This window comes from Quercus lobata, chromosome 12, assembly GCF_001633185.2.
Source record: "Quercus lobata isolate SW786 chromosome 12, ValleyOak3.0 Primary Assembly, whole genome shotgun sequence".
NCBI lineage: Eukaryota > Viridiplantae > Streptophyta > Magnoliopsida > Fagales > Fagaceae > Quercus > Quercus lobata.
Window position 1 is genome coordinate 24008656 of NC_044915.1, and position 72089 is coordinate 24080744.

The following is a 72089-nucleotide window of genomic DNA, read 5'->3' on the forward strand; positions in this document are numbered from 1 at the left end:
ATCCCACAGTGCATGAATAGTATCTTCTGTTTCACCATTGCATATTTTGCACCTGTCATTGTGAGCTATTTTCCTCTTGAACAAGTTCTTCTTCGTAGGAAGTGATTCACAACTAGCACGCCATAAAAAGTGCTTTACTTTGTTAGGAATGTCAAGACTCCACAACTTCTTCCATAGTCCATTATTAGCTGTTGGATTGGATTGTCCAGGCTGCTTCAAGGCCTCACTGTCAGCTAGTAAACGATAAGCACTCTTCGTTGTGTTCACTCCATTTTTTGACGTTTGCCATATCAGAGTGTCTTCTGGCCTCCTATCACTAAGGGGTATATTGAGGATAGCATTGGCTTCATGCGGCATTAGTTCTTCACGGATTCTTTCTTCCAACCAGCAAGTGGTTTCTTCATCTATGAATGCACAAACATGAGTGTTATTTGGGAAGTTTTTTTTTGAGGAGATATGACTTGCTTGGAAAACTGGTTAGGGAGCCAGTTGTCACCTCTTATTAGGACTTTTTCCCCATTGCCAATTCTCCAAGTTGATCCTGTGCGCACCAGACTTCTAGAGGCTGTTTGGCCACCATTTTTTTATCACTCAATTTCTATCCCTCATCACTCTAAATACCAAGACTGTTTGGCACCATCACTTACTTTTCATCACTCAATATTTTTCATACTATTTGTGGGTCCCATATCTGTCATTAGTGCAACTTTTTTTTTTTTTCCACAAGTAGCTTCTTTTTTTTTTTTTTCCCCCTCCTAGGTTGGCTGTTCAGTCTGGGTTTTTTTTTTTTTTTTCTTTTTTCACCAAGTTTGGTGAGTCTAGGTACTAAAGAAAAAAAAAGAATAGAACAGAACAGACCGAACTAATATAAAAAAAGAAAAGAAAAAGAAACCCAGACTGAACAGCCAACCTAGGAGGGGGAAAAAAAAAAAGAAGAAGAAACCAGATCGAATAGCCAACCCAGAGAAGAAAGAAAGAAAAAAGGTCAAAGGTCAAAAGTTGTGACTGAGTATTGTTTGTGGGTCTTCTATGTGTGTTTAATTATAATATTGCCATTGAGTTATGAGTTATGGAAACTGAAAACAGTCAAAATGTGTTTTCAGTTTCCATAACTCATAACTCAAAAATCAGAGAATTGAGTGATGGAAACAGAGTTATGGAAACAGAGTTATTGTTTGCCAAACAACCTTTTTACTATGGGTCCCACCATTTTTGAGTTATGAGTTATGAAAACTGAGAATTGAGTTATGAAAATTGTGAATCCAAACGGCCCCCTAGCTTTCAATATGCTTTGCCAGGCATAACATCCTTTCCTCTTAACCTCATCATCCAAGATTGTACAATGTGGGAAATATTTGGCTTTGTAGAGTAGTGAGTCAGTGTTGTGTATTAACCTCCAAACTTGTTTGCCAAGAAGAGCAAGGTTGAATTGTTCCAAGTCTTTAAATCCCAAGCCACCTTGATTTTTTGGTAGGCATAATTTTTTCTAGCTCACCCAGTGTGATTTCCTCTCATCCCCCTTATAACCCCACCAAAATTTCCATACTAAGGACTCTATGTCCTTGCATAAACTCCTATGGAGTTTGAAACAATTCATAGTGAAAGTTGGCATAGCTTGTACCACCGCCTTGATGAGGACTTCTTTACATGCTTGGGATAAGAGTTTTTCCTTTCACCCTTGCATTTGGTGCCAGATTCTCTCCCTAATATAGCTAAAGCTTTGTTTTTTTGTCCTTCCCACAAATGAAGGAAGACCCAAAATTTTTTCATATTGGGAAATGGCCACAACTCCAAGCAAAGTTTTAATGGATTCTTGTATTAATCTCTGCGTGTTGGTGTTGAAAAAAATCTGCGTTTTGTCATGGTTAATTTGCTGGCCCGATGCCTGCTCATATTTGTCAAGCACTTCCAAGATAGCTCCGCAATCATGGTTATTTGCCTGACAAAAAAGAAGGCTATCATTAGCAAAGAACAAATGAGAGACCCTAGGTCCATTCTTGCATAGAGAAACACCTTTGATTGCATTATGTTCAGCTTGCTTAATGAGGGAATGAAGTCCGGAATGAAGTCCTTCAGCATATAGGAGAAATAATTAAGGTGATAGAGGGTTTCCTTGACGAAGACCTCTATTAGGGTGAAACAAACCATGGGATTCTCCATTAATAATCACCGAAAAAGAAACCGATATAATGCATGTGCTAATGAGGGCAATCCATTTATCATCAAAAGCCAATTTTTTCATTATTTTTTCCAGAAAGACCCATTCAACTCTGTCATAGGCTTTCCTCATGTCAAGTTTTACGGCCATGAAACCAGTTTTTCCTTGTCTTTTATTTTTTAGGTGATGAAGGGTTTCAAAAGCTACAAGGATATTGTCTGTGATAAGACGGTCTGACATAAACACACTTTGGGATTTGGATATAAGTTTTGGGAGGATTTTTTTGAAGGCGATTGGCTGCGGACTTGGAAATTAATTTGTACATGACATTACAAAGGCTAATGGGGTGAAATTCTTTCGCTCTTTCTGGACTTTTTATTTTTGGGATTAGGGAAATAAATGTATGATTTAGTAGTGGAGGCATTGTACTTGAATTTAAGACTGAAAGAGTGGCATTAATAACATCAGGCCCTACTGTACTCCAATAAGCTTTGTAGAAGATGGGTGGCATCCCGTCTGGTCCTGGAGCTGTCATAGGCTTCATTTGTTTCAAAGCTTGTTCAACTTCCTCTGCTGTAAAACACTTGGTCAATTCTGCATTCATGGCCGTTGTGACCTTAGTATTAATGCCGTCCAGGATGGAATCAATGTTTGTGGGATTTGACGAAGTGAACATGGTTTTGAAATAATTAACCATCGTCTTCCTTATATCTTGTTTATCCTCCACTCTTGTCCCATCATCCAACACCATCTTGGAAATAAAATTCCATCGGTTTCGTTAACTTGCCCTGCTATGAAAATAGCTAGTATTCAGGTCTCCAGATTTAAGCCAGTCCACCCTTGATCTTTGCTGCCATAAACAATTCTCCTTCACCATGAGATCGTGCACTTTAGCCCTTAGGATTTGGACATGCTCGTGATTGCTGCCTGACATCAAAAAAGACTCTGCTTGGGCAAGTAATTTTCTCTTTTGTCCTAGTAACCTTCGAATATTACCAAAAGAATGTCTACTCCATGATTGTAGTTGTATTTGGCATGCATCAAATTTATTAATAAGATTCTCCATTGGAGCCCCCCCTTACGCTACTCTCCCAAGCGTTTTTAATTACATCGCCACAACATTCATCTTTCATTCACATGGCCTCAAATCTGAAAGGACGTCTTCTTTTGTAGAATCAGACTTGTTCATCATCCGACATACCCATAAAGGTGTATGGTCTGATAGCGATCCTTCTATGTGATGCATGTGGGCAGAAGGAAACATCTCTATCCATGATGTAGTTGCCATTCCCCTATCCAATCTGATCCAAGTTACTGCCACATTAAACTGATTATTGCACCATGTAAAAGGAGACCCTACATACCCAAGATCTCTAAATCCACAAAAGTCCAGTGCTTCTCTAAAAGCCACCATCTGTCTTTTCGATCGACTTGCACCACCTGTGTTTTCCTCTGCTTTCACAATTTCGTTAAAGTCCCCTATGCATAACCATGGAAGGTCCATTTGTAAGCAGAGATGCTTAAGTAGTGCCCAAGAATGTTCCCGGTTGGCTATTACAAGGTTGCCATAGAATCCTGTAAATCACCAAGCGTCATCCAAAACTAGGTTGACTACTGCGTCGATGTACGTGGGTGAAGAGTTTAACACATGAAGATCCACCTCATTCTTATAATAGAAAACTAACCCTCCACTTGTATTAATTCTTGGAACAATGAAGAAATTGTCAAACTGAAGTTTTGAGCAAAGCCTCTTCAGAACATCATTTTTTGCTTTCGTTTCCATGAGAAAAATAATTGTGGGGCCGTACTTTTTCATCAATTCGGTGAGTTCAGGAATTGCACGTATTTGCCTCAACCCATGGCAGTTCCAACTGCGGTAGTTCATTGGCATTGACGGGGCTGTTCCACAGCCACCACCGTTGTAGAAAGATGAGACACATCAATGGCATCCAAGGCTTGGCACTTCGTTGGTCTGAGGTTTATGTGTTGTGTATTTCTCTTCGAGAGGCAAGGTCACGGGACATAACTTCATGGTTGGTTAGGTCTGGGCTTCAAATAATTCTTTTCCATGTAGCTTGGGTACTTTTTGTATTCATAGCAGGGCCTTCATTGATTTCTAAGTCTAGTGGGGAGTTATTGGGCTTACTCTCATTTTTAGGCCCACAAGTTGGATGAGGGTGTGTTGCATGGTGGGCCTTTGGATTGGGCTAAACTTGGTCGGTCTTGTTGAGTATTGGAGGTACTTGTAAAGGCGTTATTGTTTTCTGCATTAACTACTTTGTTACAACTCTTCAATTTATTAGCAGATTTTATGGGAGATTCATAACCGATTTCGTCATCAATGGTTTATAATGTAGCCTGAAAATACGGGATCTGCCCGTTACGTTCCTCCCTTTCTGTTTTAGTACTTGACACAGTGGCAGATGGGGTTGTCGTCGCTGCTTTTCCTCGGAATCTAGGTCTCGAGCTTCCCGATGCCTCTGCTTGCTGGGCTTACCTGAGAAACCAGGCTCTGTGCTTCGCTTAAGTGGCCCAGTATTGTTGGAATTCGAGCCATTAACGATGAGGGATGTTTTGCGGCTTGAAGAATCCACTTCCACTTCCACCCTCAGCCACATCCTCAACGTCCTCTTGCTCCGAAGTCACAGCTCACAATCCCTTTCATCGTGACTTACACGACCACACCAATAGCAGAAATTTGGTAAACGTTCATATTTCAAGGCAGCCTACCCTATTACTTTCCCATCTGACCATATTTTTCAGACCCAGCTAAAGTGGTTTAGTTATGTCTATTCACACTCGTACCCTTAGATTGCTCCCTTTCCCGCCCTCCTCTTCAGTTTCTGTCATTTGGAGAACCTTGCCCAGAGAGTTTCCGATGGAATCTTGTGTTGCTGGAGTCATGCAATATACTGGTAAATCGTGAATCTAGACCTGAAAGGTGTTGAACTTGAAGGGTGTGGCATTGATGGAAACATTTTCCAAAACTCTCTCGAAGATCACAAGGTGTTTATCATAAGTCCAAGGTTCATGCTCCAACACACGCTCCAAGTCGCACTCATCCTCAAAGTCAAAAAGCATTGTATTGTCTCCCATATCCTTGATCTGAAAATCCTTCTGAGTTCGCCAAAGGGGTTTGAAAGTGCGAGCAACCGATTCAATGTTTATCACTCACTTTGTTAGGAACTTGGCAGCGAGCAACAAACGGGGTTCTAGAGAGTCCTTGGTACATTGCACACCATTTTCCTCCGAATCTAGGAGCTCCACATCTTCTCTAGAGAATCCATGGTATTCATGTGTGGGATTAAAGGTTTGAAACTATAGTATTTCCTTCATATTGATTTGTCTTCTTTACTTTTAAGTTTATATGATATTATATGTTTATATGCATACCTGACTAAAAATATACTTTTATAGACTTGAGATTATATTGTGTAAATTTTCAAATAAGTTTTTATGATATCAAATCATTATCTGCACTTTATTGATAATATAAGCAAACTATTTGTAGTAAATTTTTTATATAATTTGTAACAATACTAGGTTGGTGAATCTACCTTTTATAAATTCATAAACAAAAATAATTTTATCTAATTAGCTCAAATAAAGTAATTTCAACTTTAATTACTTTCTAATTATTAGCATAGATTTGTGAAAGGGTAAAAAATTTTGCCATGATTTTACTATATACAGGAAAAATAAATAACAAATTGATTAAGTAGCTCATGAACAAGCTCGAGCTTGTTTGACAAGAAAATGAACCAAGTTGAAGCATGTTCGATGATGAGCTCCAACTTGACTCGTGTTTGAAGTAAAATTAAATAAACAATCTAAACTTCTAATTCTTAGTTCAGTTTAGCTCATTTATAACCCAACTATTAGGCCAAGATACCAGTATATTTCTTTTTAGTATAGACAAGACTTGATCTCAAATCTATTATTCAATCTGAAGTGTTAAATAGATAGAATGTAACCATTAAGGGTTTTCAATTATGGACCCAAGCTAATAATTGATTGGAAAAGATAAAGACTTTCTCCTTTGGAACGATCACATGACTAATGAAAAAGTTAGCTTATTAATTACATTGAAAAAAAAAAAAAAAAAAAGACTAAAACAGGAAACATACTTAGTGTACAGACACAAAACAATAACAAATAAAGGAGCCAAGATCGATCACATAAGCTAGCTTATGAATGTTTACACTTCTCTCCACTGTTTCTCTTTCTTTATTCGTAAGTGCCTGCAAAAGTCCTTGTCACTTTCTTTGCATCACAATAGCCAATGACTAGATATCATTGCCATGTTTTGGGCATCATTGCTAGCGCCATAAATCCCTCTTCTAGATAGTCCAACACAGTATAAGCCATTTTTTCCCTTCTAATGGTTAGGATAATTTGGCTTTGAAAGCCCACTCTCATTCAAAAGATACTCACCCCACTACTCAAAAAAAAAAAAAAAAAAAAAAAAAAAAAAAAAAAAAAAAAAAAAAAAGGGAAGTTAATTGAGAACTAAAAAATCTTTCTTTTTCATATGGTTTTAGTATGTGTTTTTTACTACTTAAATTTTGTAGCTTTATTTTTTAAAAGTGAATTGTTCTTCTGGAATCTGTTTAAAGAAGTGAGGTTTAAATAAATAATCTAAATCTATATATTTAAAAGCTAAAGCGTAGCATTTATTATTGCTACGCTCCTGTTGAGCCACCTTGATCATCGCCACATCATTGGCCACATAATTAGTCTTTTTAATATTTAGTTTTTACCTTTAATTTTTTTACAATATTAAATATATAAATATATTGGCTTTACAAATTCATCTTAGACAGTTTTAACTTTACATATTCACATACTTTAATTTTGATGTTATAATCTATATAATAAATCAATGGAAAATCAAACAAAAGTATTTGTTTTTATATATTCATCTTGGGCAATTTTAACTTTACATATTATTTTACCCCTTCATCTTCCTTTATTTTAGCTCTTCTTACTCTCATCATCTTACTATAAATTTGCCATTCTCTCCCATTCTATGCATATTTTTCCCATACAAAAAATGTTATTTCTCTCTCTCTCTCTCTCTCTCAATTTTTTTTTCCATTTTTTGTTGGTTTTTTTAAATTATTTTCCCTATATCTCTACCTTAGATTGATGAATATTAGTTTTTTAGAATTCTACTTTTTAAAAATTTTCTATAATAGGAGGATATCCTACTAGAGGTTTGTTCCCTTATTGTCCTATTATTAATTAATCAATATGTGTTCCTTGATGCAAGTATGTTTTTTTAATCATTTTATTTATAACACTAAATACTTTTAATGAATGGTGTTTGATGTTGATCTAAATTGGGGAAAAATCATATTATAATATGTCATATTTTGTGTTGTTGTTATATTTTATTTTATTTGGAAAACAACAAAATAATCTGGACAAGCTAATGAAGAATAATTAGTGTAGTTGAAGACAATGGCCTTTGTGCAGTTTCTTTTCACTATTTGTAAATATTATGTTTAATATAATAATGGATAATTTTTATGTCTTTATTATATGATGTTCTTAGATGCTTAACTACTTTTTTTAAGTGTTTACAAATATTTTATTTTGTTTTTCATCTTCTTTATTTCATTAGTGTGTTCTTTGAGATTTTTAAGAAAACAAATTCTATTTTGTGTTTAGATTTATTTATTTATTCATTTTTCATATGTTGGATTAGATGTTAGATTAGATTACGACAACATTAACAAAATATTTCTTTTTTCAAAAAAACTTCTTTACTTTTTTTCCCTTTGGAATTGTACTCTTGGGTTTTTTTTTTCTTTTTTTTTTTTTAAGGAAAAAGAGTTGCAATATATTATTTTTATTTTTATTTTTTCAATTGTAGTTTGTAGAGTTTTATTAATTTTTTAGATAAGCTTTTTAGTGTTTTTTATTGTACAGTAGAAAATTTCTTATTTGAGAAAGTTTGTTTAAAACTAAAAGAAATTTTTTTATATTTTATATAACTTTTAATGATACACAAAATATTATAAATAAATTTTATTAAAAATTAATATTTTTGCTAACTTACCTTTTGAATTCTTGAGAAAAATTGTATTGTTTTGATTTGGTATGGCAAAAATAATATATAAATATATATATATATATATATTTTACATTTGTGATTGTCCCTATAATAAATTAAAATATGATTATAAATTACACTACTATTTAAAAAATTAGTCTAAAATGAAATAATAAATAAATTTAATGAAACCACCCTAAAAAGGTTATCACACGCAGTTAGGGTTGTCCACAGGTAGGGCCGGGTCGGTTTTGGGCCCAACCCGGACTTGACCCGCCGGCGTCGGGTGAAAGGGTAGAGGAACCCAGAATCGACCATCGGAAAAATCGGTCGAGTCAGTTTCGGGTGAGGGTGTGCATCGGTCGGTTGTCAGAGTAAAAAAAATCATTGAAATCTAAAAAATAAAATAAAATAAAATAAAAAAATAAAAACGTTGCCGGAATTTGAAAAATATATCCGAAATCTGGAAAATCTGGGCGGAATCTAGAAAATCTCACTGGGATCTAGAAAATCATGCTAGAATCTGGAAACATCGTCAATATCTGCATTTTTTTCGCTAAAATCTAAAAATTTTCACTAAAAATTGCTAGAATTGGTTGGATCTGGCTAAATCCCACTAGATCTAGTCGGATCTGGCTTGATTTTGCAGGTTTGGCTGGATTTTTTATACTACTCCGGTCGGGTTCTTGTTGCTCGGGTTTTGGAAAAGCAAACCCGCCACTCGTCCAGTCGGTGTTGGTTCATGAGAATGAAAACTCGCCGCCGACCAACTGGACCTTCGATTCGGGCCAGAATCAAGTTGCCGTCAGGCAGTTTGGCCGGGTTGTCGGGGTCTGGTTGGGTCTGGACAACCCTACACGCAATGCATGGATTTGTGACTAGTATATCTAAAAACTGGAGTGTAGCATTTATTATTGCTACACTCCTGTTGAGCCACATCAATGGCCACATCATTCACCCATTTTCAACATTCTCTATCTTATTTTTAATTTTTTTCCATTATTGATTTCCAAATTTATTGTTATACTTTTTCTAATTTTTCCCCTTTCTTTTACCTTTTTATCTCTCCACTACTATCTACCTTAATATCATTTTTCCTCTACCCCTTTATCTTCCTCTATTTTTTTCTTTTCTTATTCCTCTCCTCTTACTATAAATTTACAATTCTCTTTTCCATTCTATTCATAGTTTTTTCACACACAAAATGTTATTTCTCTCTCTTTCTCTCTCTCATTTTCCACACACAAAAGGTTATTTTTCTCTCTTTCTCTTTCTCATTTTTTTTCGTGATTTTTGGTGAATTTTTCAATATATTTTTCTTGCATCTCTACTTTAGGTTGATTAATTTTTGTATTATTTGGAACTCTACTTTGGGTTGATGTGATTAAGTTTTGTGTTTTTAAGTTGTTATAGTTTTTATTCCTTTTAATGTCATAGATGTTATCGTATTGCATTATAAAAATAGTATATAAGAATATAATGTTATATTTGATTAATATATATATATATATAATGTTATTTTATTTCATAACATGACATGGATAATTTGGTGTTTATTACAATATTTTTTATTTTTACTTTTTTTTTCTTTTCATTTTATTTTATATAAATTTCTTATTATTCTCTTTCACATTCTCTCTTGAAAAAGTGGTTATTCTCTTTCTCTTGATTTTTTTATTTTTTCTTACAACTCTACTTTATATTGATGAATCATTGTGATTTTTAAAACTCTATTTTGGATTCATATGTTTTGGTATTGTATTTTTAAGTGTCCTATCATAAGTAGTCTCTCTCTTTCTCTACAATAAAATTTAGAGAATAAATTATATATATTCAGTATAAGTTTGATATGAGTTTTCATTGTTATGATAGTCTCTTTTAAAAGAATGAATAATTATTTAAATAAAAATTATACACACATACATATGTATATATTTATTTATTTTGCTTAAATGTATAATCAACCTCACACTATTCATTTAAAAAGTAATAACATTAAAACTAATGAATAACTACCATAAATATTACATTTGTATATTCATAGCCTTTATGTTTAGAAAAACTTTCAATTTAATTTAGCCATATCGAAATGGACTAAAATGCTACATTAATGTGCTTTAACAAAAGCGTAGTAACAATAAATGCTCAAGATTTTAGATATTATGAGTTTGAGATTTTTTTTTATTATTAATAAATTTGGATTTAGATTATGGTGATTTCAACCCAAATATGTCTTAAAATAGATTGAAGTAGACCAAAATGAAATGAAGTGATCTGAATGGACCGAATTGGACTAAATGGAGAGAATAGGACCGGATGGACCAAATAGGAACAAGGTTGATAGGATAGGACCGAAGTAGACAGAAAGGACCGAATGGAACTAAACTGGATGGAATAGGACTGAAGTAGATCGACTGGACAGAATAGGGCTAAAGTGGACTGAATAGAACCAACGTGAACCGAATGGCCTGAATAGGACTGAAATAAAGTAGACTGAATGGACTGAATAGGACTAAATAGAACTAAAGTAGACATAATGGACCGGATAGAACCAAAGTGGACCGAATGGACTGAATAGGACCAAATTAGACCGAAGAGGACAGAATGGACTGAATAGAACCAATGTGGATCGAATAAGACTTATGAATATTTATCATTTTTATTGCATTTTTAGGGCTCATATTTCTAATTTCTAATGTCTATTTTAGTATTGATCTTTGTATTTTTTAACTCAAAACTAAAGACTTTAGCCCAAATATAATAAAATTTCATACTTTTTAACCCAAAAATGAAGAAAAAAAAAAGAATTTTTGAGCTAAACTTGAAAATAAAACCTACAAAAAGAATTAATTTAAAGCCCAGTTAGTCTAAAATGGACTGAAGGAGGGATTGAAATTGACCGAGTGAACCAAATTAGACCGAATAGAAATTGTTTAATTTTTAAAGAGAACAAATTATCTTTAAAAAAATTTAGAGAAAAAATTTTTACCTTGTATTACAATACAAAATAATTATTTATTCTAATGCATTGTGTGGGTCTGCTACTAGTTTCTATTAAAAAGTGAGTCTTTACAAAAACTTTTTTTTTTTTTTTGGCTAAAATATGTAGAGATATATATTGAAACAAAAAGAACTAAACAAAAAATAAAAAATTAAACAGCAGAGTCGAGCTCAATGACCCTGAGCACAGAATTAGGGAGTCTTAATGGCAAAAAAAGAAAAACCAACAAAAATTGAGTGAGAAACAAAAACCCCAACTAGCGAAATTATGGGCTGCCTGATTCCCAATTATTTGGACCCAGTTGAATTTGCACATGGATGAAGGATTATGCCTTAACATGAATTGGATGTCCTCAACAATCTTCTTATTCACATGATTTCCTAGCAACTGGGTTGGTGGTTCTACCATTAGTTTGATGAGGTCCCTACTAGATGTAGCCATGAAAATATCTTAATTTAGTCCACAACAAGTACCATCCTAACAAGTCTTTTTAGCAACTATACAATTCTTGAAAAAACGACCTTCAGTTTCTAGTTCTAGTCTACTAGACCACAAAGGGAACACATGTCTTCTTCTTCAATCTTTAATCTCGAGGCCAAATCTATGTTTTAGAGGAAGTGCTCCTACTGCAATTCTTCATAGTTGGACCTTTAGTCTTTTAAGAATTCTACTCTTCCAGTGCTTTTTCTAGTATATGGACCTCGTCAAGAATTCTACTGCTATGCACCAAAATTAAATCTTTGAGAGTTGAAATCTAATAAGTAGATATAAAGAAAAGGTACAAGTTTTGTCACCAATCCATGCTCTCCTGTCTAAACTCTTGAGTTCTTGTGATAGGGATACTCTTAATGTCTGTAACAGATTCTACATCAAATAACTGGACCAATTTATGCACATCCCAACTCCAAAAACACCTTCAAAGGTTAAAGCTCAATGCCTTCAAACTTGGGCTTAGGTTTAAAACCATCCACAAATGGAATCTATCAATGGGTCATTTCAAACCAAAATGTCTACTGATCTACTCCATTCTCCACTAGGAAACATACCAAAAAAAAAAAAATTATGGGTTTTTTGGAACTTTCATTTCCCCCCACACCTAGGAAATATACTGAGCTCTTTCGTTTCCAAAACATGATTAGACAACTTCATTGTTACAAGATACTTCTTCCTTCTTTTCTATATTGTTAATTCTATCTAGATTCATCTTATGTTTTTCCTTTAATTTTGTTTAAATTTTTTTCAAAGGTATCATTTAATACATTGTCTTTTACATAAAATGGTATAGGTTTTTTAAACTGTTGTCCTTAATTTAAATAGAGATAAAACTAGTAAAAACTTAGTATTAATAATTTAAATTTCAAACACTCCAATAAAAGACCAAAAAATCTAGGGACACAAACTATGCGATATACTTTGTTACAACTTGCATATGTGTCAAGTGGTAATTGAATTTACCTTACACTAAGTACCAATGACAGTGTTGTGCATAAAAGTGATGTAATCCAATCACAGATTGACAAATATACAAGTTGTAATAAAGTGTGTGGTGAAGTTTGTGTCCATAGAAGAACTCATAAAAGATTAACAATATGAGACCAAAAGTACAGAATCATTACCTTAAGCCGCAAGTTTGTTGACCTCTTGAATCCTATCTATACAAAAAACAATTGTATCAAATGGATGTAACTTGCCATTCTTGAATAATACGTCATTGCCTCTTACGTTTAGTATTACTGTCGCCAAGACCTACATAACATGTGGATCAATCAAAGACAGGCATTCCAAGAAAAACAAACAGGAGCTTAAAAGATACATTAAATTATATTATACTACATGATTTACACATGAATGTGACTCATATACTTGGTTTCTGAGGCTCTAATCTTTGTTTTCTAAACTTTTACCATTTAAGACAATAAAGGCAGCTCATTGGTCTTCATGGACCAAGTTAACAAAGTAGTTAAACGACTGGGATGTTTTACCAATAGACAAGCACCAAACTTATATAAAGATTACACTTCTAATAACTTTTTATTTTACTTAAAATGAGGGTTAAGAGGATTTGACCTCTGGGTTTTAATTTAATAGATAATGACAGAATGAAAATAACTGGATCTATTGAAAACCTTCTAATAACTTGAACTTTGTTAAAAGCTTAAACTCATTGCAGATCCAAGTACTTGTAAAACAAGTAAAATAAACGAAATCCTATTTATAAACTTAGTGTAGATCAAATTTGACTCGGATACCAACCACAATTTTAAGTTCTAACAGTTAATTAATATGAGTTTTTAATTATTTGAACCATTCTCTCACTCAAAACACTTTACCTGAATTTCTCCTGACTTGATCTGTTTATAGGCACCTACATCAATGAACCGGATACTTGCCATACTGAATCTTCGTATAGAAAGGACCCTCTGTAGGTCTTCTTATCCCATACTTGGTTAGGTCCCCATAAACCAGCTTGCTAAGCATGACCGTCAAGGAGTCCACCAAGCTAAGCTTAAAATACTTCAACATAATTTTGGCCAAGTCCACCATCTATAGTGAAATCAAATGAACCTGCATATATAATCCAATAATTGGTATTTGTCAATGATGAATGGATATATAATAATAAGGGTAACCTTTAGGCACAATTCATGTATCTTGGTTTCCTAATTAAATTTAACCCTATAACTAAGTTTTTGTCTTAATAACAATGACCCGTGAAAGAAAAATTCAGTCTAAGTGATGTGATTAATTTCATTCCGGGCTTTGAACGATAATAGAAGTTTTGACACCATGATTTGCAAGGTCTAAAGCAACTTCCATGCCAGAATTCCCAGACCCAACAACCAAAACATTCTTGTTATGTAACTCCTTCCCTGATTTAATCTTCAGGGAAAGTGTTTAATCCTTCAACCTCTGGAGTATAAGGATTGGTTGCTTCCCCAGTGGCCACTACTAAAAACTTTGCACAATATATCTCAACCTCACCTGAACTTGCATTCCTAGCCTTCACAAGCCATTTCTTGGAAGCCTCACTATACTCAGCAGACTCCACAGTTCTTTGGTACATAGGACCAATGTTGAAATGGGAGACATAAAGTCTGTTTGGGATCTACTTATTTTACTGAAACTAAAAACTTTTTATTCAAAGTACGATAGATGAAGGTAAAAGTTAGTTAAAATAGTATAGTGAGACCCATGAATAGTATCAAAATGTGTAGTGAAACCCATGAATAGTAACAAAAATAAACTAACAAAAATAATATCTGCCAAACAGACACATAATCAACTAGGTATTGTATGAACAACTTTTTGGGCATGTATGTGGGATAAGAGGAAGGGAAAGACACGTGAGGGAGTTCACAAAATTGCTTTCCAAGGTGAAAGTGAAGACGGTCATAGGAATATTTCTTCCATAGAGAAACAATACAGTCTTCCCTCTCAAGGATTATGTATGGGATTGATTGCTGGCTTAGGCAAACAGCTATGGCAAGCCCAGAGGTGCTTGATCCAACTATTATTGCTACTTGTTCCTGCATGCGCGCACTCACACACATGTATATATATATTTTTTGAACCACTGGTGGCCTAGTTTGCTTTTTTTTTGTTATTACAAAGAAGTAAGTGAAGAGAGCTAAGCAAAGGCTTTAGATAAGTCATTTGGAAAAAAAAAAAAAAAAGAAGAAGAAGAAGAAGCAAAGGCTTAGATATTATGGAATGGGGTTGCCCTTTTATATCCACATATGGTTTTGGCTCATTCATTTCATTGGTTTAAAAGGAACTTAACTGGATTTGGTGGACCAAGTGCTTGGTATGGTTCATTAATCAGTTTATTTTACCCAATATTTTCAAATATTTTTTTTTTTTTTGGTTCGTTTTGTGTGTTATAGATATCATAGGTCTTGAATCTAACAAGTTCCCACCACATTAGTTGTTCTTTACTATTAGGTAGATTGTAAATGAATTCATCGATCTATTTATAAACCGCCGAAGTTCAAATCAAGAAAATGCTTCTTTATATTTGTTTATTTAGCAAATAAGTCAAGCTCAAGCTTGAGTTTAGACTCGAATATTAAACAAGTCAAGCTCAAACATATTAATGTATTCATAAACTCTTGATGCGATGGCCACTCTATAAGTATAAGTGTTTGTGGATTGTGGGGGGTAAGAGCCGAGGTTCAAGTTTTCAGAAGGAAACTTTACACACATATACACTTAGATTATGTTAGAGTATAATTTCTATCTTGTATATATATAGAAAAAAAAAATGTATTCATAAACAAGACCGTGAAGATAAAACTCAATTGAAGTAAATATAATATTATATGTTTATATATATACTTGTTTAAAACTTTGCTTATATAGACTTAAGATTGGATTGAGTAAGTTTGTAATTAAAAGCTTATACAATATCAAATAATTATTTTATAATTTATTGATAATTTACACAGTTCATTCGTAATAAAAACAATATATAATTTGTTACAATATTGATTTGGTGAATCTAATTTTATGAATTCATAAACAAAACCATTCTATCTAATAAAGTCAATTAAAATAATTTCAATTATAATTAAGCTATTAATTATTAATTATTACCATAGATTTGTGAAAGGGTAAAAACTTTTGATCATAGTTTCACTATATATGGGAAAAGTATAAGTAGCTCATGAACAAACTTGACAAGAAAATAAACCAAGCTTGAACATATAACAGTATAACCTTCTTATCAAAAAAAAAAAAAATTATAACCTTATTTGGTGATGAGCACAAACTTAGTTTATGTTCAAAATAAAATTAAATAAAACAATTTGAAACTTTCAATATTCAGCTCAACTCGACTTGCTTATAGCACCACTATCATACCAAGATACAAAGTAATTCTTTTTTGTATAAGTAGGATTTTTTATCTCAAATTTCTTATTCAACAAAAAGAAATTTTATTGGTAACTCCAACTCACTATTTAAATATCGTTATTTTTATTTATTTTTTATGAACAAAAAAGGGCCTCACATGTGTGGTCATTGACCCGACCCACTTAAACCCACTATTGATGGCGTGGGGCACCCCTGAGCACGTTAGGGTTATCTGCATTATGGCACAGCACTTTTGCGAAGCACACAACTCAAACCTGACAACTCCTGAACTTGCAGGTTTGACCAAGTCTGGTACTCCTACCAACGCACCACCCAGGGAGCTATTTAAATATAGTTCTTTAAAACTCTTTTTTCCTCCTAATATTGCTTATCAAAACCCCATTTATTGAAAGGGACCTTCCATTTAAAAGTTAAGCTGTCCAAAAATAAACTGCAACTAGCCCTAGCCCCTAGGTCAAGAATTGAGGATTTGCACGAAATTATAAAATGACCAAGGTTTTTTTTCTTTTTCTTTTTTTTTGCTTAGTGGGGGATGAAAATGTTTCAGCACATTTTAGTGACCCCATTCATACAGAGCATTTAACCTTTGACTCTTTGAGCAAAATGAAGTTAAGGTTAGGACCGTTGAGGTTTGGGTGGAACACACAGAACTGGACCTGGGTCTTGTTGTTTTAATCTTTCATTTAGATCCTATCATGATTCACGAAACCATGTGCCTCGCCTGAGATGCTAAAGTTGGGTCAGCATAAATGCATGTGGGTCTCGCCCAATGTCATATGTAAATCCAATCTACATGTTCTTATCTTTCATTTTGGGCCAAAAACTATGAGCCCAATTCTGGAAACCTAAACCTTAAGTTAAGGTGTTCCACTCATTCTATTCTCTTGACCAAGGTTGTCAATTCCGTACAATACCGACTAGTACGGGCGGAATATACCTTACTGGTCAGCAATTCGGTATGCTCGACCTTCCTGTTTCGTACCGGCCAATTTCTGGCAATACCAACCGAAACAGAAAAAAGTTTTTTTTTTTTTTTTTTTAAGTTTTGTAATTTTTGAATTTTTGTTAAGACAAAATGGTAACTTATTTGCATTAACTTATTAGTATTATTTGTTTTCTTAGTATGCAATGGTAACTTTTAAGCTTTCTATTTTATTTTTTTATTTTTTTTCCTTTTAATTGATACTAAAGTCTAAAACCATTAATAATTAATTCTGAATTTAGGAAATGTTTTATAGTAAACTTTTATATTTATTATAATATATACATACACATACACATATATATTTATTTATTTATAAATATAAAAAATAACGATAAATCCGAAATGGTATATCGGTATTGACCGGTATCCAAAATATATCGTACCGATAACCAAACTGATACAACCTCTGGTACGGTATTGACATCCTTACTCATGACTTCTTTCTTTTTCAATCACTAACAAGTCTACAACTTTAACAACATAGCCAAGATTGACGTGGTGTTTTTAGCCTCACAGTGCCATTTTGTGATTCTATTATTTTGGAACCAAACCACCGAAGCAGTACTAAAAAATGACAAGCTTATGCTTATCAATAATTGTTTTTTGTTTTGTTTTTTTGTTAATGCATGACAGGCCCAGTAGCAGTGCTGATGTCAATGTTATTGTTCTTGAAGTTTGTTGCACTACTTGACAAATAGTATATGAGCCAAACATGTACGGTTTTTTTAAAATTTCCTTTTTGACCTTTTCTTCTGAATGAATATGTTTATCAATTCAGAAGGAAAGAGAGCCTAAAGAGGGACCTCAACATTTGCACCAGCAAATAAAAACACCCAAGGAGGGAGAGAGATGTACATCTACAGTTCTTTAGTCAGTACAAGAGCCAGCCCAAGATTCAATTTTGTGGGCAACAATGTAGCATCTCTTTATCTCTTAGGTTACAGACAAAAAAACCTAAAGGGATGAGAACGAATATAGAGAAAATATCCAGAGTGCCGGCAAAACGTATGATAATTTCACAACATTTTCAAATTAATCTACCATCTAACGGGCCATTCAAATAAACTTAAACTGCATATGATGGTGCATTTCTGATGAGATAGACTAAAATTCAAGAACGTTACGAAATGTTAGTGAATTTTTATTGTGTTCCTAGCTTTACTGAATATAAACACTTGATATCTAATTTCTCCTGATTCTTTTGAGGATTGGTTGTTTATGCCTTTATGGCATCAATCACCAAGGATCCATCACCTTGAAAGATTACAAATTAGGACTCGAGGTACACAGAAGTTAACTACAAGATGGGTATATTATGTGATGACTTGCAATATTTTTGTTTTTGCAGTTTGAAAAGGAATTATTGATTTTTTGTAATTAATTATCCATCCAAATTAGTTTGGTATTTCTCAGCTTTGCCAAATCCGAAAGTTGTTTTCTACACATTCTGTACATAATCAACTGTAACTAACATTTTTAAATTTTATATAAATGTAATATAATACACGCTCTGGAACAGTCTTTTTTTTTTTTTTTAAAGCTGTTTAAGTTTCATAAAATCTTGATGATTGATGCCAGAGATTGAAGTTCCATTTAAAGATATTGTTTATAATTTAAGCAACTGACGTATGATCCTTTAAGAGAGACTTTTTTTAAAGAAGGCTGTAGATTTTACTAAGATAACTCAGCCCTCTAGCATGTCTAGCTATCACAATCATTAATGTAAATATGATTTAACAATTCTAAATACATTATAGAATGATCATATTGTTTAGAGTAGACTTCTTCTCTATTGTTCCTCTTTTTTTATTCTAGAGTTCTTGTAAAAGTCCTTTTCAGTTTTCACTTGCTTTGCATCACTTCCTAATTCTCACAATACTCATGCTTAACCAAAGCAACAAACAAAACTAGATTATATCACAACAATAACCTATTTTATTATTTTCTCTCTCTCTCTGTCTCTCTTCCCTTTTTGAGACATTATGTAATAGACTTGATATCTTTGGCTATGTTTTGGGCATCGGCACTAGCTCCATATAACCCTCTTCTAGATAGTCCAACACAGTATAAGCAATTCTTTCCCTTCCAATGATTAGGATAAGCAGGTTTTGCAAGTCCATCCTCATTCAAAAGATATTCATCCCCCTGCTTATAACAATAAAATAGTTAATTGAGAACCATTTTTTAAAATAAAATAAAAAATAGTTCTAGTATTCTATTTGGTACAAGTTAAATTTTTTTTAGTGTTATTTTTAAAAGTGGAATCCTTGTGAAACTCATGTTAATAAGTGAAATTTGAATAAGATATTAGATATATCTAAGGGGGAAAAAGAAACTTTATAAATTGTATCTAACAAGGAAAATAAACCAAATTAAATCACAATTTTCACCCTACCAAACGAGAAATTATTAACACATCTAGAAGGACCATGTCACACTTGCCTAATGGTCCTCCTTACCAGTAAAATAGATCCACCAAATATTAAATAATTGAGTCAACTCCTAATTTCCTAAACCAAATAAACCCCAATTTATGTTACTGTCAATTTACGTTTATATTTATATTTATGTTTATGTTTATATTTGTGTTAGGTATAAAAACATTTGATTGGTGGTTTCTCTTGAGTCCTCAGTACTCAGTCTTCCTACCAAAAACACAATATAGAGTATTTTAGATTAGAGTAGATTTTTTACCTTTAAGTTTTGGATTTGTTTTTACTTTGACCCTTTATGTTTCAAAATTTTCATTTTAACCTTATATGTTTGATTTTCTTTTCATATCCATTTACATTTCAAAATTTTCATTTTGAATATTCATATTAAATTCAATTTTCAATTTAGCCCTTCATGTTAGATTCAATTTTCTATTTGACTCTTCATAGAAATGAAAATTTTGAAAGGTAAAGGGCCAAACAAAAAACTTAATCAAACATGCATGGCCAAAATGAAAATTTGAAACCTAAAAGGTCAAAATGAAAACAAACTTAAACTTTAAGGGCCAAAAATGTACTTCAGTCAATATTTTAAAAAGATTGGAGAATTTATTTCCTTCACTAAAATATTCTTTATTATATATATTTTTTTCCTAGACAAAATTGGACAACTTCATCACCTACTATTACGGTAGGATATTTCCTAGTTCTATGTTATTGTTGATGTTTACAAAATTCAAATTTTAAAAAATATCATTAATGTATTTTCTTTCAAATCAATAGGTCTAAGCTTTCAAAACTAAACTTTAATTTAAACTGAAATAAAACAAGTAAAAATTAGGATATTACCTTTCAAATAAAAGTAAATGATAAATTAGAAATATTATTATATTTTAAAAAATCTCAAAATAAAATAAAGCGCTAACACAAAGAGTACTCTATCAAATACCTTAAGCCACAAGTTTGTCCACCTCTTAAATCCGGTACAAAAAATAATGTTGTCAAATGGATGTAACTTATCATTCTTGAATAGTATGTCATTGCCTTGAACTTTAATTATTTCTGCCGGCAAAACCTGCGTAACATGTGGATCAATAAAACAAACAAGCATGTTTTTCTCATCAAAAAAAAAGAAAAAAAGAAAAAAAAGCATATGAAAAAGGACAAACAGGAGCTTAAAAGATAGAGTAAAGTGTATTGTATAAGATTTCCATTGGTCTTCTAAACTTTACCATTTCAGAAAAGAGAAAATCTATACTCTATTGACACAAGAAATTTGACACATAACAAATTGTTGGTAGTAGATAAAAAAAAGTGATGTCAATACTAGACCACTATAAACTTCCTAACTCAACTATTGAAAAAAATATTATCATATTTTTTTTGTGTATATAGTATTACTCTTAAGAAAATCATTGTAGTCAATTCTTTGCTCGCCATGAACAGGTTAGAAAAGTAATTGTGGAATGGTATCCATTAGAGTAGAACACAATTGGCCCCCCAAAAAATTGTAGTATCCTTTTCATTCAACCACCTAACATACAAAGTTATTATTTCTTTTCTTACAATGAGAGTTTTGAGGAATTGACCTGAGATTTAATTTCATGGACAATGACAAGATGCCATTAGATTGGATCTACTGAAAATCCTCTAACAACTTGAACTCATTGCATATCCGTGTACTTACAGAACAAGTAAAAACTAATCCAACTTATAGTTTTAATTAGTGTAGATCTAATTTACCTCTGATACCACAAACAATTCTAAAGAATTAATTTTACGTTTTTAAGTACACGAACCATTCCCTCACTCCAAAATTCTTACCTGAATTTCTCCTGACTTGATCTTTTTATATGTACCAACATCAAAAAGTGGATACTTGCCGTACTTAACCTTCATATAAAAAGGACCCTCTGTAGGCCTTCCTATCCCATACTTGGTCAGGTCCCCATAAACCAGTTTGCTAAGCATGACCATTAAGAAATCCACCAAGCTAACAGGAAAATACTTCAACATGGTTAAGCCCAAGTACACCATCTCCCTTGAGAGAAAATGAGCCTGTATATATAATCCAATAATTGGTAATTGTAACCATGATGCATAGATATATCAAATTTTGTACTAATAACGATGACCCATGTAAGAAAAATTAAATCTAAGTTAGATGTGGTTAATTTCATACCGGGCTTCGAAAAATAATGGAAGTTTTGGCACCATGATTTGCAAGGTCCAGAGCAATTTCCACACCAGAATTCCCAGACCCAACAACCAAAACATTCTTGTTTTTGAACTCCTTCCCTGACTTATACTGAGTAGAATGAAGAACCTCACCAGGGAAAGTGTTTAACCCTGCAACCTCTGGGGTATAAGGGTTGGTTGTTTCCCCAGTGGCCACCACTAAAAACTTTGCACTATATATCTCAACCTCTCCTGAACTTGCATTCCTAGCCTTAACAATCCATCTCTTGGAAACTTCATTGTACTCAGCAGACTCCACAGTTCTTTGGAACATAGGACTAATTTTGAAATGGGAGACATAGTCATCTAAGTACTGTATGAACATCTTTTTGGGCACAAAGGTGGGATAAGAGGCAGGGAATGACATGTGAGGGAGTTCACAAAATTGCTTTGCAAGGTGGAGGTGAAGACGATCATAGGAATATTTCTTCCATATAGAAGCAATACATTCTTCTCTCTCAAGAATTATGTATGGGATTGATTGCTGGCTTAGGCAAGCAGCTGTGGCAAGCCCAGAGGGGCCTGATCCAACTATTATTGCTACTTGTTCCTGCATATTTGTTTTTGAGTCACTGTTTGCTTAGGTTGCTGTATTTTCTTTTTACAAAGAAGGAAGTAAAGAGAGCTAAGCAAAGGCTTACATAATATATGGAATGGGGTTGCCTTTATATATCCACACATATTCTTTTGGTGAATTTCATTTCTTTGGTTAAAAAGAACTTACCCTGACTAAGTTTACCCAATTTATTCTTTTTATATGAATCTAGAGATGGTTTGGGTCAGGACAACCATACCTGGTAACTATCCGAAATTCTTTTCCGTGGATTCTTATACAAAGATTTTACAAAGCTAATGTATAAGTAAATAACCATCATTCATTCTCAAAAAAAAAAAAAAGAAAAGAAAAAAAGAAGAAGAAGAAGTAAATAACCAAAATCCAAGCCTACTGCATGTTTGTACTTCGCACACAAAAGAGAGGGATGGTTAAAGATATATTATTTAAAGTTAGATTACCCTTAAGCTTTGCCATTGATGCTTGATGATTAATAAATTTGCAGAAGACAGAGTCAGAGAGATGTTAAACTGTAGAGGACAACGAAGGTTGCTGATGTAGGGTAGGTAGTTAATATATTGTGTTTATGTGGGTTTATTAATAATAAATTATTAAGGAGGTGGGAGTGCCACGTTTTAATTTTCTCCTGATTAGGGATGTCAATTTTTCTCCGCCCCTCCCCGCTTCATCCCGTGCAGGTTTTCCCTACCCCGCAAAGGTGGTGGGACGGTGATGGGACAAGATTTTAGTCCCGCACCACGAGGCAGGACGGGAATGGATTTAGACTTTTTAGATCCACCTCGCCCCACCCCTCCCCATCCCCGCCCTGCGTTTCTAAGGGTTATAATTATAAATTTTTTATACCCTAAAACCCTACTATTTAAACAAACATATCAATATTAACTTATTTTATTCTACCTAATGTGGTTTTCTTCCTTTATTTTGTTATGTGTTATATTATGAGAATTTTTTTTTTTTTTTTTAATGATTGTCTTGTTAAATACTTGGATATATTATTCAATTTTTTCTAAAAATTGATTTGATTTGATGGGATAAATTTAGTTGTAATTTCAAGTATATTTTTATCAATGAAATATTTTTCATTAAAAAAATTGTATTAGCTGTAGGGCAAATTAACAAAAAGTAGAGTTTAACGGGATAGGGCGGGGCTTCGTGGGGCCCCAAGGGGCGGGGATGGGGTGAGAGTTTTCCCCGTCATGCGGGATGAGGCAGGGATGGGCAAGACAAAACCATGCGGGGCGGGAACAAAGACCCCATCCTTCGGCCTCGCCCCGCCCAACTGCCATCCCTACTCCTGATGCTGCCACTTTTCTTTTCTTTTTTCTTTTTCTTTTAATGGATCGGATTTGGGTAACAGCCAAACATTCGGGTTTTCATCTAAACTCAATCTAATTTTGTTTTGCCCAAAATTGGTTGGGTAATACTCAAAAAAATTTTGGGTCGTGTCGGGTTAAGTACCTACGTGATCATAGGTTTTAGCCATTTTTAATCATAATTGTTTTTTATCATCAAATCAAACAAAGATTTTTTTTTTCCTTTTCTTTTTCTTTCAAGATAAGAATCGATTCTAAATCCTTTATTCAAATAAGAAAAATGCTACGTCTACAATATTTTCTCAACAAATCATAAATAGAAGATTATTACAGGTAAAAAAGATTTTTCTAGTCATTAAAACCTAATATTTACATACAATTTATTAAATTTTTTTTCTAAATATTTTCCATTAAAACCCTATTTATTGAAAAGATTTTTTATTTTATAGTTTTTTAAAACTTTAAAAGGTACACTACTTTTAAAAGTAAGCTGCCCAAGAAAAGAAAGAAAGAAAAAAGAAAAAAAAGGTTTCCAAGGCAGAAATCCAATACACACGGTAACATATATAATTCCACTAGCTCTTGGTTACGAATTTGAGGGTTTGTGTGAATTGATAAAAATGATTAAAAATATGTCAAGAAAAGTGTGCAAATCGTATCTGTGTGATTATTTTATTATAAGTGAGATTCAATTAAGGCAGGCATAAAGTTTTTGTCTGTGGGCCATAATATAATATAGATATAATATTAACAGTAAATTAACATCAATAAATCATGTTATGATAGTTTTTTCTAGAAAGTAATTTAGGTATGGTCAGAGTTTTGCAATTCATACATCACTTTTTAACATTTTCAATGGATATATTTAAGTTTCAATTTCCTTTCTTGGGTTCCATTTAGTTTAATTAGTAATTTTTTTTTGTTAATTAGTATCTTGATTTGATGATAAATAACAATCATTAATAGCATATTATAAGTTGAAACTATCTTTCAAAAAAAAAAAAAAAAAAAAAACACCCCTCCCATTCTTCGACTATCAAATTCAAAAATAAATAAATTAAAAACAAACAAACAAATAAATCTTATTATAGAAGATAAAATTCAATAAGTTCGGATTTATTAAGTTAATTGAATTTAATGGTAGAAAATGGAGTAATTTGAGTTGTCCTGTAATATGAACTCAAGCATTAAAATATCAATTGGATAAGTCAAGTCAAGGAAAACCAGTCAAGTTAGAGGGTTGCTCTTTAGTTTTTTTTTTTTTTTTTCTTAAGTCAAGTTAAGTCATTATTGATGTTAATAAGTTGTAATTGAAATAACATCATTTTCACATGAACCTACTGTTAACATTACTTTTATTAAGACTTATGTTACCTTAGCACTTGTGTGTTTATATCTACACTTATTGGATATAGATATAAATAAAACTAAGAATTTTTGTTTGAAATGCCAAACCATGATATTTGCATATTAAGACAAATTCAAAGCACATACATACATAAACATGCATATAAAAATACAAGTTGAAATTTAAAAATAGACACGATCATAACTCATAATTAAAATTTTATATAAAAAAAATCTCATAAATATTTTGTATATAAATGTCAATTTATATATATATATATATACAGGGGCGGAGCCAGAGGGGGGCGAGGGGGGGCACCTGCCCCCTCTGACTCCTAAAATATCCTTGCATAGGTAGTCCTCTAGTTACTCCCTGACATTGAGAAAAAAAGAAAAAGAAAAAAAAGGACACCCACTTGAAAGTGACCCAGGAAAAAGAAAGGAAGGAGAAGTTATTCTCAAAGAACAAACCATGTAACCTTTTCACCAGTTCACTATTCTCATAAGCAGTTTTTGTCTGTCTTGCACCTATTTCACTACTTTTTCTTTTTTATTTAATATCATTATTTTCACCGTGATACATTTTACAGCGTTTTATTATTAAGTGATGCTATAGATATTACAAATTTTACTACTTATGTCTTACAAATTAGCATCTCACCAATCATAAAAAATAATTTCAAACATATAGTCATTATATTGTTTAAGTAACACTACTCACATTTTTATTTTACCACATCAATTTGTAAAATTTGTAGTAGCTATGACTATGAATTGGTTATTTTTGTTTATTTATTTTAATACTATGAAATATATTCATATTTTCTTACAATTGTTTTGTTATTATTATTGATTAATATTTTTTAGATTAATTTTACTTTTAATATTGTTTTTTTAATTTTGCCCACTCTAGACTAAAATTCTAGCTCCGCCACTGTATATATATATATATATCTACAAGATCATTTTTGAGCAATGCCAGCACAACAAACTTTAAGGTCTAAAACGATATATAAGGAAATATTTTGTACCTCACAATTAACCTTAATCAAGGGAGTCCCATAAGGAAAAGATCCCGTAAGATACGCAAATTAAAGAAGATCTCTCCCACAAGGAAAGATCTTCTAAGCCAAGGAGCATATGTCAAACTCATGCTACTATAAAAACCCCAAGACCCTTACAAACCAAGATACACATAATTTTCCTAGCTCTAGCACTTTAGAGTTGTGAAAGTTCTTTAACTTAACCTTCGGAAGGTCTTTGGCCAGTACCACACTGGTACTCTCCTAAGATCTTCTTTATTTTTGTTTCGCAAGTATTGTCTCGAGCATGTAAAAACTGTGTAACTTACTGACGATTTTTGGCATCATTACTGAGAATAAGTATCTCTTTGAGATTTTACTCACAACTCTTTCTAAAGGCAGAAAATTAAAAAATCTCTTATCAGTATACATATGCCATCTTTTCTATCTCCTTGGTTATGCTATCTTTTCTATCTCCTTGGTTACTGTGCCCTGCCGACTCTTGCAACACTCCATATTAGAATTTATGGCATGTTGGGTCTTGCGTTTTTTAATTTTGATAAATAGTTTCAATTTGTAATGTTTGCTATTTTTTTTTTTTTCCGTATCAATACACAAATTAGGTTTTTTTTTTTTTTTTTTGGTACGCGTAAATCAAACTTCATATCTCTTATTTAAATTAATAAATTTTGTTTCGCAGATATTATCTCGAACACGTGAAGACTGTGTAACTTACTGACGATTTTTAGCATCATTACTGAGTATAAGTATCTCTTTGAGATTTTACTCACAACTCTTTCTAAAGGCAGAAAATTAAAAAATCTCTTATCAATATACATATGCTATCTTTTCTATCTCCTTGGTTATGCTATCTTTTCTATCCTTGGTTACTGTGCCCTGCTGACTCTTGCAACACTCCATATTAGAATTTATGGCATGTTGGGTCTTGCGTTTTTTAATTTTGATAAATAATTTCAATTTGTAATGTTTGCTATTGTTTTTTATTTTCGTATCAATACACAAATTAGTTTTTTTTTTTTTTTTGGTACGCGTAGATCAAACTTCATATCTCTTATTTAAAATAATAAATTTTATCAGTTGAATTAACTGAAACACACGTTAATTCACTTGCTTGAAGTCCTGTAACAACTTACAATCCATATGCAACGTTCATTAATTATTTGTATCTAAAAACTAAATTTGCCAAACCAGCATAGCCCACATCTCTATTTTCTCAATTTCAGACTACTCTTATACAACTTTTTGAAAAGCTATACAAGTTTGCTTTAGATATATGTATTTTATTTTAACAAAAAAAAAAAATTCTATAGAAGAGAATCATGCTATGTGCATGGCCACACTTCATTTTATATGAAGTTATACACGCATCCATAAGAAATAGAATTGTGGAATTCAATATCCCTAATTATTTGGATTAAAGTGATTCTTCACTTTCTAACATAACAAAATAAGGTGAAACTATGATAGGATAGTATCGTATCAATCTTGATAGAAACTTATCCTACTTTTACCTATAATGATTAAATTAAGCTCTTCAATAGATTAGTGCCTCTTATAGAAGATATAACAAAGTGAAAAATGATCATCTAACTGTCTTTTCTTTTTCTTTTCCTTTTTTTTTAACAAGGGCTATTTATTATTACCTTTATTGATGAAATTTGTGACAATTTAAGAGCTTCCATAGGTTAATGCAGTAAAGGGACAAAATTATGTATAGACGAGGAAGGACCATGACCTCCCTGGCATTTTGAAATATTTTTACTAATATATAAAATTATTAATGATTAAGTTGAAATATATTAAACAACAGTTATGTTGTATCTTTTATTTTGTTTATATTCTGATATTATTTTATAGATGTTAATTTTTATTTTTATTTTTATTTTTTATGTATCAATTTAGTTTTAAATTTTAATATATTTTCTATTATTGAATGATCAAAAAAATTTGGTTCATATTTTGGTCCTTAATAGTGTATATATAGGTATATACATGGATAGGTTGTAATAATGATGTTTGAGTTTGGAGAATATTGTTTCATAAAGTTGTTAAAGTAAAAATTCAAGTTCTGGAATTTTCTAAGTGAAAATTCGAAATTCAGTATTTTTGATTGGTCGAAACTTTAGCTTGATCGATCGAAATGATGAAGAAAATAATCCTGGAGTGTATAGATGATTCGATCGCTATTTGATTCCGATTCGATCGCTATTCGATTCCTGCTCGATCAATCGAAAAGAGCATTCAATCGATCGAAAAGAGCATTTGATCGATCGAAAGTCGTAAAACAGGATTTTCTGCAGAATTTTCTGATGACTGTTCAAAAGGTTGAAGATGTTTCAAGCCTTGTGAACAGTTTTATGAAACATTTTAACCATCCATACGTGCCTGTTGATGAAATATAACCCTATGGATATAAATAAAGGCTTATGTTCACTTGAAACTAACTCCACAAAATATAGTAAGTTAGAGAAAAACACAAGAAATCCTGTGGTTATTCCCCATAATTATTATCTGTAGAACCCAACATTTTGATTGTATCCTAGGGACAAATTTGCGATAACCCTTTAGCAACAATAGCGTGGAGGGGCAAATATTGTCTAAGGAAAACGATATTGTGCCTCCAAGTTTTCTATTTCTTATTTGTCTTTTATGTTAATCTAGTTTTTCCATTATTACTTTGTTTAATATCCCCAACACTGAAGACAAATTCTTGTTTCTGTCACTGGGTTATAAACTTCTTATACAAGACACAATAAAGTGAAAAACAATAATTTAAATGCATCTTTAAAAAATTGTAGTCTTTTTGTTTTTGCTGTCTCCCATATATGTTCAGTTATCTACCATTCAAATTCAAGTAAAAAATTAGGTGTTCTAATCTTACACTACGTCTATATAAATTGTTTATAAATTTACTTGAACTAATAATAAAATTTAAAAAAATTATGAGAAAATTACCAAAAAACTCTAGAAGATGCTACTCCTAATATGCATTATTCACATTATAATAATGATAAATATATTTTACAAGTAAATCCTTAGTAAAATTTTACACAAATAGGGATAAGAATCTCATGTTATATTTAGAGATGTTGAAACCATTAAGGTATCCCTCGAATCTTTCGCTTAAAATTGTCATTATAACCTTATTTTTTAAATAATTCAATAGCTACAATAGGAGAAAAGGGTTTTGAAGTTTGAACTCTAGACATCTAATTAAAAGAACTAGGCAATATCAATTAAAAATTTGGACAATTATCATTGTAACCTAAAAGAACGTAATAATATTAAAATAAGATACTCTTGTTAGTTGCTACATGCATTGTCACCCCTCATTTTATGTTACTAGTTAAGATAGCACGTGTAAGGCACGTGCTTGCCGTGGAAAAAGAGTAGTGATTAAGGTCAATTCTAGGTTTTATTTGTATCACATAACAAATATATAAATCATTTGATTATTACAGTATATAGAGATTTACATTAATCAAAATAGACATTAATTTTAAGAATTTTAATAATTATGTTGTAAAAAGTTAATCTCATTTGTATAAGAATTTTGATCAACCACAAAATTAGAGTAGCTCTTTAACATATAAATATCTTTTTTACTATAATAGTTTTTTTAGTATCTACTTACTAAAGGCAATATATCCACTCACTAAAAGCTTCTAAAAATGATAACAAATATCATCATCTTCCAAAAATAAACAACTGAGTTTTGCTAAAAAAATTAAAAAAAAAAAGAAAAAAAAAGGCATGTGTCATCAAATTTTTCATTAGATAAATTATAAGTTTTGAAAATTTAAACCTAGAAAATTAACATTTTTTAGATAACAAACAAAACACCTTATATTATCATTCCAACTTTCCCAGAATTTCTATCATCTAAAACTCAAGATACATGAGAAAAAAATTTTGGGATGTTAATATTTAGCGGGAGTAATTTAGACATTACATAATAAAATATTTTAAGAATCATAAGTTTTCATTAGGGTTTAACTGAGAGAATAACAATATGACATATTTGCTATTTTCCAAAATTTTAAGGGAAAAATTGCTTTATTTTAAAGTTTAAGGAGGAATAGTAAACTACCCCAAACATAAAGGATGAAAAGTGTTTTTTTTCCTAAATTTTTGTTTTTGTGTGTAAAACTATGTGTTTTTACTTAAAATTGTGGGCAAAGAAAATAAATACAAAAAGTCAACCTAAGAAAATTATATGTGAAATAGTGAATTTTGGCTCAACAAAACTGATTAAACCAACAAAAAGTTTCTAAAAATACAATAGAAGGGCACAACATTTTCATAATACCTTAATAATATTGTTATATTTTATTTTGACTTATAAAGAATTGACAGCTCAACAGTTTTGAAAATATTGTGACGACAACAAGATGTCTTAATATTTTCACACAAAAAATGCTATGTCCATGAAATTTTCACAACAAATCGTAAGTAATAGGTTGCTACAAGTTGTTATTGGTGGGCAAAAAAGTAGTTTCATTGGTAAGTTTAAATTGGAACCTGTGGGGCCCAAACGATTTATGGGCCAGGCCCATCTACCCGGGGAGAATCCAAAGGCCCAAGCCAAGGAGGGCTATGGCCCAAGCTCGACAAGATAGCCTTTGGATACCGCTGAGGGTAGTTCAGTCCTCGGTAGACCCAAAGTCCCCCCTGAAAGAGGGGTAAAAACGGTATAGGACTGAAACTTGGAAGAAAGATCTAAAATATCCAGGGAAAGCTGCCCTTACTGCCATTCAATACTCTGAACCTGACAGAGCCGCATTCTTTGGCTTTTACAACCACCCCCAACGACTTTGAATATGGGCTGATGGGACAAGTATCAATCTTGGAAAGGTTGACCCTATACGTGGACGAAGGACAATGAACGCAGGCAAATATAAAAGGAAAAATAAGTAACCTAAAGAAGAGGCTGGGAAAAATGGCCAAAAACCAGAGCCTCCCAGCCCACCTCCAGGAGAAAGACTCCATGGGTGAAGATAACCTAGACACGCACGAATACCACGAAAAACCCACCGTCTGGTGACTAAGGCCTAGCCTTCTAAACCCACGCTCTACAAATGATATTGTTTTGGGCCTTTTTACGTGCGAACCCCACACCGCTACGGTTCGTTACGAATCGTGTCCTTACAATTGGCGCCGTCTGTGGGGAAGGCTTGTGTGTTGGTATAGGAGGTGGGTCGGTAGAGTTTCTTTGTTATTTCTAACCGTTGGTTATAGAGTTCTAGTATAAAGTTCTGCTAGGGGCTACGTTTCTTGACTAGGGGCTTGGCTGAGGAGCTAACTCCCTTAAAGCCAAGTTCCCCTGTAAAGAGCAAACTAGGCACTTGGTAGCGTTAATCGTATGGATAAACTCTAAGGGCTTGGCTGAGGAGCTAACTCCCCTAAAGCCAAGATCCCACACGAAGAGAAAACTAGGTTTTGGACAGAACCAAGGCATTGCATAGTCCTCGGACTCAAGCCTCTGGGGAAACCAACTACCTGGATGTGGAAAACTAGGTTTTGGACAGAACCAAGGCATTGCATAGTCCTCGGACTCAAGCCTATGGGAAAACCAACTACTTGGATGTGGAAAACTAGGTTTGGACAAAACCAAGGCATTGCATAGTCCTCGGACTCAAGCCTATGGGAAAACCAACTACCTGGATGTGGAAACTAGGTTTTGGACAGAACCAGGCATTTGCATAGTCCTCGGACTCAAGCCTCTGGGGAAAACCAACTACCTGGATGTGGAAAACTAGGTTTTGGACAGAACCAAGGCATTGCATAGTCCTCGGACTCAAGCCTATAGGAAAACCAACTAACCTGGATGTGGAAATTAGGCTTTGACAGAACCAAGGCATTGCATGGTCCACGGACTCAAGCCTCTGGGGAAACCAACTACCTGGATGTGGAAAACTAGGTTTTGGACAGAACCAAGGCTTGCATAGTCCTCGGACTCAACGCCTCTGGGGAAAACTACCTAGGTTTGGTGGAAGCCAAGGATGCTCAGAACCAAGGCATTGCATAGTCCTCGGACTCAGGCCTATGGGAAACCAACTACCTGGATGTGGAAAACTAGGTTTTGGACAGAACCAAGGCATTGCATAGTCCTCGGACTCAAGCCTATAGGAAAACCAACTACCTGGATGTGGAAAACTAGGTTTTGGACAGAACCAAGGCATTGCATAGTCCTCGGACTCAAGCCTATGGGAAAACCAACTACCTGGATGTGGAAAACTAGGTTTTGGACAGAACCAAGGCATTGCATGGTCCACAGACTCAAGCCTCTGGGGAAACCAACTACCTGGATGTGGAAAACTAGGTTTTGGACAGAACCAAGGCATTGCATAGTCCACGGATTCAAGCCTATGGGAAAACCAACTACCTGGATGTGGAAAACTAGGTTTTGGACAGAACCAAGGCATTGCATGGTCCTCGGACCCAAGTCTATGGGGAAACCAACTATCTAAAAAAAAAATTATGGCACATAAACCTCAAAATCCATCCAAAGAGAACTCCTCGTTAATAGTTGGGTTAATCCCTTAATTACACGGATTCCCCGGTCTACCTTCGGATCCCCAGTACCAAAGGGGTTGATGCGATACGGTGCAATATATTACCCAAAAGCACAATCAAGGTCCCTCGCTACTCGGCTACCCTCTCGAACGAATCATTTAGAGTTTATCGCTCTCGGACAGTGGTTTAGCATGCATCGCGCAGCACTCGGCGGTTATCCCAGTTAGTTCCAAGAGTTTAATTTATTGAGGATTACCCTTCTTATACTTGATAATATTTGTGAGTTTAAACCAGTAGGAATCTGTGTTAAGGCAGTTTTCTGCCCGGAATATCATTAAGGGCAAGCTTACATTTAATATTCATGCACCAAATAGTTGTTGCAGAGAAGAAAAGTATGTATAAAGAAATAAACACATCTTTTATTAAGGCAAAGGAACAGTACAATGTACAATGAAAAGCTGAAACAAGCTTACATTAAAGCTAACTACGTAAGTAAAGGAAAATACAAGAAAATGAAGATAAAGCCGAGGAGGTAGCACAGAGAAGAGGTTGGCTACTTCTTCGAGACCTTATTCCTCCTCAATGCTTTTGCACGCCCATAACTCAGGCAGCAAAAGAACCCAACTTGAGCCTCACACCGCTGAAGGAAAGGTGCAGGGAGCCGGAAGTTGAGGAGCCTTCACCAAAAATTTGCCTGCAACAAGGCAGAGGCGCTGATGGCGGAGAATCTTTCTTCTGACACACCAAAATTCTGGCATGAACAGAACCTGCTTCGGATTTTGACTAAAAGGGGGGGAAACACCCTTTCCCCTCTGTCGAAACGGAATGTTCCCTTGAATTTACGCCTCCTTTGCCCATACCTCACTACTTTGAGTCTCAGGAGGACACGGCGCCTCCGTGGCGGACAGAGTTCCTTTTCCCCAACCCTAGCCTCAAACATGATATACTAAGGGAGGAAACTGAAGGATTTGCGCGCAGGTAAGGCAACTTTCTCTCCTATTTATTTAAAAAGATAAGGTGGTGGCATTTAATTCACGCAGCGTCCCAAGGAACGCTACAGACAAAATGTCTCCGGCTCGATTTTCCACGCCATCTGCAACCATGAGATTAAAGGAGTCTCAAGAAGGCGCACCTCGAACACTGGGACGCCAAAAAGTACCGCGTGACCAAAGACTACGGAAATACCTCTTAATTTGTGGGCCCAGTAAACTCGCGGCCCAGGCCCGTTCTGCATAGGGGCCCAGGGACAGAACCAAGGCATTGCATGGTCCTCGGACCCAAGCCTATGGGGAAACCAAGTACAAAAAAGAAAAATTACAAGTTTTGGACAGAACCAAGGCATTGCATGGTCCTCGGACCCAAGCCTATGGGGAAACCAAGTACAAAAAAGAAAAATTACAGGTTTTGGACAGAACCAAGGCATTGCATGGTCCTCGGACCCAAGCCTATGGGGAAACCAAGTACAAAAAAGAAAAGCCTATTACAAGTTTTGGACAGAACCAAGGCATTGCATGGTCCTCGGACCCAAGCCTATGGGGAAACCAAGTACAAAAAAGAAAAATTACAAGTTTTGGACAGAACCAAGGCATTGCATGGTCCTCGGACTCAAGCCTATGGGGAAACCAAGTAAAAAAAAGAGAAAGAAAAATTACAAGTTTTATAACTGCTCGGATGGGAAGAGTCCCCGACTCAGATATTGTAAAATGTTAAGGCCAATAAAAGTGTTAGAATGATGGTGGGGCACTCCACTATTCGGTAGCCTAAGGGGGCTGTTCATTTTTGCGGGTGATATGTTTTCGAATGATTACTTCCTACACCGCATAGAGCATCCAGTTCTAATCTCAGCATTATTTCGGGCAATTGCCGTTATTCATAGGTACGCATTGCTAGTTCAAGCAATTCTGTTAAAGTTGTGGTGACTTCTTTTTATTAGCAAGCATTTTGGCCTTAGTTGTCATCGATTCAAATGCTATATTATCGTGCTGAGCAGCGTTTGCAAATTTGTAAAAACATAGAGACAGAGCATGCGAAGTAAAATAACAACAATTTTTTATTAATATGAAAAAATTATTACAACGTACAAAGAAGGGCTCAAACAAGCCTATACAAAAGGTGAGCTGCCGAAGCAACACTAACATTCGCAGTACAGATAAGTAAACAGCCGGGTGTCTTTTAAACTCGTCTTCAAAGTCTCTCCAATTTCTGCCTCAGTATTGCTTATATCGAAAGAAGAGCCTTCTTTGGAAAAAGATGAAGGAGAAGGAAGAAGAATTTGAAGGAGAAGGAAGAAGAAGATGGAGGAGATGAATGAAGAAGATGGAGGACATGAGTAAAGAAGGAGGAGAAGAAGAGAGAAGAGATAAAAAGAAATAAAAATGAGCAAAAGAGGGAGAAAGAAAAGCACCAGGATGAAACTGGTGCTGGGAAGACTAAGAAAGGGAGGCAAAAGGAGGCGCCAGTGAACGAAGAGAGGAAGAAGCAGGGGCACTTAGTCCCTGCCTCGATCCTGACTCCCAACACACTGGAGCCATATTAGGTATGCTCATGAGAGCGCGGTTGGTACTGATGATGGGTGTTCTTGACTCAATCACGCCGAAAGTTTGACGTGACGAGTCCCTGCTTCGGATTTTGGCTGAAAGGAAGGTAAGACGAATCTTAAGCCTTCGCCATCCTTGCCCTGACCGAGCCATTTCGAGCTTTATTAGAACATGTTGCTTTGAGGAGGGGTGTGGTTTCTTCATCATTTGTTATGGTGAATGTACTGTGATTTAGTGTATAACTACTGGGTTAAGTAAACGCTTAGGGAGGCAAAGGGTTTCAAATCTCAGAAAAATAAAAGGGTCTCTGCACGAAAATGATAGCCTCCTACTTGTCTTCTTATAGGAAGGGAAAAACGGAAAGCATTGAATTCGTTCAGGTTTCCAAAAGAATCTGAAAACGAAGAGGTGTCCGTTCCTTTTCTCCGCCTCGTCAGACGAACCGTCGAATGTAAATGAGTCTCGTAAAGGGAAGTCATTAAAAGCGTGTTTTGAATAATCAAACGACGAGAACGCGTTAGGAGTAAAATCAAAAAACGTCTCGTAGATCAGTATATTTCTTAGACAGACGGAAAACCGCCAGCATTAATGAAGGGCCGAGTTAAAGGAGCCATCATAAAAGCTCGACATTACCAAAACCCCCTTTCCAACCAAGAGGTTGGACAGCTGGGTTTTGAGGGGCTATTGTGGGGCCCAAACGATTTATGGGCCAGACCCATCTACTCGGGGAGAATCCAAAAGCCCAAGCCAAGGAGGGCTATGGCCCAAGCTCGACAAGATAGCCTTTGGATACCGCCGAGGGCAGTTCAATCCTCGGCAGACCCAAAGTCCCCCCTGAAAGAGGGGTAAAAACGGTATAGGACTGAAACTTGGAAGAAAGATCTAAAATATCCAGGGAAAGCTGCCCTTACTGCCATTCAATGCTCTGAACTTGACAGAGCCGCATTCTTTGGCTTTTACAACCACCCCCAACGACTTTGAATATGGGCTGATGGGACAAGTATCAATCTTGGAAAGGTTGACCCTATACGTGGACGAAGGACAATGAACGCAGGCAAATATAAAAGGAAAAATAAGTAACCTAAAGAAGAGGCTGGGAAAAATGGCAAAAAACCAGAGCCTCCCAGCCCACCTCCAGGAGAAAGACTCCATGGGTGAAGATAACTTAGACACGCACGAATACCACGAAAAACCCACCGCCTGGTGACTAAGGCCTAGCCTTCTAAACCCACGCTCTACAAATGATATTGTTTTGGGCCTTTTTACGTGCGAACCCCACACCGCTACAGTTCGTTACGAATCGTGTCCTTACAGAACCAATAACAATTTACCACTTATGATTTGTTATGAAAGTATTGTGAAAAATATTGTGGATGTGACACTTCTTTTTTCATAATACTTTTATTTTTAGTTGTGGTTAGTTCCAATATGATATTTTATTATTTTATTTTGACGTATAATGAATTAACACCTCAACAATTGTGAAAATATTACGTCAATTTATTGTGTTAATATTTTATTATAACATGAAACAGTGTGAATTATACAAACAAAAAATAATATAGCATATCTACTGAAGCTTTATGCATTCACAAAAAAAAAAAAAAAAAAGCGATCAGCGAAACAATGAAAATTAAACAAACCAAAACTATTATAGCGAAGTTACTGTGACTTTTCCTATTCACTCTTTTTATATGTAGAAATATACATTGTACTTACAATGTAAATTTATATTGTAAACACATAAAAATTGGCAAATGTTGTACACATTTGCAAAATTTGTACAATATTTAATTTTTTTTTTGCAAATGTATATAATATTTGCCACTTTTTATGTGTATACTATGTAAGCTTACATTACAAGTACAAAGTAAACATATAAAAATCCATTAAAAAAAAAAGCTCAAACCAAATTGGGAAACTTAAAGAAAAAAGAAAAAGAAAAAAGGCAGCTCACTGAACCAAAAACACTGTTCATGAGCCTATAGACTCTTTTTATATATAGTTAAGATATAATTATTTTTTTTGAAGTAGTATAAAACCATGTATTTAAATTTAGAATAGTCATTTAAAATATTACTATCTATTTAGTGTGATAATTTCTTAAGAGTAGGTATTTTGTATCAAATGATACTATGTCAGCGATATCAAAATCTAATAAATGTGAGACATGTTAACAAAAAATAACTAACCCACTAACAATTGAAAGACTTGTGTTAGTGGGTAGTTATTTTTGCACACACGTCTCTCATTTTTTATACAAATGAAGTGGTATTATTTGATATAAAATACGTTTTCATTTCATAAAACCTATTTACTAAAAACAGTATATATCTACTCACAAAAAAAATCTACTAAGAAGGATAACAAATATCGTCATCTTCGAACAATAAACAACTAAGGTTTGAAAAAACATTGTCACTATATTTAAATTTTCACAATAAATCATAACATATGTTACAATTGAAACTCTTCATCAAATTAAATACCTACAACCATTTGCAATGAATATTTTCTTATTCATACTTCATTTTTTATCATTTTATTTTATGAGCCTAACTACGATGCTTAACTTACTTAATTTATAATGAAAACCTTTTTAAGAAAGAAAACAAATAAAAAAAATACAAAAGTACAAAAAAAAACATATGTCATTGAAGTTTCTATTAGATAAAATTATAAATCTAGAAGATTTAAAATCTAGAAGATTTAAACCACTAATAAATTAGTGTTTTCTAGGTAACAAATAGAATACCATAAATCACCATTTTTACTTTCTAAGTATGACTAACACATAAAACTCAAAATACACGAAGAAAATTTTTGGGACATTAAAATTTTGTGAGGCATTTTAGATATTGTACAATGAAATATTCTAGGAATCATAATATTGTGGTAAGGTTCAACTAAGAGAGTAATAACAGGGACTATATACTTGTCTACAAAATATAAAAGAGGAAATTATTCAACTTTAAAGTTGAGGGATGAAACTACCTCAAACATAAAGAGGGAAAATACTTTTTTTCCATAATTCATTTTTGTTAGTAAAACTATGTATTTTTTACTTTAACCAATGTGTTAAAAAAAAAAAAAAAAAAAAAAACACAGCCCAAGAAAACTATTCGTAAAATTATGAATTTTGGCTTAACAAATTGGCTAAACAAAAAAAGAAAAAGCCAAGAACACAATAAATATCACGATATTTTCTCAAAACCTTTATTTTAGCTATGGTGGGCCCTAGTATGATCTTTTATAATTTGATTTTAAAGTAATCCTACATCCATAACATTTTCATAACAAATCTTAGGTGATAAATTATTATTGGGTTTTAATTGGGATAACCACTTTAAACTATGCATTAAAAAAAAAAAAAAACAACAACAAAAAAAAAAAAAATTATACATGAAACAGTGAATTTTTACTCATCAAATTTGACTAAACCAAAAAAAATGTCTAGAAATACAATAAAATGTCACAATATTTTCACAATACCTTTGTTCTCAGCCATGGTAAGTTTCGGTCTGATATATTATTATTTATTTTATAGAGATGCTATCTCCATAATATTTTCATAACAAATTCTAGATGACAAGTTGTAACTGATTTTAAAATGGACCCACGACTAATATCACTTTTTTATCCATCAATAGTATCTTACCTATAATTTTTTGTGAAAATGTTGTGGACTTAGTATTTTTTTTTTATTTGATCTATAAAAAACTAAGATCTCAACAATTGTGAAAATATTGTGATAACATTTTCACAAAACATTTATTTTCGATTGTGGCTAGTCATAGTTTCATATTTTATTATTTTATTTCGACCTATAAGAAATTGACATCTTACTAATTGTGAAAATATTGTGAAATTTGTCGTGTCAGTATAATAATATATATGCCAACTCATAAATTTTTTTTTTTTAAAGAGCACAAACCAATGATTGAAAAAAAAAAAAAAAAAAAAAAAAAAAAAAACAACCAATGAAGTGATAAACAATACATATTGAGCATAATGTTTTAAAAACCGAACCGAAGGTAAAACCAGATTTGCTACCGTTCCCAGTTTTCATCGATTTTTTTCGGTTTTAGCCATTTTTTCCAGATCGAATTGGCCTCCGATTCCCAGTTCAACCACTTAGACTAGTCGGTTCGGTCCAGTTTTTAAAACCTTGATTGAGTAAACTAAAAAGTACTGTAATTTTTACACATTTACACCACAAGTGTTACAATATTTTCATAAAACATTTATTTTCAGTCGTGGCTAGTTACAGTCTCATATTTTATTATTTTATTTCGACCTATAAGAAATTTATACCTCAATAATTGTGAAATTTGTTGTGTCAGTATAACAAAAAAAAAAAATATATATATATATATATATATTGTGGGGTCCGAAATCTGAGGTCCCAGCCCACTTTGTACTAAAAGCCCAAAACCCAGGCCGAGGAGCCTTACTGCTAAGAACGCACAATGAAAGGTCCTTGAAGGTCCAATGATGTGGCCGAGGACGACTTTACGCCCAACATCTCACAAAAAAGCCTGAAGAAAAGGACAAATTCAGTACAAGAGCAGCACAAGGGAGAAGGCTGCCAACGCCTTAATGCGGAGCCCATCGCTTGACAAACCCATACTCATACTATGCTGTCCAGCTTTTCCCAACCACTCTGATGTGAGGATTGACAAGACGAGTAACCACCCCGAACAAGGAGAAACGGACACGTAGGTGAAGAATGGGAAGGAAATACTATTATAAAAGGGAAGCTCGTTGCATTGACAGGGGGGGCTGCCCAGGAACCAGAGAAAAGGGGGAGGACGAACTCATAAAAAAGGAGGACGACGAAGGCGAGACGCTCCTCGGACTAATTCCGAGGAGATAGATCTTCAAACCACATCCGTGTAAGGCTTAGACGTACAGACCAAATCCACCTTCGAATGGGTTTCCATGAAAATCCTGACTGAACCGTTACCCAACGACCAAAGTCTAGCCTTTCCAAACCCACTCTCTACAAATCATATTGTTCGGGCCTTTTACATACGAGCCCAAAGCCATCTTTGGATCGTTAAAAATCGTGTCCCTACAATTGGCGCCGTCTGTGGGAAGGCTTGCGTGTTGGCGCAGGTTGCGGTAGAGTCAACTCTATGGCAAGCAGAGGTTCGTGGGGTTTCCTCCATCTCCGACGACATACAGTTGTTGCTCCGACATAAACTTCTGCTAGGGGCTACGCCTTGCAGTGCCAAGGGCGCGGGCATCTCTAGGGGCTTCTGGCCTCAAGCCAACTCCCCCCGCCCTGGTATAGGGGCTTACGGTCGAAAAATAAAAAAGTACATAAAAGAAATCTTACAAGTTTTGGACAGAACCAAGGCCTTGCATGGTCCCCGGACTCAAGCCTATGGGGAAACCAAGTACATAAAAGAAATCTTACAAGTTTTGGACAGAATCAAGGCCTTGCATGGTCCTCGGACTCAAGCGTATGGGGAAACCAAGTACATAAAAGAAATCTTACAAGTTTTGGACAGAACCAAGGCCTTGCATGGTCCCCGGACTCAAGCCTATGGGGAAACCAAGTACATAAAAGAAATCTTACAAGTTTTGGACAGAACCAAGGCCTTGCATGGTCCCCGGACTCAAGCCTATGGGGAAACCAAGTACACAAAAGAAATCTTACAAGTTTTGGATAGAACCAAGGCCTTGCATGGTCCTCGGACTCAAGCCTATGGGGAAACCAAGTACATAAAAGAAATCTTGCAAGTTTTGGACAGAACCAAGGCCTTGCATGGTCCTCGGACTCAAGCCTATGGGGAAACCAAGTACATAAAAGAAATCTTGCAAGTTTTGGACAGAACCAAGGCCTTGCATGGTCCTCGGACTCAAGCCTATGGGGAAACCAAGTACATAAAAGAAATCTTACAAGTTTTGGACAGAACCAAGGCCTTGCATGGTCCTTGGACTCAAGCCTATGGGGAAACCAAGTACATAAAAGAAATTTTGCAAGTTTTGGACAGAACCAAGGCCTTGCATGGTCCTCGGACTCAAGCCTATGGGGAAACCAAGTACATAAAAGAAATCTTGCAAGTTTTGGACAGAACCAAGGCCTTGCATGGTCCTCGGACTCAAGCCTATGGGGAAACCAAGTACATAAAAGAAATCTTGCAAGTTTTGGACAGAACCAAGGCCTTTCATGGTTCAACTCAAGCCTATGTCCAAGTTTTGGTTGCATGGTCCTCGGAAAGCCTATGGGGAAACCAAGTACAAGTTTTGGACAGAACCAAGGCCTTGCATGGGACTCAAGCCTATGGGGAAACCAAGTACATAAAAGAAATCTTACAAGTTTTGGACAGAACCAAGGCCTTGCATGGTCCTCGGACTCAAGCCTATGGGGAAACCAAGTACATAAAAGAAATCTTGCAAGTTTTGGACAGAACCAAGGCCTTGCATGGTCCTCGGACTCAAGCCTATGGGGAAACCAAGTACATAAAAGAAATCTTGCAAGTTTTGGACAGAACCAAGGCCTTGCATGGTCCCGGACTCAAGCCTATGGGGAAACCAAGTACATAAAAGAAATCTTACAAGTTTTGGACAGAACCAAGGCCTTGCATGGTCCTCGGACTCAAGCCTATGGGGAAACCAAGTACATAAAAGAAATCTTACAAGTTTTGGACAGAACCAAGGCCTTGCATGGTCCTTGGACTCAAGCCTATGGGGAAACCAAGTACATAAAAGAAAAGTTTTGGACAGAACCAAGGCCTTGGTCCTGGACTCAAGCCTATGGGGAAACCAAGTACATAAAAGGCAAGTTTTGGACAGAACCAAGGCCTTGCATGGTCCTCGGACTCAAGCCTATGGGGAAACCAAGTACATAAAAGAAATCTTGCAAGTTTTGGACAGAACCAAGGCCTTGCATGGTCCTCGGACTCAAGCCTATGGGGAAACCAAGTACATAAAAGAAATCTTACAAGTTTTGGACAGAACCAAGGCCTTGCATGGTCCTCGGACTCAAGCCTATGGGGAAACCAGTACATAAAAGAAATCTTGCAAGTTTTGGACAGAACCAAGGCCTTGCATGGTCCTCGGACTCAAGCCTATTGGGAAACCAAGTACATAAAAGAAATCTTGCAAGTTTTGGACAGAACCAAGGCCTTGCATGGTCCTCGAACTCAAGCCTATGGGGAAACCAAGTACATAAAAGAAATCTTGCAAGTTTTGGACAGAACCAAGGCCTTGCATGGTCCTCGGACTCAAGCCTATGGGTAAACCAAGTACATAAAAGAAATCTTACGTTACACGAACCTTAGAATCTATCCGAGGAGAACTACCCATTAAACAGTTGGGTTGATCCCTATACTAAACGGATTCCCCAGTCTACCCTCGGATCCTCAATACCAAAGGGATTGACGCAACATAGAGCAATATGCTACCAAAAACACGATTGAAGTCCCTCACTGCTCGGCTACCCTCTCGGATGAATTATTTAGAAGTTTATCGTTCTCGGACATTTGTCTAGCATGCATCGCACAGCGCTCGGCCATTATCCCGATTAGTTCCAAGTGTTTAATTTATTGAGGATTGCCATCGTAATACTTAATAATGTCAGTAAGTTTAAACCAGTAGGAATTTGTTTTAAGGCGTTTTTCTGCTCCAAGTATCATTAAAGGCAAACGTATATTTAATATTCATTCACAAAGTAATTGCTGCCGAGAGGAAAAATATTTAGAAAGAAATAAACTCATCTTTTATTAAGACAAAGAAACAGTACAGTGTACAATGAAAAGCTGAAATAAGCTTATACTAAAGCTAACTACGTAAGTAAAAAGAAAAAAAAAATACAAGAGAATGAAGATAAAGCCGAAGAAGAAGCATAGAGGAGAGGCTGGCTGCTGTTCCGAGGAGTTGTGCAAGAAAACCATTCGTCAATACTTTTACATGCCCATAACTCAGGCAGCCAAAGAACCCAACGTGGGGCCTGCACCGTCGAAGAAAAGGTGCAGAGAGCACCTGGCTTCGGGCTAGCGCCACTGAAGAAAAGGTGCAGGGAACCCAACTTGAGGCCTGCACCGTTGAAGAAAAGGTGCAGGGAGCCAGAAGTTGAGGAGCCCCCACGAAAATTTGCCTACGACAAGGCAGACGGCGCTGATGGCAGAAATTCCTTCTTTTGACATACCAAAAATCTGGCATGACCAGAACCTGCTTCGGATTTTGAATAAAAGAGGGAGGAATACCATCTTCCCCCTGTCAAAACGGGGGACTGGCTTGAATCTGTGCCATCCTTGTCCGTACCATATCACCTTGAGGATTCGGTGCCTCTGAAGCGTGCAGAGACCTTTCATCCCCATCCACGCCTCAAACATCTTGTTTTGAGGCAGAGTGGCACTAGAAATGGAGATTGTGAATATGAAAGAAGAAGTATGATTCTGAAAGGAACAGAAGAGGTCATGTGCAGGTGGAGTGACCCCCTACCCTATTTATACATAGAAGCAAACCGGTGGCATTTAATTCATGCAAATTTCCAAGGAATGCTACGGACAAAGCAGACTCGGCTCAATTTCCAACCTCATCCTCAGCCGTAGGATCTGAAGATCCTCGTGAAGGCGCGCCTCGAGTACCGAAATGTTAAAGGATCCCGCGTGAGCGAAAAATAAAGGAGTGGCCCTTATCTTGACACGCCTCCCCTGTAAATGAAAAAATACAAATAATAATGGAGTACTGGATTTGAGCGAGCCATAATGTGGGCCTAACGTCACCAAAACCCTCCTCCCCAACTAAAAAGTCGGGCAGCAGGATTTTGAGGGGTTATTGTGGGGCCCGAAATCTGAGGTCCCAGCCCACTTTGTACTAAAAGCCCAAAACCCAGGCCAAGGAGCCTTACTGCTAAGAACGCACAATGAAAGCTCCTTGAAGGTCCAAGGATGTGGCCGAGGACGACTTTACACCCAACATATCACAAAAAAGCCTGAAGAAAAGGACAAATTCAGTACAAGAGCAGCACAAGGGAGAAGGCTGCCAACGCCTTAATGTGGAGCCCATCACCTGACAAACCCATACTCATACCATGCTGTCCAGCTTTTCCCAACCACTCTGATGTGAGGATTGACAAGACGAGTAACCACCCCGAACAAGGAGAAACGGACACGTAGGTGAAGAATGGGAAGGAAATACTAGTATAAAAGGGAAGCTCGTTGCATTGACAGGGGGGGCTGCCCAGGAACCAGAGAAAAGGGAGAGGACGAACTCATAAAAAAGGAGGACGGCGAAGGCGAGACGCTCCTCGGACTAATTCCGAGGAGATAGATCTTCAAACCACATCCGTGTAAGGCTTAGACGTACATACCAAATCCACCTTCGAATGGGCTTCCATGAAAATCCTGACTGAACCGTTACCCAACGACCAAAGTCTAGCCTTTCCAAACCCACTCTCTACAAATCATATTGTTCGGGCCTTTTACATACGAGCCCAAAGCCATCTTTGGATCGTTAAAAATCGTGTCCCTACATATATATATATATATATATATATATATATGCGCCAGCTCATATAGATATTTAAAAGAAAAAAAAAAAGAAAAAAGAAGCACAAACCGATGACTAAAAAAAAAAGAAAAACTATAGCTATTGTAGCTACAGAGTCAATTGAACAAACCAAAAACATTGTAGCTACTGTAGCTATGTGCATTCGCACTTTTTTAACAATTTTTGTGTCAATATAACAATATAGCTGCTTACTCATATAAATATTTAAAAGAAAAAAAAAAAGCACAATCCGATGACTAAAAAGAAAAAGAAAAAGAAAACTATAGCTACTATAAGAACAAATAAAAAACGCTGTAGTTTCGCGCTTTTTATATATATTAGTTAGGGTAGCACGTGCAAGGCACGTACTTGCTATGGAAAAAAAGTAGTGATTAAGGTCAATTCTAGATTTTATTTGTATCACAAAACAATGATATAAATCATTTGATTTTTAAAGTATATAGAAATTTACATTAATCAAAAGAGACATTAATTTTAAGAATTTTGATAATTATGTTGTAAAAAAGTTAATCTCATTCATATAAGAATTTTAATCAACCACAAAGTTAGGGTAGCTATTTAACATATAAATATTTATCTTACTATAATAGTTCTTTCGTACCTATTTTCTAAAGACAATATATCTACTTTCTAAAAATTTCTAAGAATGATAACGAATATCATCATCTTCCAATAATAAACTACTGAGTTTTGCTACGAAAATTTTAAAAAATAAAATAAAAGATAACAAATGAAATGTGTTATCGAATTTTTCATTAGATAAATTATAAGTTTTGAAAATTTAAACCTAGAAAATCAACATTCTTTAGATAACAAATAAAACACCTTATATCATCACTCCAACTTTCTAAGAATTTCTACCATTTAAAACTCAAAATACGTAAATAAAATTTTTAGGATGTTAAAATTTAGCGGGAGTAATTTAGACATTTCACAATAAAATATTTTAAAAATCATAAGTTTTCATTAGAGTTTAACTGAGAGAATAACAATATGACATATTTGCTCTTTTCCAAAATATTAAAGGAAAAATTGTAAACTACCCCAAACATAAATGATGAAAAGTTTTTTTTTCTTAAGTTTTTGTTTTTGTTTTTGTTTTTGTGTGTAAAAGTATGTGTAAGAAAAAAATATACAAAAAGTCAACCCAAGAAAATTGTATGTGGAATAGTGAATTTAGGCTCAACAAAGTTGATTACACCAACAAAAAATTTCTAAAAACACAACAAAATGACGCAACATTTTCATAATATCTTTATAATTTTGTTATATTTTATTTTAACTTGTAAAGAATTAATAGCTTAGCAGTTTTGAAAATATTGTGACGACATCTAGATGTTTTAACATTTTTCACACAAGAAAATGCTATGTCCATTACATTTTCATAACAAATCATAAGTAGTAGGTTACTACAAGTTGTTATTGGTGGGCAAAAAAGTAGTTTCGTTAGTAAGTTTAAATTAAAACCAATAACAATTTAACACATTTGATTTGTTATGCAAGTGTTGTGAAAATTATTGTGGATGTAGCATTTCTTTTTCACAATACTTTTATTTTTAGTTTTGGTTGGTTCTAGTATGATATTTTATTATTTTATTTTGACTTATAATGAATTAACATCTCAACAATTGTGAAAATATTGTGCCAATTTGTGGTGTTAATATTTTATTATAATCTGAAACAGCACGAATTGGACAAACCAAAAATAATATAGCAAATCTACTACAACTTTATGCATTCACAAGGGGGAAAAAAAAAGCGGCTAGTAAAACAATGAAAATTGAACAAACCAAAACTACTGTAACGAAATTAATATAACTTTTCTCATTCACTCTTTTTATATATAGAAATATATATTGCACTTACAATGCAAATTTATATTGTAAACACATGAAAATTGACAAATTTGCAAAATTTGTACAGTTTTTTTTTTTTTTTGCAAATATATATAATATTTGCCACTTTTTGTGTGTATACAATGTAAACTTACATTACAAGTACAAAGTAAACATATAAAGAATAAAAAAAAAATTAAAAAAAAAGCTCAAACCAAGTTGGTGAACTTGAAGGAAAAAAGAAGTTAACTCACTAAACCAAAAATACCGTTCATAACACTGTTCATGAGCCTATTGGCTCTTTTTATACATACTAGGTAGGGTGGCATGTGCAAGGCACGTGCTATCTCTTAAATGAGAAAATTAAAATAAATTTTTTATTTGAAGAAGTATGAAACTATATACATAAAAAATGTATGTCATACAAAGTTAATTTTATTTGTATGAGAATTTTAATAGTTAATCACACGTAAAGTTATGATAGCTATTTAACATATGAATATATTTTTTTTACTATAATAGTTTCTTAGTACTTATTTACTAAAGGCAATATCCACCCACTAAAAACTTTTAAGAATCATAATGAATATCACCATCTTTCAACAATAAGCAACCGAGTTTTGTTAAGACATTATCACAATATTTAAATTTTTGTAATGAATGATATCATATGCTACAATTGAAGTTTTTCATCAAATATCTTCAATCATACAATGACAAATCTTTCATTCATATTTTCTTCTTTATCATTATATATGAGTCTCGGTGCAATATTTAGCTTAGTTTTTAATGAACACTCATTTTAGGCAAGGAAAAGAAAAGAAAAAAAGAAAAGCATGTGTCATCGAATTTCCCATTAGATAAATTATAAGTTTCGAACTTATATTACAATTCTTTAGGTAATAAATAAAACACTTTATATCACAATTCCAACTTCTAATCATTACTGCCATCTAAAACTCAAAATACGTGAATTTTTTTTTTTTTGAAATGTTAAAATTTAGCAGGAGTATTTTAGACATTACACAATGTAATATTTTAAGAATCATAAGCTTTCATTAGGGTTTAACTGAGAGAATAATAATATGACATATCTGCTTTTTTTTTTTTTTTTCAAAATATTAAGGGGAAAATTGCTTGATTTTAAAGTTTAAGGAAGAATTGTGAACTATTCCAAACATAAAGGATGAAAAGTGTTTTTATCCTAATTTATTATTATTAATTTTTTTTTTTTGTGTATGTGTAAAACTATGTGTTTTTACTTAAAATGGTACGTAAAGATAAAAATATAATAAAAAATACAAAAAGTCAATCCAAGAAAACTGTATGTGAAATAGTGAATTTTGATTCAACAAATTGGACTAAACCAAAAAAAAAAAAAAAAAAAAATTCTAGAAACACAACATAATGGTATAACATTTTCGTATTACCTTTATAATTTTGTTATATATTATTTTGACTTGTAAAAAATTGACACTTTAGTAGTTGTGAAAATATTATGACGACAACAAAATGTCTTAATATTTTCACAAGAGAAATGTTATGTTTACAATATTTTCACAACAAATCTTAAAATAGTAAGTTGTTACGAGTTGTTATTAGTAGGCAAAAAAACAATTTCATTGAAAAGTTTAAATTAGAATCAATAACAATTTACCAACTATAATTTGTTATGAAAGTGTTGTAAAAAATGTTGTGGATGTAGCACATTTTTTTTCACAATACATTTATTTTTAGTTGTGGTTGGTTATGGTATGATATATATATATATATATATTTTTTTATTTTAGTTTATAAAAAATTAACATCTCAAAAATTGTAAAAATATTGTGGCAATTTGTTGTGATAATATTTTAACAGCTAAAAAAAAAAGAAAAAAAAGCGAGTTCAGACGATATTTTCAAAAGAAAAAAAAAGTGTGAAACAGTTTGGTCGAATAAACCAAAATCAGTGTAGCTTTGCTACTGTTGCTTTGCACAGCGATGCTTTTTATATATAGAGGTATATATGATATTGATATAGAAGAATTAGAGATAGAGATGTGACATTATACATTTGGTTGTTAATCTATCATGATCCTGAAAGCAGGCCCAGTCTGAGCTGCCAAAGTTGGGTCAGCATAAATGCATGATGACACAAGCAAATCCCATCCACATATCTTTCTTTTTGGGCCCAAAAAAAATCGTCATGTTTTTTAACTTGATTTTTGAAAAGTAACAAACAAATTTTTAAAGTTTGAAAAAAAAAAAAAAAAAAAAAAGTGAAATCCACAGGACCACAGCTTTCACAAAGTACAAAACAAAATCATCATCCTGTGTATTTTTTCCAAAGTAGCCAATACATTAACATACACAACTATGAAAAAAAAAGCTAGGATCACACACTTTTGTGCCGTACCTATTCACTTTCTTAAACACATGCTTGACCTTCAAACTTGAGACTTCTCTTCTTGCATTTACATTGCTTCTTGGTTTCCAACAAGTTACTTTTCTGGTAATTGCTATGAATCTCAATGGAGGTAAGGTTCTTTGTAGCTAGATTTTGAGGAACCGGGTTTTGAAAGTAAAGGGAAAAGAGGCCAATTTAGGTTAATCAGGGGTGAACAAAAACTAAGAACGATGAAAATCATTTTGTGTAGAAGCCATGTCGCCTAGTAGGTGATGGAAATATTTTTGTGAATAAACACACTTTTGGTCAAAACAAGCAGTAATTAAAATAGAAATAAAGATAAGATTAGGAACAATCTCTCAATATTATAGAATCACACGAAAGTATTGTGCATAAAAGGTTAATTCGTGCAACTTAAAGTAAAATTCAGTGTGGATCAGACAGTAATGATTGCATAAAAATTCAAGAACAACCTTTCTAATAATACATTTCCTCTAGATCATGCAAATACTTTTCAAAAGAAGAAAAGAACAGTACACCAATGTTCCGATCAAGAAAGTAGTAAAGATTGCATTGAGAATGTGTTTTTGATGGCGTCTTAAACAAACCGTTAACTTGGCCAAATAATAATAAAATAACACGTTAGCTTACTAAAAGTTAAGAAAAATGCCTCACAGGCACGAAACAAGATAGGACACACATGTCATATCAATAAGGTTCATGCCCACACTAAGTTCAAAATCTTAAAAAATGAAGGAGGTCCACAATATTTAGTAAACACAAGAACGTGTACTCTCCTAATCAATGTATAGTCTCAGAGAAATACTCCGGACTCTCACAATCTTCATTGTGAGAGCCTAGAGCACTGCACCGGGACTATACAATAATTATCCATGTAATATGAACTCGATCGTTAAAATATCAATTAGATCACTCAAGTCAAGTAAGGGAAATCTAGTCAACAGTTGAAGGAGTTTTTGAGTTCTTTTGTACTAAGGAACTTACCTTAGTGTTCCGCTCATTCTTTTCTCTTTTCTTTTTTTTCAATCACCCAACAACTTTAACAATATCAAGTAGCCAGGATTGTCATGGTGTTTTTAGCTTGACAAACGACAGTGCCATTTTCATTTTGTGATTCTATTTTTTGGAACAGAAGCATTTGCAAAATGACAAGCAAATGTCTCAATTTTTTGTTTTGTTTATCATTTAATGCATGACAGGCCCAGTAGCAGTATGGAGATGTAGCTTGTTACTGTTTATTGTTCAATTGTTCTTGGAAATTTGCATTTGCTTGGCAGATGGCATAAAGCCAAAAATGTCATGTTTGGATGTTTCCTTGATTAACATTTTTTTTTTTTTTTTTTAAGAATCTTTTATTTTGAATGAATATGTTTATTAATTCAAAAGGAAAGAGACAACCTGGAGGGGGACCTCAACATCTGCCCCAGAAAACAAAAACGGAGGGAGGAGATGTCCATGGTTCTTAGCCTTACTGGCAAGAGCAAGCCCAAGATGCAATTTGTGGGCAAGAATATGGCATCCCTTAGGCTAAGGGTACAAACGAAAAACCAAAGTTTACATAGCTTTTGACTTCTCTATTGTTTCTCTTTCTTAATTCTTAAGTGCCTGTAAAAACTCCTTTGCAATTTTCACTTCCTTTGTATCACTTGCTCACAGCACTAATGCTCCACGAAAGAAATAAACAAAACAAGATTATATCACAACAGTAGTCTCTCTCTCTCTCTCTCTCTCCTTTTTTGAGACATTACATAATGGACTTGATATCATTAGTTGCATTTTGAGAATAGCGCTAATTCCATATAACCCTCTTCTAGATAGTCCAACACAGTATAGGCCATTCTTTCCCTTCCAGTGATTAGGATAAATAGGTTTTGGAAGTCCATCCTCGCTCAAAGATACTCATCCCCCTGCTCATAACAATAAAATAGTTACTAGTTTTAAAAAAATAAATAAATTATAGTTCTAATATGGTATCTATTTGGTATGACTAAAAATTTGTAGTTTTATTTTTAAAAGTGGAGTTATTTTTTGTAGGGGTCATATTAATAAGTGGAATTTGAATAAGATGTATTTAAGAAGAAAATAAAAAAGAAACTTTAAAAAATTGTACTTAATATGGCAAATAAACTAATAAGCTAAATTAAAGTTTAAACCATATTTTACACCCTACCAAAGCACATTAAAGAATAATTTAAAAAGGATGGAGAACTTATTTCCTTCACTAAAAAATAAAAAATCTTTATTACATTTTTTTTCAAGACAAAATTGGACAACTTCATCACCTACTATATTACAGTAGGATACTCTCCTAGCTCCATATTATAAATGATGTTTAGGAAATTCAACTTTCTAAGGAACAACAATTATTTATTTATGTTTAGCAAAACAAAAGATCTATTATTTATTATCTTTCAAATTAATGGATATAGGTTTCCAAAACTATCCCTTAATTTAAACTAAAATAAAAATATCAAAAATAGGGTTATAACCTTTCAAATAAAAATAAATGATAAATAGAAAAGTTATTAATATCATATTAATTAATGTGGGTTCAGTTACCATAGGTTGAAACATTCTCAAAAAAAAAAAAAATCATATTAATTAGTTTTTTAACTCAAAGTAAAAAATAAAAAAAAACAATAACAGTATAGGATAGAGAGTACCCTACCAATTCCTTAAGCCACAAGTTTGTTGACCTCTTCAAACCTGTACAAAAAATAATGTTATTGTTGTCAAATGGATGTAACTTGCCATTCTTGAAAAGTATGTCATTCCCTTTTATTTGAAGTATTTCTGCCGGCAAAACCTGTCAACGTGTGGACCAATCAATAAACAAGCATATGAAAAAGAAAAACAAACAAAAGCTTAAAAGTGATTAAAGTATATTATATAAGATTTACACATGAAGATGAAATACATGTGACTCATTTACCATTTCAGAAAATAATTAAAGTCAGCTCATTGCTCTTCATGGACCAAGTTAGAAAAGCAGTTAAAGACATGTATGTTTTACCATTAGACAAGATCGCCAACCGGCCAAAAATAAATTGAAGTATCCTTTTCATTCAAACACCTAACATATACAACAATAATTTCTTTACTTTAAAATGACAGTTTAGAGGAATTGACCTAGGATTTAATATCACAGACAACGATAGAATGCCATTAAATTAGATCTATTAATTGAAAACTATATTACACTTGCCCTCATTAAAACTAAAACTCATTACAGATTCATGTACTTATCAAACAAGTAAACCTAATCCAACTTATAAATTTAGTGTAGATCAAATTTGGCTTTGATACCAACAATTCTTACAGATAATCTGACTTTTTAAGTACATGAACCATTTTCTCACACAAAATTCTTACCTGAATTTCCCCTGACTTGATCTATTTATACATACCGACATCAACAACCAGATACTTGCCATACTTAACCTTCATATAAAAAGGACCCTCTGTAGGCCTCGTTATCCCATACTTGGTCAGGTCCCTATAAACCAGCTTGCTAAGCATGACCATCAAAAAATCCACCAAGCTAGCCAAAAAATACTTCACCATGGTTGAGCCCAAGTACACCATCTCCCTAGAGAGAAAATGAACCTGTATATGTAATCCAATAATTGGTAATTGTAACCATGATGCATAGATATAGAATGTAAGGTTGAATTTTATCAACCATCTTGTTGGCTTTATTCCGTGCCAAATTTGCTTGTATTTTAGCAATTAGTAACCTTGTATTTAGGTGGGAATCATGTAAGGGTAGTGAGTGAGAGAGTGTGAAGAAATGCTCAAGATTGTGCAAAGATGCAGCGACTCACGGCTGGGACTCGCGGCTGACTCGCGACTGGCAAACCGTCAAAGCTGGCATATGTATGAAGCATACAGGGAAGCTGAAGAGTCATGCCAACTGTTGCATTATAGGATAAAAGTCCCAGGCTGGCCAGGCCGTTAGCTCGCGACTTTAACTCGCGACTCAGTCTAGTCGGAGGCCAAGTCGCTAAATCACCCTGTTTGGGAAAAACTGACTCTTCGCATTCCTTTCTCACCCCACTATATATAGAACCTTATACCCACGAAATATAGAGAGCTTCCAGAGAGAATTTTGAGAGAAAAACAAGATTGATTCATCCACAATCTTCACATAGAGACTTTTCAAATTCCTCTACTCTCTTCCTCTCCATTGTTACATCCTTGAGAGGTACATTACCAAAATCTTTTCTCACCATACCCATATATGTGAGAAGGCCATTTGGTGTTTGGGAAGTCTTTAAGAAGGGACTAATTTCATATTGGTTGATGCTATGGTCAAGTAGCGGAATCCGGTAAGCTAAAAAAGAAATAGGTTTAGCGTAACCTCGTTGGAATAGGAGCTTGGAGGGCTTAGGTACATTGGGTAGATTAGGCTTGGAGGTTCTTCTACTGTTCATGTATCCCAACTACATTCTTTAGCGGATTATTTACCACTTGGAGGGCGGCGGAGAGGTTTTATGCTGAGGGCTTTGGTTTCCTCTTCGATAACACATCGTTGTATTGTCCTTGTGTTTGCATCTCTCTTCCCTTAATCTTTGCCATTTAATTTCTACTGTGGATATGATTTTATTTGGTTTAGATTATTTATCAATTCTGTATTTAGCTTATGTTCATATTCCGCACATTAATTGTTTGATATTAAGCTTGAATTGGTAATTTGTTCATTGGGGGTCTAAACGTTCATAGTATTTTATACACTAATTAAACTTTCATAGAATAATGAGCTGTAAAATTTAGGTACAGTTCTTTAAGTATTAAATTTGGTACTAATAACAATGACACATGAAAGAAAAAATAAATCTTAAGTTAAGTGTCCGTTTGGAACAGCTTATTTAGCTTAAACTGAAAACTTTTTGCTGAAAGTATAGAAAAAAGATTTGTAAAGTTGTGATTTACAAATTTGTATTTTGTTGGCTTTTATTCCATGCCAAATTTGATTGTAATTATATTCAATCTTGTGTATCCTGTATTTATTGTGGGTTGTGATTGTAAGAGTTGTGTGTTAGAGAGAGAGAGAGAGAGTGTGAAGACTCAAGCAAGTGAAACCAGAAGACTTCTCGTGGGTGTCTTGTAACTAAACTTCCCGCGAAGTGAAGCATGTGCCTTGCACATGACTGAAATGCGAAGAGTCTGTACAAATGGAGACCGCTTTGTCTCTCGAATATCTTGTGGGTAAGGCCTTCCCGCGAGACACTCGTGAGATATTTTGTTCTGCCAGTCTGTACTACCTGATATACACTTTCTGTACCCTCACTATATATACCCATATTACCCACAAATGTGAAGGAGAGCTTCTGAGAGAAAACCCTAGCTAAAACACTTGAGAGTTAGAAATTTTTATACCAACAATTCTCTACACATTTGTCTGTGGAATTTCCTCATCTCCTACCTCTCCATTTCTATACCATTGAGAGGTCAATAGCCCAAACACTTACCGCACCTTTTGAGAGTGTCCAGTAAGGTTTTTGTGCTGCTGGGAAACATTGGAAGAAGCCAAGGATGGCAGATGCAACATGGAGCTTGTTGCGGGATCTGGAGAACTAGACAAGAAACGGTTCCGAGAAGCCTTGTTGGAGTAGGAGCTTGGAGGGCTTAGGTATACAAGGTAGATTAGGCTTGGAGGGTCTCTTGCTTACCCATGTATCTCAACTGATTGTTTAGTGGATCGATTACCGCTTGGAGGGCGATGGAGAGGTTTTTCGCTGAGTTCTTCAGTTTCCTCTTCGATAACACGTCTCGGTGTTATCTGTGTTCGCATCTCTCTTCCCTACTCTTGTTCATTTCATTTTACTGCTATGTTGCTTTAAATATGGATTAGAGTAGCTCTCTTGCTTGTATGCTTGCTTTTACACTATTCCGCACTTAGTATTAAGTTAGTGTAAAATCATCCAAGCCATAATTTGAATTGGGGGTCTAAACAAGCTCTTGTATTTTCACACATTTCGAGCTTTCAAGCTTAATGAAGTCACAAGATCAGCACGTGCAGAATCTAATACCAGAAACAGTTAAAAAGTTTAACCACATGTTTTGATGTAATTGGTTCTGGTTTATTAGTGATGGTAGTTAGATTTTTTGGCGCCTTTTTTCTTCTTCTTTTTCCTTGCTCTGTGTTGGTGTATATATACCAGAGTGGGAGATATTTATTTTTGTACTCTCTCATTTTTCTTTCAATTCAAAGAGAAAAATACCATTCTTTTTAGAGAGCTTACTTTTAACATGGTATTAAAGCTTCAGTAGCTCAATCATGGCTTCCAATTCCACAACAAACATAACCACAACCAACTCTACAACTTTACCTTCTTCTAGTATGTCAATGGCCAATGAATCCGCAAACAATCCTTATTTTCTTCCATCAACTGAGAGTCCTAGTGTTATGCTCACATCACAGCCATTGATTGGACAAGAGAACTACATGACTTGGGCTAGATCAGCTTTCTTGGCCTTGAGTGCCAAAAACAAATTTGGCTTTGTGAATGGTGCAATTCCTGTTCCAGATCCATCTTTACCACTATACAATACTTGGAGTAGGTGCAACACCATAGTTCTCTCATGGTTGACCAATTCTCTCAACAAAGAGATTGGGGCAAGTGTGATGTATATCAACACTGCAAGGGATTTGTGGATCGATCTCCGAGATAGGTTTTTGCAAGGAAATTCTCCAAGGTTGTGTGAACTTCAAAAGGAAATTTCTCATCTTTCACAAGGTTCAATCTCAGTGAGTTCCTATTTTACCAAGTTCAAAACACTTTGGGATGAATTTACCAATTATCAACCTTTCACTGTTTGCACTTGTGGTTCTAAACATTCTCAATTAGATGCTCAACATAAAGAACATATTTTTCATTTTTTGATGGGATTGAACGATAGCTATGGTAATATCACTAGCCAAATCTTGTTGATTAAGTCATTTCCTTCCATCAACAAAGTTTGTTCTCTGATTTTGCAAGAAGAAAAGACAAGAAGCATAGGTCATGGTGTTAATATGGTTTATCATGTTGAAACCATTGCTATGTTTGCTAATACTGGACAAAATAGCAAGGGATATCAAGGTCATGGTTATCATGGCCAAGTTCAAGGATATCATGGCCATCAAGGTCAACGTCAAGGATATCATGGTGGAAAGGGTGGAAACTCTAAGAAAGAAAGGCCAATTTGTATTTACTATGGACTCACAGGTCATATAGCATATAAGTGTTATAAGCTGCATGGGTATCCTCCAGGATATAAGCCAAGAGGAAGTAATAGGCCCACAACTAATCAATTTTCAGCTATCTTACCTTCAAGCAACTTTGGGAATTTAGATCTCTCCAATGGAGGTTTCTTTTCCAATGGAAATTCCTTTTTCAATGGAAATTCCTTTTTCAATGGAGGTTCCTACTCTGGTAGAAATGCTTGTTCAGAAGTCCAGAATTTCTCACCACTGACTATTTCCCTATCATATGTGAATCATTCTATTGCTTCATCATTACAGAATGTACCACAATGTCCTATTTCATAGAATCAATGTGATCAATTGCTCAACTTCATCTCTTCTCTTAAAGAGATGTCATTGATAGGTTCAGGTTTAGGTTCTAGGGTTTTTGCTTCTCATCAAACTGCTTCTGTGATGGCTTCTAGCTCCACACCTCATTTTGCATCATCTATCATTCCTACAATGCCAATTTTTCAGGTAATCCCTATTGGATTCCCCCAAATCAGTCCCATTCCATTTTTTTTTTTTGCACATGTAGTAGATAGGCAAGCTTATAAAAGCAATGATTGGATTATTGACATAGGAGCCACTGATCACATGGTTTATTCAGTGTCTCAGCTCACTTCTATTACATCTATTGTTCAGACTTTTGTCTATTTGCCAAATGGGGAACAAGCCTTAGTCATACACATAGGCATTGTGCAAATTTTTGCTACTTTGATTCTAACTGGAGTTTTATGTGTTCCTTCATTTAGCTTTAATCTCATTTCAGTTAGTCAACTTACCAAGTCTCATTTTTGTTGCCTTATATTCCTTGGTAATTGTTGTTTTATCCAGGACCTTGCTCAATGGAGCACGATTGGTTTGGGTAAAGAGAGTAAAGGTCTTTATCTGTTGCAAAAATGTCACACTGCTACTATTTTGGCTGCTCATTCTGATGCTTCCTTGTCTACATTTGCCTTATGGCATAGTCGTTTAGGTCATCCATCTTACTCCAAGTTAGCTTTGTTAAATAATCTTGTTGCTATGATCAAGAATGTAAACTCATAGTGTTGTGATGTTTGTCACTTTTCCAAGCAAAAGAAGTTGTCTTTCAATTGAAGTGTCAATGTTTCTACTTTCCCTTTTGAACTTGTGCATTGTGATGTTTGAGAACCATTTTCAATTCCTACTAATGAAGGTTTCAGCTTTTTCTTAACCATTGTGGATCATTATTCTAAGTGCAGTTGGGTTTATTTACTTAAGCATAAATTTGAGACACAATTCTTACTTTCACAATTTGCTTCTATGGTTGAGACACAATTTGAAACCCAAATTAAGTGTATTAGGACTGATAATGGAACAAATTTTTTTCTAAAAGATTTCTTTAAAGACAAGGGTATCTTGCATCAATTGTCTTGCATAGCCACACCTCAACAAAATGCCATTGTTGAAAGGAAGCATTAACATAACCTCAATGTGGCTAGAGCTTTAAAATTTCAATCCCATTTGCCTCTCTCTTTTTGGGGTGTGTAAGCGACTAAATCTCTCGTTTGGAAATAAAGTCGAACAAGTGAAATTGTTTCGTAAATGTGAATTTGTATTGATGATTGTGTGGTACAATTCTCTGAAATTACAAAAGAGTTATCCTCTGATTCGATCTCCTTAAAAGACTTGTTGATTGGATTTGTAGTAATGTGATTTTGACTCGAACACCCAATGTACTTCAATTTGGCTGAAGAATGGATTGAAGATCTTTGGAACAGAATTACAATGAATCTCTGGCTATGAGCTTGTTAGAAATTCTTTGTTCTTCATGTTCTTTGTGTTCTTCGTGTATTCTTCGGGCGTTCATCGTCTTCGAAGGTTTGTTGTGGAAGTTCTCCGGGGCTTTAGAGGCTTGAATCCGTGGAGCTTCACTGATTTGTGGTTGTTTGAGGTTTCTGGAGGCTTTTGAGCTTGATTCCAGTGAACTTTGAGATCTAGGCAGATAGTTTGGATGATTCTGCTTCGAATGTTCTTTGTATTTGAAGATTTGTGGTGGAAGTTCTTCGGGGCTTTAGAAGCTTGAATCCGTAGAGCTTCACTGGTTTATGATTTGTTGATGTTTTCGGACCTTTGAGCTTGATTCCCGCAAACTTTAGGATCTAGGTAGATGATCTAGATGATTCCGCTTCGAATGTTCTCCGATTTTGGGGTTGAAGTTCTTGAAGTTCCTGGAGGTTTTGAGGCTTGATCTTCACAGAGCTTTTTCACTTCTGAATTCTGGTCCTCTAAATGTCTCAGGAAGGCTTCTATTTATAGGAGTTTTGGGGTGGGTGAGCGACACGTGGCGGAGCTTGATTGGTGACACATGTCACAGCTTGATTGGTCCGCTTAAGTCATCGCTTACACGTGCGAGGTTGCTTGAGTCATCGCTTACACGTGCGAGGCTGCTTGAGTCATCGCTTACACGTGCGAGGCTGCTTGAGTCATCGCTTACACGTGCGCTGATGCGTGATTGGCTCTTGCATGACACTTGGCAAATTTCTGTTGGCTTCTGAATAGTGATAGCAAAACCTAGCAGCAATACATGGTGTTCTGTAATTGGCTGTATTTTGTGGACTTGGTAATGTGACGTTTCAGCTTGTGATAGGTCGGGAATTTTCCCTCTCTACAGGGTGATTGTATCTTAACTACTATGTACCTAATCAATAGAACTCCTTCTAAAACTCTAAATAATAAGAGTCCTTATGAACTTCTTTTTAAAAATTCTTCTTATTCTCATTTTAAATGTTTTGGTTGCTTATGCTTTATTTCAACTTTATCCCATAATTGACATAAATTTGCACCTAGAGCTAGAAAGTGTGTGTTTATGAGCTACCCTCATGGCATTAAAGGCTATAAAGTTCTGGATTTAGATTCTAAATCTGTTTATATATCAAGAGACAATATTTTTTATGAGCACATTTTCCCTCTAGCATCCATTCCTTCACCTACTTTGTCCCTTTCTTCATACTTGTACAATTTTGTTTTTCCTCATGTTATTCTAGAAATTCCATCACCTTGTTTTACTTCTCAAACTTCTTTTCCCTCAAATATTCCACTTGTTCCAAATTTTTCCCCATGTACTTCTACAGAACCACTTTCTGCAAAATCCCTTTCTGCAGATTCTGTCTCTACTAATTCTCACAATCCCTTATCTCTTCTTCACTTACTCCAAATATTGTTCCTCCTGTTCCTTTAAGAAAATCAACTAGAGTTCACAAACCTCCATCTTACCTCACAAGATTACTCTTGTAAGTCAATGGTCATTAAACCTGAATCAGGCCTTCCTTCCTTATGACATTTATGATGGATTAAGTTATTGTCACCTTGGTCCAACCTTTCATTCCTTTGTCATGGCTGTCACTACTACTCCTTCAAAACCTGCTTTCTTTCATCAAGCAGTTAAATTTCCTAAATGGAGAGCTGTCATGGATAAAAAAATTGCTGCTTTGGAACAAAATACCACTTGGTCTCTCACACCTTTGCCTTATGGTAAGATTCTCATTGGGTGTAAATGGGTGTATAAGATCAAGTATAACTCAGATGGGTCCATTGAACGATACAAGGCTAGGTTAGTTGCTAAGGACTACACTCAATGAGAAGGGTTGGATTATTCTGAGACCTTCTCTCTAGTTGCAGAATATGTTTTTGTCAGAATATTTTTGGCCTTAGCTATTGTGAAAGGGTGGTTTCTTCACCAAATAGATGTGAATAATGCCTTTTTCCATGGAGATTTGGCTGAAGAAGTTTACATGTGCTTACCACCTAGCTCTTCACAGCAAGGGGGACAATTTAGTGTGCAAATTGAACAAGAGCTTGTATAGTCTAAAACAGGCTTCTAGACAATGGTTTGAGAAATTTTCAACAACCATCTTGACAATGGGATTTGTTCAGTCTAAGTCTGACTATTCTCTCTTTACTCACTCATAAGAATCTTCATTTACTATTCTATTGGTGTATGTGGGTGACATACTGTTAATAGGGAACAATCCTACTTATATTAGTGAGTTAAAATAGTTACTTGACAAGAAGTTTGGCTTGTAGGACCTTGGTGTTTTAAGGTATTTTCTAGGCCTTGAAGTGGCCAGGATTGATAAAGGGATTAGTCTAAATCAAAGGAAGTATGCTTTGGAGATTTTGAAGGACACAAGCTTCCTAGGGTCCAAACTAATGAAGGTTCCTATGGAGCAAAATTTGAAGTTGTCCAAGTATGACGGGAAGCTTCTTTCAAAACCTAATCAATATAGAAGGCTCATAGGTAGGCTCTTGTATTTGACTCTAACTAGGCCTGATATCACCTATGCAATACATAGGCTTAGTCAATTTCTTGATCAGCCAAGAGAACCTCACGTGATTGTAGTGAATAGGATACTACAATATGTCAAAGCTTCACCTGGCAAGGGAATTTTCTTTCCAAGCAATTCAGCCTTGCAGCCTTTTGTGATGTAGATTGGGTTGGCTACCCTAATACAAGAAAATCATTAACAAGTTATAGTGTGTTTTTTGGTGATTCTTTGGTGTCATGGAGATCAAAGAAGCAAGGAGTCGTGTCTAGATCATTTGCTGAGGCAGAATACAGGGCCATGGCTACTGTGGCATGTGAAATAACTTAGGTATTACAATTGCTCAAGGATTTGAAGATTGATCATCCTAAAGCTACTATGCTCCTTTGTGACAACCAGGCTACTCTGCACATTATAGCAAACCTTGTTTTTCACGAAAGGACTAAGCACATTAAGGTGGATTTCCATCTAGTGAGAGATAAAATTTTAGAGGGTGCTATCAAGACTTTTTATATTGCTAGTAATTCACAAGTTGCGGATATTTTCACCAAAGCTTTGGGAGTTCCAGCTTTTATCAAATTAGTAGGAAAATTGGGTTTAATAGATATTTTCATTTCAAAGCCTTTGAAGCCCTCAAGTTCTTGATTATCATTGCAAGTCTTAGAACCTGAGGTTCAGGACCAAGTGTTAAGAGATCAAATCGCGATGCTTTGAAGAAAAGGAAAGAAAATAAGGAAGAAACGGCAATGTCGTATAATGGAATTGGGCAAACGATAGAGTTAAGCTTAATGAAGTCACAAGATCAGCATATGCAGAAGCTAATACCAGAAACAGTTATATAGTTTGACCACGTGTCTTGATGTAATTGGTTCCAATTTATTAGTGATGGTAGTTAGTTAGTTAGATTTTTTGGCACCTTTTTTCTTCTTCTTTCTCCTTGCTCTGTGTTGGTGTATATATACCAGAATGGGAGATATTAGGAAATTTGGACCCCGGTTGATAGAATTAACAAGTTTTAACCCAAGTTGTTAATTAAATTTATTATGAATAAACCTTGTTAAAACAAACGAATATCAATATCATGCACAGCGGAAAAGTAAATAAGATAAGATATGATGACCCAGGAAAATTAATGAAACAAACTAGTTTTACAAAAAAAAAAAAAACCTGGGGGAAACCTTTTCGACAAGCAATTCACTATAGTAAAGAGAAGTTTCAGATCTAGTACAAAACCTTTATCCCTAGACTCTACAATCCCCGTAGATGAACTTACAGCAGAAATCTTTTGCCACTTCAGAACCTCTGAACTCTTCAATATATGAACGCCACCCTTTTGCACAGATCCCAGTACCTAACTCTAGCAACTTGAAGATGTTGTTGGCTGCAAAATTCTTCACTTTATCAACAATGAAGATCAAGAAGTACTTGGTTACAAAACCCTAAGGCACAAAAGACGCAGCAAATTCTTGCAGAGAGAATAAGGTACTAGGTCACTTTCTGCATATGTTCTCCATATATAACGACTTTTAAAATAAACCTTATATATGTCTAGGGTTATGAGAAAAGAAACCCTACATATACATGTCAGCTAGAGCCAAAAATCAGATCTGGAAATTCTGATTTCATAGATCTCGACAGATTCAGCTTCTTTCAAGCTTTGTTCTTAAATCTCTATAGATATTGTTTTTGTCGAGGTATCTGTCAAGCTTTAATAAGCTGCTTTTGTTCACTTGTTTCTTGGTCAATCTTCATGGCTTTAACACTTAACTTGAACTCTTGTTTCTTAAAGTACTAAACCTATCATAGATCTACCCAATTACAAGTGTATTTTGTCAAAGAATTAGCCAATTACATAAAATATGTCCCTAACAAGAGATATATATTTTTGTACTCTCTCATTTTTCCTTCAATTCAATAAGAAAAATCCCATTCTATTTAGAGAGCTTGCTTTTAACACAAGTCAAACAATGATGGGGTTTTTTTTTTTTTTTTTTTTTTTTCCAAAGATAAGAATCGATTATAAATCTCTTATTCAAATAAGAAAAATGTCGCATTCATAATATTTTCACAACAAATCATAAGTAAAAGGTTATTATGAATTGTTATTGATGGACAAAAAAGTAACTTTAGTAGTAGGTTTAAATTAAAACCAATAACAACTTACCACTTATAATTTCTTGTGAAAGTATTATGAAAATGTTATGGATATAGCACTTCTTCTCGAATAAAAAAGATTTTTCTAGTAATTAAAACCTAATACTTAGGTACAATTTATTAAAATCATTTTTTTCCCATTAAAACCCTGTTTATTAAAATGAAACCCTTTTTTTGTGTAGTTTATTAAAACTTTAGAAGGGACCTTACTTTTAAGGTTTGGTTTACCTCCAGTACTTTTTTAACTAGAATTTTTTTTTTTTTTAATGAGAAATTGTCACATCATCCACTAACTAAATAAAATGTGGAGATTAAAACTCACTACCACTTCTCATTATATATTTAAAATACAAGATCATGTTTAATTAAAAAAAATACTAAAGTAAGCTAAACCCTTACTCTTAAAAGGAAGCTGCCCAAGAAAAACAAAAAAATATAAAATATAAAAGTTCCAAGGTTGGGATAGGAGGTATATATGAACCCGACTTGGGTTGTTGGGCTATTGCCTATTAGCTACAAATCCAATTCATACGGTAAAATAATTCCACTAGCCCCTGGTCACGATTCACGAATTGAGGGTTTGTGTGTGAATTGATAAAAATGATTAAAAAAAAAATGGCATGAAAAGTGTGTAAATCGTATCTGTGTAATTTTTATTATTATTATTATTATAAGTGAGATTCAATTAATTTATAGGCAGGCATGAAGGTTTTGTCTGTGAGCCATAATATAACATAGATATAATATTGACAGTAAATTAACATCAATAAATCATGTTACGATACGGTTTTTTTTTTTTTTTTTTTTTTTTTCTCTAGAAAGTAATTTAGGTATTTTCAGAGTTTTGTAATTCATACATCACTTTTTAATATTTTCAATGAATATATTCAAGTTTCAATTCTCCTTTTTGGATTCCATTTAGTTTAATTGGTAAAAAAAAAATTTGTCAATTGGTATCTTGATCTGATAATAAAAAATAATCATCAAAAGCATGTCATAAGTTGAAACTATCTTTTAAAAAAAAATTATGTTCTTCAACTATCAAATTCAAAAATAAATAAATGTGGGGCCTGAAATTTGGAATCCCGGCCCACTTCACATTAAGGGCCCAAAGCCCAAACCGAGGAGCCCTACTGCCGAGGAGGTATGATGAGAACCCCTTAATGGCCCAAGAATGTAGCCGAGGACAACTTCACGCTCAACGCCTCATAAAATGCCTGAAGAAAAGGACAAACTCAGTACAAGAGCAGTACAAGCGAGAAAGCTGCCAACACCATAACGTGGAGCCCAGCACCTGACAAGCCCATACCCCATACCATGCTATCCAGCTTTTTCCAACCACTCTGACGTGAGGATTGGTAGGATGAGTAATTGCCCAAAACAAGGAGAAACTGACACGTAGATGAAGAAGGGGAATGAAATACTAGTATAAAAGGGAAAAGAGAGCTAAAAAGAGAGAGGAGGCCTCGGAAAGAAGGAGGAGAAAAAGAGAGGAAGAATGGTGAGAAGATAATACTCCTCGGATTAATTCCGAGGAGTCGAATCTCTCAAACCACATCCGTGTAAGGCTCAGTTATACAGGCCAAATCCACCTTCGTATGGGCTTCCATGTAAATCCTGACTGAACCGTTGCCCAACGACTAATGTCCAACCTTTCTATCCCACTCTCTACAAATCATATTGTTCGGACCCTTTATATACGAGCCCAATGTCATCTCTGGGCCGTTAAAAATCGTGTCCCTACAATTGGCGCCGTCTGTGGGAAGGCTTGCGCATTGGCGCAGGTGGCGGTGGAGTCAAGTCTCTAGCAAGCAGAGGTTCGTGTGGTTTCCTCCATCTCCGGCGACATGCAGTTGTTGCTCCGACATAAACTTCTGCTAGGGGCTACGCCTTGCATTGCCAACGGCGCGGGCAGCTCTAGGGGCTTCCGGCCTCAAGCCAACTCTCCCCGCCCTGGTCTAGGGGCTGACCTTCGAAAAATAAATAAATACAAAAGAAAAACTACAAGTTTTGGACAGAACCAAGGCCTTGCATGGTCCTCGGACTCAAGCCTATGGGGAAACCAAGTACTCAAAAGAAAAACTACAAGTTTTGGACAGAACCAAGGTCTTGCATGGTCCTCGGATTCAAGCCTATGGGGAAACCAAGTACTCAAAAGAAAAACTACAAGTTTTGGACAGAACCAAGGCCTTGCATGGTCCTCGGACTCAAGCCTATGGGGAAACCAAGTACTCAAAAGAAAAATTACAAGTTTTGGACAGAACCAAGGCCTTGCATGGTCCTCAGATTCAAGCCTATGGGGAAACCAAGTACTCAAAAGAAAAACTATAAGTTTTGGACAGAACCAAGGCCTTGCATGGTCCTCGGACTCAAGCCTATGGGGAAACCAACTACTTAAAAGAAAAACGACAGGTTTTGGACAGAACCAAGGCCTTGCATGGTCCTCGGACTCAAGCCTATGGGGAAACCAACTGCTTAAAAGAAAAACTACGTTACATGGACCTTAGAATCTATCCGAGGAGAAGTCCCCATTAACAGTTGGGTAATCCCTAAACTGCATGGATTCCCCAGTCTACTCTCGGATCCTCAGTACCAAAGGGATTGATGCAATATAGAGCAATATGTTACCAAAAACACAATCGAAGTCCCTCACTTCTCGGCTACCCTCTCGGATGAATTATTTAGAGTTTATCATTCTCGGACATTTGTCTTGCATGCATCGCACAACGCTCGGCCGTTATCTCGGTTAGTTCCAAGAGTTTAATTTATTGAGAATTACCATTGTTATACTTGATAATGTCAGTAAGTTTAAACTAGTAGGAATTTGTTTTAAGGTTTTTTCCTGCTCTAAGTATCATTAAAGGAAAGTGTATATTTAATATTCGTGCACAAAGTAGCTGTTGCAGAAAAGAAAAGTATTTGAGATTAAGCAAATTCATTTCTTATTAAGACAAAAGAACAGTACAATGTACAATGAAGGAGCTTAAATAAGCTCATATTAAAACTAACTACACAAGCGAAAAGTAAAGATACAAAGGAATGAAGGAAAAGCCGAAGAAGAGGTGCAGAGAAGAGCCGCGCTGCTGCCTCAAAATTTCGTCTAAGAAAGCCATTCCTCAATACTTTTACATGCCTATAACTCAGGCAGCCAAAGAACTCAACGTGGGGCCTGCACCGTTGAAGAAAAGGTGCAGAGAGCCCGGCTCCGGGCTAGCACAGCTGAAGAAAAGGTGCAGGGAACCCAACTTGAGACCCGCACTGTTGAAGAAAAGGTGCCGGGAACCGGAAGTTGAGGAGCCTCCACAAAAATTTGCCTACGACAAGGCAGACGGCGCTGATGGCGGAAATTCTTTCTTTTGACACACCAAAAATCTGATGTGACCAGAACTTGCTTCGGATTTTGACTGAAAGAGGTGGGGGTACCGTTCCCACCTTATCCAAGCGGGAGGTCACCTTAAATCTGTGCCTCCCTTGCCCAGACCATACCACCTTAAGTCTTGGAAGGGTCCGGTGCCTCTGTGGCGGGTAAGGTTCCTCCATCTCCACCCAAGCCTCAAACATATTGCACTAAGGGAAGACGACACTGAATGTGGGAACTGGTTATGGATAAAAGGTTATAATTTTGAAGAGAGCAGAAGGGTTTATATGCCAGGAGAACAACCACCTATCCTGCTTATATAAAGAGTAAGGTGGTGTCATTTAATTTGAGCAGATTCCCAAGAAACGCTACGAACAAGGCAGCTCTGGCACAATTTCCAACACCATCTGCCACCGCAAGATTTAAAGGTCCTCGTGAAGGCGCGCCTTGAATACTGAAATGACAAAGGACACTACGCGGACGAAGAATAAAGTAATGCCTCTTAATTCGGCACATCTCCCATGCAAATGGAAGAACACAAGCAGCAGTAAGGTACGGAACTTGAGCAAGTCACGAGGAGGGCTCAGCATCACCAAAACCCTCCTCCCCAACTAAAAAGTCGGGAAGCAGGATTTTGAGGGGCTATTGTGGGGTCTGAAATTTGGAATCCCGGCCCACTTCACATTAAGGGCTCAAAGCCCAAGCCAAGGAGCCCTACTGCCGAGGAGGTATGATGAGAACCCCTTAATGGCCCAAGAATGTAGCCGAGGACAATTTCACGCTCAACGCCTCATAAAATGCCTGAAGAAAAGGACAAACTCAGTACAAGAGCAGTACAAGAGAGAAAACTGCCAACACCATAACGTGGAGCCCAGCACCTGACAAGTCCATACTTCATACCATGCTATCCAGTTTTTCCCAACCACTCTGACGTGAGGATTGGTAGGACGAGTAATTGCCCCAAACAAGGAGAAATTGACACGTAGATGAAGAAGGGGAATGGAATACTAGTATAAAAGGGAAAAGAGAGCTAAAAAGGGAGGGGAGGCCCCGGAAAGAAGGAGGAGAAAAAGAGAGGAAGAATGATGAGAAGATAATGCTCCTCGTATTAATTCCGAGGAGTCGGATCTCTCAAACCACATCTGTGTAAGGCTTAGTTATACAGGCCAAATCCACCTTCGTATGGGCTTCCATGTAAATCCTGACTGAACCATTGTCCAATGACCAATGTCCAGCATTTCTATCCCACTCTCTACAAATCATATTGTTCGGGCCCTTTACATACGAACCCAATGTCATCTCTGGGCCGTTAAAAATCGTGTCCCTACAATAAATATATAAAAACAAACAAATCTTATTATAAAAGATAAAATTCAATAAGTTCGGATTTAGAAAGTTAATTGAATTTAATGGTAGAAAATGGAGTAATTTGAGTTGTCTTGTAATATGAACTCAAGCATTAAAATATCAATTGGATAACTCAATTCAAGTCAAGTCAAGTTAAAGGGTTGCTCTTTAGTTTTTTTTTCTCAAGTCAAGTCATTGATGATGTAATAAGTAATAATTGAAATAACATCATTTTCACATTAACTCACTATTAACATTACTTTTATTAAGACTTATGTCATCTTAGTAGTTGTGTTTTTATATCTACACTTATTGGATCTAGAAATAAATAAAACTAATAATTTTTTTTTAAAGGCCAAACTATGATATTTACATATATTTGTCAAGACAAATTCAAAGCACATACATACATAAACATGCATATATAAATACAAGTTGAAATTTAATAATATATAGACTCAATCATAACTCATAATTAAATTTTTATTTAAAAAAAAAAACTCGTAAATCTATTGTATTCAAATGTCAATTTATATATTTACAAGATCATTTTTGGGAAGAACTTGTCACCTTCTATATACTAAAAGTAGAAAGAATTTATTAATGTAAAAAGAAGTAAGCATGTGTACATCAAAACTCATGTCAGCATAGCATAACAATTGCATGTGCATTGTGCTGCCAGTGCCAGAGGTAACAACCCATAAAGACTCAGAACTCTCTGATCATTTGCTACCTAGTTTCCTCGAGTCAATGGTCTCACATCTCTGTTGCATATAACTACAGAAGCTATCTCTTTGAGATTTTACTCTCCCAACTTTCTCTCAAGGCAGATAATTAAAAAGTCTCTTATCAATAGTGGATACAGATATATGTGTATATATATATATATATATATATATATGCCAGCTTTTCTATCTCCGTGCTTGCTGTGCCCTGCTGACTCTTGCAATACTCCATATTAGAATTTATGGTGTGTTGGGTGGGTTGCTCTTTTCATTTTGATAGATAGTTTCATCTCATGACATCTGTTCTTAATGCAGTGGCGGAGCCACTTGATGACCAAGGGGGGCCTAGGCCCCCCAAAATTTTTGAAAAAAATAATTTTTTTTGGAAAATATCTTAAATAATTTGATAATTTTCAAATAACCTTATTATTTTTGCCTCCATACCTAATAATATACATACATATTTAAGAAAGTCTAAAAATAAATATAATTTTCATTTAAATAAAATACAATCCATAAATACATGTGTAAACAAATTACAATAATTAAACATTCATTATCTTTAAAATGAACATATAGGTATTTTAACAATTATCTAAATAAATAAAATGGAAAAAATTGAGTTATGAAGTATTGTATATTACTATTTTACATTTCATACACAAAATAATAATAATAATATATATATGGCCCCTCCAAAAATAAATTTCTGACTCCGCCATTGTCTTAGTGATTGTTTTTTATGATCAGATCAATATACAAATTGGTTCTTTTGTGTACGTGTGATCAAACTTCATATATTTTATTTGAAATAATAAACTTTACCAGTTGAACTAACTAAAATCCACGTTGGCTCACTTGTTTGAAGTCCTGTAACAACTAACAACCCATGTGCGATGTTCATTATCTGTATCTAAAAACTAATTTGCCCAAACCAGCGTAGCCTACATCTTTATTTTCTCAATTTCAGACTACTCTTTTGCAACTTTTTGAAAAGCTAATATATATTTTATTTTAACAAAAAAAATTCTATAGAAGAGAATCATGCTATGTGCATGGCCTCACTTCATTTTATATGAAGTTATACGTGCATCCATAAAAAATAGAATTGTAGAATTCAATATCCCTAATTATTTGGATTAAAGTGATTCTTCACTTTCTAACATAAGAAAATAAGGTGAAACTATGATAGGATATATAGTATCGTATGAATCTTGATAAAAACTTATCCTACTTTTACCTATAATGATTAAATTAAGTTCTTCAATAGATTAATGCTTCTTATAGAAGATATAACGAAGTGATTAATGATAATTTAACTGTCTTTTCTTTTTCTTTTCCTTTTTCTTAACAAGAGCTATTTATTTTTACTTATATCGATGAAATTTGTGACAATTTAAGATCTTCCATATATAGGTTAATGCAGTAAAGGGACAAAACTATGTATAGACGAGGGAGGGATAATTCCTCCCTCGTCTATACATAGTTTTGTCCCTGGCATTTTGAAATATTTTTACGAATATATAAAATTATACTGTAAACGATTAAGTTGAAATATATTAAACAGCGGTTATGTTGTATCTTTTATTTTGTTTATATTCTGATAATATTTAATAGATATTAATTTTATTTTTTATGTATCAATTTAGTTTTAAATTTTAATATATTTTCTATTCTTGAATGATTAAAAAATTTTGGTTCATTTTTGGGTCCTCAAGACAAATTCTTATTTTTGCCACTGGGTTATATACTTCTTATACAAGACAATAAAGTGAAAAACAATAATTTAAATGCTTTATCTTTTAAAAATTGTAGTCTTTTTGTTTTTGTTGTCTCCCATATATGTTCTGTTATCTACCATTCAAATTCAAGTAAAAAATAGGTGTTCTAATCTTACAATATGTCTATCTAAATTGTTTATAAATTTAATTGAATTAATAAATAAAATTTTAAAAAATTATGAGAAAATTACCTAAAAATTCTAGAAGATGCTACTCCTAATATGCATTATTCACATTATAATAATGAAAAATATAGTTTCTTGGTGAGTTGGGGTATTCAAAATATTCAATCCTTGTAAAATTTTAGACTAATAGGGATAAGAATAAAATTTTAGACTAATAGGTATAAGAATCTCATATTATAAGAGATTCTGAAACCATTAAGTTATCCCTTGAATTTCTTGCTTAAAATTGTTATTATAACCCTAATTTTTTAATAATTCAATAGTTACAATAAAGGAGGGGAGTTTTGATGTCTGAACTCTGGACATCTCATTAAAAGAACCAAAAGATATTAATTAAACTATAAAACTTGGGACAATTATCATTGTAACCTAAAAGAACAAGAACGTAGTAATATTAAAATAAAGACACTCTTTTTTTTTTTTTTGGGTGAAAAAAATAAAGATACTCTTGCTACATGCACTTGTCATCCCTCATTTTATTTTATATGACATTATACATTTGTTTGTTAATCTATCATGATCATGAAACCAGGCCTAGCCTGAGCTGCCAAAGTTGGGTCAGCATAAATGCATGTGGGCCACGCCCAATGTCACAATGTAAATCCCGTCTACATATCTTTCTTTTGGGCCCAAAAAAAAAAAAAAAAAAAAATCGTCCTGTTTTTTAATTTGATTTTTGAAAAGTAACAAACAAATTTTTAAAAGTTTGAAAAAAACAAAAAGGCTAATCCACAGGACCACAGCTTTCACAAAACCAAATCACCATCCTGTGTTTACATTAACATACACAACCATGAAAAAAGCTTGGATCACACACTTTTGTGCCTTCGAACTTGAGACTTCTCTTCTTGCATTTACATTGCTTCTTGGTTTCCAACAAGTTACTTTTCTGGTATTTGCTCTGAATCTCAATCGAGGCAAGGTTCTTTGTAGCTAGATTTTGAGGAACCGGGTTTTGAAAGTAAATTGCAAAGAGGCCAATTTAGGTTCATTAGGGGTGAACAAAAACTAAGAACGATGAAAATCATTTGGTGTAGAAGCCATGTCTTGTGGTAGGTGATGGAAAATTTTTTGTGAATAAACACACTCTTGGTCAAAACAAGCAGTAATTAAAACAGAATTAAAGATAAGATTAGGAACAATCTCTCAGTGTTATAGAATCACACGAAAACATTGCTCTTAAAAGGTCAATTCGTGCAACCTAAAGTAAAATTTGGTGCAAATCGGTTCTCAATCCAAAAACCCTCTAGGAAGTAGGATCAGACAATAATGATCACATAGAGGTTCAAGAACAACATTTCTAATAATACATTTCCTCTTGATCAAGCAAATACTTTTCAAAAGAAGAATAAAATAGTACACCAATGTTCTGATCGAGAAAGCAGTAAAGATTACACTGAGAATGTGTTTTTGATAGTGTGTTAAACAAATCATTACCTTGGCTAGATAATAATAAAATAACCAATTAGCTTACTACAAGTTAAGAAAAATGCCTAACACCTACAAAACAAGATAGAGCACGCGTGTCACATCAATAAAATTCATGCTCACACTAAGCTCAATATCTTAAAAAATCAAATGAGATCCAGAATAGTTAACAAACACAAAAGGTGTACACTCCTAATCAATGTGTAGTCCCGGAGCAATGCTCCGGGCTAATATGAACTCAAGCATTAAAATATCAATTAGGTCATGCGAGTCAAGTCACGGAAATCTAGTCAACAATTAAGGAGTTTGAGTTTTTCTTTTGTACTATGGCACTTACCCAACAACTTCAACAATATCAAGTAGCCATGATTGTCATGGTGTTTTTAGCTTGATAGACGACAGTGCCATTTTGTGATTCTATTACTTGGGACCGAAGAAATTGCAAAATGACAAGCAATCTTTCAGTTTTTTGTTTTGTTTTTCATTTAATGCACGATAGGCCTAGTAGCAGTATGGAGGTGTAGCTTGTTAATGTTTATTGTTCAATTGTTCTTGGAAATTTGCATTTGCTTGGCAGATGGCATAGAGCCAAACCTGTCATGTTTGGATGCATGTTTCCTTGATTTACAATCTTTTTTTGTTAAGAATCTTTTATTCTGAATGAACATTGTATGGCACGGGACCACCAGACCCATTTGGGCCTTGGGCCTTGAACTCCAACTTTACATTTCGACTCATGGGCCCAACCCAC

General features: G+C 34.5%; 2 protein-coding genes and 1 pseudogene across 3 annotated transcripts; 1 reads left to right on the forward strand and 2 right to left on the reverse strand.

The window, feature by feature from the left end:
- Window positions 1-6428: 6428 nt before the first annotated feature.
- Window positions 6429-14750, reverse strand: LOC115970426 (annotated as a pseudogene).
- Window positions 14751-18891: 4141 nt separating this feature from the next.
- Window positions 18892-22769, reverse strand: LOC115969863 (probable indole-3-pyruvate monooxygenase YUCCA10). 2 transcript variants are annotated; one of them, XM_031089494.1, is made up of 4 exons: window positions 21689-22769; window positions 21331-21564; window positions 20456-20581; window positions 18892-19222 (listed from the first exon to the last, which is right to left on the reverse strand). In XM_031089494.1, exons 1-4 carry the CDS (start codon window positions 22298-22300, stop codon window positions 19055-19057), a joined length of 1140 nt encoding a protein of 379 aa, XP_030945354.1. In that variant the 5' UTR covers window positions 22301-22769; the 3' UTR covers window positions 18892-19054. The 2 variants fall into 2 exon arrangements, with proteins under 2 accessions (XP_030945354.1, XP_030945355.1); XM_031089495.1 differs by having other exon boundaries at window positions 18892-19219; window positions 21689-22750.
- Window positions 22770-56422: 33653 nt separating this feature from the next.
- On the forward strand, window positions 56423-59901 carry LOC115970427. The gene is made up of 5 exons (XM_031090064.1): window positions 56423-56548; window positions 56717-56842; window positions 56909-57109; window positions 59359-59648; window positions 59733-59901. The coding sequence occupies exons 1-5, from the start codon at window positions 56423-56425 to the stop codon at window positions 59899-59901; spliced, it is 912 nt and encodes a 303-aa protein (XP_030945924.1).
- The last annotated feature ends 12188 nt before the right edge of the window (window positions 59902-72089 follow it).

Bases quoted from the DNA above. Each gene is read 5' to 3' on its own strand.
- LOC115970427 (XM_031090064.1), top strand. From the start codon at position 56,423: ATGTCATTGATAGGTTCAGGTTTAGGTTCTAGGGTTTTTGCTTCTCAT. The intron at 56,549-56,716 runs GTAATCCCTATT...TCTATTGTTCAG, and splicing joins CTACAATGCCAATTTTTCAG to ACTTTTGTCTATTTGCCAAA. The intron at 59,649-59,732 runs GTTAGTTGCTAA...TGTTTTTGTCAG, and splicing joins ATTGAACGATACAAGGCTAG to AATATTTTTGGCCTTAGCTA.
- LOC115969863 (XM_031089494.1), bottom strand. From the start codon at position 22,300: ATGCAGGAACAAGTAGCAATAATAGTTGGATCAGGCCCCTCTGGGCTT. The intron at 21,565-21,688 runs GTATGAAATTAA...TTATATATACAG, and splicing joins CCATTATTTTTCGAAGCCCG to GCTCATTTTCTCTCAAGGGA. The intron at 20,582-21,330 runs GTAAGAATTTTG...CATGTTACGCAG, and splicing joins TCAAGTCAGGAGAAATTCAG to GTTTTGCCGGCAGAAATAAT.